We start from the raw sequence: 72,089 nt of genomic DNA on the forward strand, positions 1-72,089 counted from the left end.
TGTCAAACACATAACTATTTTTTTTTTTACCTTGCTAGCTTAGAGAATTTCCTTCAGCATATAGGTGTGGATCTGAAAAGAAAAATATTATTATTAAGGTGTGTAACGGTCACACTTCTTTTAGTCCTGTGGTGGCGAGGTTGGTTCGCGCCCCACACAGATGAGGGTGCCTTGCGGCACGATGTTATTCAACCTGTAGTTTATATATAAACAATCTGTCAACCATTATGGCCAGAAGAATGAAATTCTCTACCACCCACACTGCAATAGGTCGAGGTGTGTAGATCTGAAAAGAAAAACTTCGTAATTAGGTGACGGACACTCATCTTTTTAGATCTGCTGTGATGAAGTGGGTTCGTGTCCCACAATGATGATGGTGCTTTAATTTACGATTGTGTGTGTGTGTGTATATATATATATATATATATATATATATATATATATATATAAAGAATATTTTGTCTTTCTGTTCATTGCCAGATGTCTTTTCACGCCCTAGCATTCACATATAAACATACAAATAATAAAGATTTCCTTTATCTCACGTAACCGAGGGACTCTCACAACCTCAATGATTTTTTGTGGTTCCACTGAATTCGCTGAGCCCATGAGCATAAGTCATTATTAGTTTAATCAGCTTTATACTCCAACAAGCTGCAAAGTGTTAGGGATCTTTGCTAGATTTAGAGTGATATTGTGATCCTGCATGACCTTGGAGTGAGGCACAATCCAGCATTATGACGTCATTACCCCCTTGTGATAAGGATACGTAGCATGCATATTCATAAGAGAGAGGTAGGATACAAAAAACTCAAGGCAACAACTTTACACGTGTTTTGACTAACTCTATATGTGCAACAGGTAGATATCACAACAACAGAAATCTGGGTAAATATAAGTCATATGCAAGTATCATGGGCAGTAGTATCACGCAGGATAATACTTAGACAATAGTTCAGGAAAGCAGGTGAATAGCACAACGACCAGTGTTTGAGGTTTTTTGGGCAGGGGAATAGGTCACGGTCACTTTGAGGGAAATATAAACTGTGCTTAGGCAGGTCTTGCAGTGCAGAGGAATCACACTATGAAGGCCGAGTCTAATGTTCACTGAAATCACTGCACTCTTACTGGATCTTCTTTCTCTCACTATTTCACTATCTGCCCAAACCGTAACTATCACACATTAACATACCTTGGACTTAGATTCCCTTGGATAATACACTGCCCGATATTCAGGTCACGATTACACTGTCACTGCACTTTCACTGTCACTCACTGTCGGTGGAGAGGTGGCGTGGTTAGTGGGGCGGCGGGAGAACTCACAGCCCGACTCCTGACGGTGGCTGAGTCCCGCCTGTGGCCTCTGTATCCAGCGGCCATGGGATCACTCGTAGGGGCGTCCTCTCTCGTCCGGGGCTGTGGATGGTGAAGGGCCCCACACTGTCAGGGCTGGGAGCTGGAGTGCGGCCCTCAGGGCTGGGGCTGAACAGCCTCCTGAAGTGCTCATTTAGGCGCCTGATGGAGGACGAGGGTCGTCTGCATCGGCATGGGGAGAAGCCTCGCCTGGGGGTCCTAGGGGCAGACTTAGGGGCCCAGCGGCTGTGGTCTCCTGCTGTCAGGGACGCCATCAGGGGTAAGCTGTGGCATCAGCCTTCATTGGAGTCCATCAGGTAGGGTCCCTCTGGAGCCAGCTGGGTGGAGCACAACCCTGGGGATAGCACAGGGCCTCTCCACAGGTCCTTGGGACTGGGGCCTTCCTCCTGAAGGTCGTCACGTTGTGGGGGTGTGGCAGCACCTAATGGAAGAGCAGCTTCTGGCCGTCTCCCACGGTAGAGCCCAGGTACTGGCTGTGGCCTTTTAGGGGCGTGGCTTCTGCCCATCGCTGAAGCCCGGCTACTGGCCATGGCCTGTGTGGGTGAGCAACTACTGGCCGTCTCCTGAAGGAGGGGTGAGTGGCTACCGGCCATCTCAAGGCGCCTTCAGAGCGGCTACCGGCCATCTCCTGACGAAGGCGGAAGTGGCTACCAGCCATCTCCTGAAGGAGGGGTGAGAGGTTACTGGTCATCTCAAGGGCCCCTTCAGAGCAGCTACCGGCTGTCTCCTGATGAAGGCAGGAGTGGCTACCGGCTGTCTCCTGAAGGAGGGGTGAGCGGCTACTGGCCGTCTCAAGGGCACCTTCAGAGCAGCTACCAGCTGTCTCCTGACGAAGGCAGGAGCGGCTACTGGCTGTATCCTGAATGAGGTGTGAGTGGCTACTGGTCATCTCAAGGGAACCTTCCGAGCGGCTACTGGCCGTCTCTTGAATACCTTCCACATGGCTGCCAGCCGTATCGTGAAGGAGGTTCGAGCGGCTGCAGACCATCTCACAAAGGGTGCAGCTACTGGCCGTCACAGGAGTGCTGCCTTCAGCTATAAGAGTAGCTCCACCCCGATCCTGTCGAGAGTAGGCTTGCTGGTAAGGTAGACTCCTTTTCCTGCTATGGTGGCGGCGGGCGAGTTCTGGGTCATAAAGGCGCGCAGCCCGGGTGGACTTATGTCCCTGTCGCCTAGGGTCGGGTCGTGCTCTGTCTGCCCCTCCGTAGGCTCCTCCCAAGGATGTCATGCTGCCCTCAGTCACTATTCCCAGCATTTTACGACCATCGTCGGGGAAAAAGTCACGTCCCCCTGACTGGAGGTGATAGACTTTTGTGTTGGTGTGATGCATGGGTTGGAAATGTTGAAGGAGGGTGTTCCATGCTGTGATGGCAGGGTTTTTGTCCATCTGGGTGTCGCAGGTGACAAAAAGGATGGAGGTGTCGGTGGTGGAACGGAGGAGTCGCAGGAGGTGGAGGGGGGGGCCATGGTCGCAATGTATGTGTCCAAAGGGCGGCGCCCATGTGGCTCATTGAATTCTCATGTTGGTAGGTCTTGTCTCCTGTAGAGAGCTATGCTGAATGATGGAGATCGCCGGGGAGCATGGGGTTTTATGATGGGGCAATGCCGCATGATGTCTCTGGGGAGTGGTGGTGGCAGGGATTTAGGCTTGAGGTAGCATGACTGTTATGGGACACGTGTTAGGAGGGGGAGTGTGGTTCTGCAGTGAGGTGAGTGGTGTAGGGATGGGGGCATATCGGGCAGGTGGGTGGGTGGGAAAGGCAGCCAGAGCATGTGATAGTGATTTTTAAGGTGGGTGTGGGTGGCGAGTTGGGCGCTGTTGGTGGTGTGGTGGAGTTGAGGGTGCTGGGGAGGTGGGTGGGGTGCATGGGGACGGCAGTGTGGTGGCAGAGCTGGGAGTTGTGATAGGTGGTGGGCGAGGTGCACTGTGGGCGGGTGGAGGAGAGGCTGATCCGTGGGCTGGACATATGGTGATGGGCATAGGGGATGAGGAGCCAGGTGGGGTGCATGGGGGTGGAGGGGTGGCGACAAGGCTGGGAGTGGGGATGGGTGGTGGTGGGTGTTGTGAAGGGTGTATGGGCAGAGGAGAGGGTGGCACATGGGCGGGACAAGTGGTAGCAGGTATGGGGGATGGGGAGGGCGGCGTGGAAAGGGTGGGGGAGAGGTCGGGAATTTGCAGCGTCGGTGAGTTTTCAGGTGAGGTGTGATGCGGCGTGATGGGGGGAGGGGTGGGGGACGATGGAGAGGGGGAGGCTGAGAGGGAAGGCGAGGGGGATATGTAGCAGTCGTAGGAGGTAGGAGGAGGCGGGGTGGGCTTGGAGGGTGGTGTGGGGTGCGGGGTGGGGTTTGGGGGAGCAGAGGCATGGAATGGGCACACATGGGATTTCATGAGTATGTGAGGCGTGTTACGATAATCAACCATCACTTGGTAGGGGTGGGGACGTTGGTGATGGTGTAGGGTCCTGTGAAGCGAGGTGCAAGCTTGTGGTGTGTGGGGAGCTGTGCTATCATGACAGTTTCACCCAGCTTGTACGGGTTGGAGGCGGTGTCAGGTTAGAGGTCTAAGTTACTATGCAGGTGAGAAAGCTGCCTTTTGAGATGGTGAAGGGGGTCAGAGGTGGGGGAGATTGCTGGGGGTTGTAGGTGTTGCCGCATTGGTAGGAGGAGAGGTGCTTCCCCACACACGTGCTCGTAGAGCATCATGCCATCCTCTCACGGGCAAGACTTTATGCCCCATTGCACGTACGTGTTCGGGCCAGTCATCGTTCTTTGTTTCTTCTATCCAGGTGCTAAGCTGGTTCGTTAAGATGTGATGGCTTCGCTCGCAAATGGCGTTGCCCTGTGGCCAGTAGGGGGATGAGTGGGAGATGTGATACCATAAGATTTGAGCTAACTCCTGCCAGATTTTACTGGTGAACTCCGAGGTGTTATCAGAGTGAATAGCCTGTGAGATGCCAAAATACGGGAAGACATGACAGATCAATGCGTCGGCAACTGCAAAGGCGTGATGTTCCTTCGCTGGGCAGATGACGATGAATTTTTGATTATGTATCGACAAAAGTGATGACATACTGATAGCCTGATTTTGGTGGCAGGGGCCCCACTATATCGATGGACAGTAACTGCCGGGGCTTGTGGGCAGTGATGTGGCCTAACGAGCCGGAAGTGAGGGTGATGTCTTTCCCTAAGGCGAACGCCCGGCAGGATTGGATATCCTTGGCTAGGGTGGATGGGTTGGTGATCCAATATGTGTCATTGAAAACCTGCAAGAGTTTGTTCACACCAAGGTGGATCCCGTTGTGGGTGTGTAGGTGTCGGAGGGCGTTGAGGGTGGTGTCAGGGGCAAGGATGATATGCCCCGACAGGGTGAATAGGTGGTTGCCCTGGCGGTGTAATTTTTGGAAGAGATGCTGGAGGATCCAATGGTGTTGTTCTTTATATTGCCACTGTCAGAGGAGATCAGGCTTGGGCTGTACGACATTGATGGGAAATCGGGAGAGAGCGTCCGCGTTTGTGTTAGGTTTGCCGGGGTGGTAGGAAATCTTGTAGTTAAACTCCTCCAGTGTTTCGCGCCATCTGATGAGCTGGGTATTGTGGGTGTCGGACTGCCGCTGCCACTGGAGAGATTGGTGGTCAGTACTGATGGTAACTTAGATCCCCAACAGGTACGCCCGGAAGTGTTACAAAGCCCAGACAATGCCCGGGCATTCCCTCTTCATGGCGGCATAGTTCTTCTCTGCCTGATTGAGGGTGTGGCTGGCACAGTCAATGTGTTTGTGGTCCTCCTGGACTTGGGCTAGCACAGCACCTATTGCTATCAGGGAGACATTGGTGTAGAGATGGAATGGAAGGGAGTAGTCAGGGAAGGCCATGATCAGGGCGGAGACGAGTTTGTCCTTTAGTTGGTGGAAGGTGGCTTGTCTTTCATCCGTCCAGATAAAAGGTTCTCCCTTCCGGATAAGGTCATGGAGTGGCTTGGTAATGTAGCCGAACCCCTTCACAAAGCATCGGTAATAGGAGGTCAGGCCAAGGAAGGCCCAGACTCCGTGGACGTCTTGTGGCGGGGGAATATCAGTGATGGTGCGGAGCTTGTCTGGATCGGGGGAGGTGCCATCCCGGGAGATGATGTGCCCCAGGAAGGAGATGGTTCTGGCGGCCAGGATGCACTTGGAGGGCCATAGTTTGAGGCTGGCTTGTCGGATGCAGGAAAAGATTTTTCGGAGGTGCTGGAGGTGGTCAGCCCAGGTCCTGCTGAAAACAATAACGTCATCAAAGTAGGCCAAACAGATCTCCCAGGTGAGGCCGCTGAAGAGAAACTCCATCAATCACGAGAAGGTGGCAGGGGCATTACAGAGGCCAAAGAGCAGGATGTTAAACTCGTAGTGCTTTCCATTGCTGGTAAAGAAAGTGGTTTTGCCTCTGTTTTCTGGCTGCACTGGTACCTGCCAATATCCCGATTGGAGATCAAGGGTGGAGAACCAGGAGGCGCTGTACAAGGAGTCAAGGGAGTCGTCTATCCTGGGGAGCGGGGTGGCGTCCTTGACGTTCGCATTGTTGAGCCAGCGATAATCAATGCAGAACCGTATGGTGCCATCCTTCTTCTTCACGAGCACGACGGGGGAGGACCAAGGCATGGTGGAAGGAGATACGATTCCAGCCTCGATCATTTCCTGAACCTGGCGGTCTTCTTCCTCCCGTTGCTTGGGATTCTTCCGCCGGGATGGTTGGTGGATTGGCGGACCTGTCGTATGACTCTCGTGAGCCAGGTAAGTGCTATGTTCAATGTGGGTGGGTCCCCCCATGAACAGCTCCTGGAAGTCCAGGAGAAGGCAGCAGAAGGTGTCGGATTGGTGGGGGGAGAGATGATTGAGGATGGGGGCAGGGGGGAGGGGGAGCTGGTGGGGAGGGGGGTGAGGCTTGGCTTCTTCCATCTCTCCTATTACGAGCCCTTTTGGTAGTGTTGGGGGGCGGGGGGCGGGGAGCGAGCTTAGCAATTCAGACGGCCGTGACATGAAGGGGGAGAAAAGTGGGGGGCAAAAGGCAGGCCGAGAGGGTCCCAGTCGGCAGGTAGGGGGAGAACAGGACAGAAGTACAAGTGGGCCTGTTCAGGGCAACCAGGTTTCGTGGTGGTGGGGAATCGTTACTGTGGAGAAGGTGATGGCAAGGAACATTGGAGAGGAGGGGGAGAGAGGGAGAAGGGAGGGGCTGGGCCAGGGAGGGCAGGGGGGGGCTTGGCTGGGGTCGGGGCATGCAAGTGCATACTGCTGGGGAGGGAGGAGGGTCAGGGGACTTTCGGAACTGGAGCTGTCTGTTATGGCAATCGATGGTGGCTTTTAATTTCTGTAACAGGTCCAGTCCCAGGCATCCATCATAGTTGCAGCAGGAGGAGTCAAATATGATGAATCTGTGTTGTGTCAATGCTGGTTGGTGGGTGTGGACACAAAGGGCCCAAGTTTCCCCACGGATAGGCAGGGGGCCATCCTCCGTGTCCACAAGATGAATTGACATCAGGAAAAGTGGGCCAAAGATCAACTTGTGACGAGAGTAAACATGACTGTACAGGCAGGATCTGGCCGCTCCCGTGTCGACCAGAAGTCTGGCTTTCACTCCGTTCAGCCTCATCTTGTTGTAGACTGGGGGGTGATATTTGGGGGAAGTGGCCCCCGCCACCGTGGGGAGGTGCAGGGGCGGTCCTAAAAATCCAACCGCCTTCTAGCTCTTCTTGTTCCATCTCCCCTGGTTCGGCTTCCTCCATGGGTGCGGGTTCGTCTGCTGGCTCCTCGTTTTCCAAGGAGGGGACTTTATGTCTAGCAGCTTTTAGTTGGTCCCTGATGTCGTGGAATGGGCACCTGGAGCTGCACACGGAGAACTCCCAGGGATTAATCAGGATGAGGTTAGGGTTCTCCTTATGGCTGGGGCATCTGTGGGTGGGGTGCGCCCTGGGCAAGCTGGGAGTTGGGGTGGGGCTGGTGTGTGGCATAGGCAGACTTGGCTTGACTGGTATTGCAGGTTTGTTGGTGGGGAACTTATTCACCATGTTGATATGTTGAGGGGTAGGGCAGGAGGTCAGAAGGCGTCATATGAGTTGGATGTCCCTATCCAGGTCTCCCGTCAGGTCATGGATCATGAAGTACTCCTTGACCATGCTGGGGAAGACTCTGAGGAGGGTGTCAAAGGTGTGTTGCTCTCGGGTTTCATCATCCGCCCCTGGGTTGGTGGTAGTAGCCAGGCGTCTGGCCTGGATTAAAGTATCATCCAAACTGCCATCATATGTCATGCTATTCAACTGGGATAATGCTACCATTTTTCCTAGTGAGGGTGTGATGGCTTGGATCACGAGCTTCATGAAGTTTTGTCATGTGAGCCCCGGGACGATTTTTGGCATGATATTTGCTGCCACTTTACCCAGTACTGGGAGTGTTACTGCTATTTTTTGTTCGCCATCCTCAAACCCGATATCTAGCAATGGCTTAATAATCGCCAGATACGTGTGAACATCATACTGCTCTGGGTCAAATTTAGGGAATTGCATGTGAGGTTTGGTTGCCATTTTGTCGGTATTTCCTGAATGCCTCTCTCGTGTGCCTGGGTCAAGAACTACCGCTGTCCACCAGTGTTATGCTACATGTTTAAGGGTCAGCTTCTCGTCCCTTGAACGCCTAGTGTGCAGCTGGGTTCTCTTTCTAGACCGGAGCATAGACAAATTAGAGAGAGATAGGACACAAAAACTCAAGGCAACTACCTTACACGTGTATTGATTCATTTTATATGTGGAACAGGTAGATGTCACGACAACAGGAATCTGGGTGATTATAGTCATATGCAAGTATCATGGGCAGTAGTATCACGCAGGATATTATTTAGACAATAGTTCAGGATAGCAGGTGAATAGCACAACGAACAGTGTTTGAAGTCTTTTGGGCAGGGGAATAGATCACGGTCACTTTGAGGGAAATATAAACTGTGCTTAGGCTGGGCAACTTATTCACAGATTTTGCAGTGCAGAGGAATCACACTATGAGGGCCGAGTCTAATGTTCGCTGAAATCACTGCACTCTTATTGGATCTTCCTTCTTTCTCTCACCATTTTACTATCTGCCCAAACTGTAACTATCACACATTAACATACCTCGGATTTAGATTCCCTTGGATAATACATTGCCCGATATTCAGGTCACTATTACACTGTCACTGACTTTCACTGTCACTCACTGTTGGTGGGACTGCGGGAGAACTCACAGCTCAACTCCTGACGGGGGCTGAGTCCTGCATGTGGCCTCTGTATCCAGCAGCCACGGGATCACTCGTAAGGGCGTCCTCTCTCATCCGGGGCTGTGGGCTGCGAAAGGCCTCACACTGTTGGGGCTGGGAGCTGGAGTGCAGCCCTCAAGGCTGGAGCTGAACAGCCTCCTGAAGTGCTCACTTAGGCATCTGATGGAGGACGAGGGTCGTCTGCATTGGGGTGGGGAGAGGCCTCGCCTGGGGTCCTACGGGCGGCTTTGGGGGCCCGGCGGCTGTGGTCTTCTGCTGTCGGGGATGCCATCAGGGGTGAGCTGTGGCACCGGCCTTCATCAGAGTCCGTCAGGTAGGGTCCCTCTGGAGCCAGCTGGGTGGAGCACAACCCTGGGGATAGCACAGAGCCTCTCCACAGGTCCTCAGGATTGGGGCTTCCCCCTGAAGGTCGTTACATTGTAGGGATGTGGCAGCACCTGATGGAGGAGTGGCTTCTGGCTGTCTCCTGCCGTTGGGCCTGGCTACTGACCGTGGCCTTTTAGAGGCGGGCTTCCGGCCATCACTGAAGCCTGGCTACTGGCCATGGCCCATGTGGGGGAGTGGCTACTGGTTGTCTCCTGAAGGAGGGATGAGTGGCTACTGGCCATCTCAAGGGCACCATCAGAGCAGCTACCGGCCATCTCCTGATGAAGGCGGGAGCAGCTACCAGCCATCTTCTGAAGGAGAGGTGAGTGGCTGCCGGCCATCTCATGGGCACCTTCTGAACAGCTACCGGCTGTCTCCTGATGAAGGTGGGAGCGGCTACCGGCTGTCTTCTGAAGGAGGTGTGAGCGGCTACCTGCCATCTCAAGGGCACCTTCAGAGCAGGTACTGGCCATCTCCTGATGAAGGTGGGAGCAGCTACCAGCCGTCTCCTGAAGAAGCGGTGATTGGCTACCGACCATCTCCTGACGAAGGCGGGAGCGACTACTGGCCGTCTCATGGTTGTCTCCCGAGTGGCTGCAAGCCGTCTCCTGAGGGAGGTTTGAGCAGCTTCTGGCTGTCTCTTGAATACCTTCTGAGCGGCTACCGGCCGTCTCCTGAAGGAGGTTCGAGCAGCTGCAGGCCGTCTTACAAAAGCCATGGCTACTGGCCAGCGCGGGGGTGCTGCCTTGAGCTATAGGAGTAGCTCCACTCCGATCCTGTCGAGGGTCAGCTCACCCGTAAGGTAGTCTCCTTTTCCTGCTATGGTGGCGGTGGTGGAGTTCTGGGCCATAAGGGCACGCGGCCTGGGCGGAATTATGTCCCTGTCGCCTGGGGTCAGGTCGCGCTCTGTCTGCCCCTCCGTAGGCTCCTCTCGGCGGTGTTGTGCTGCCCTCAGTCACCATTCCCGGCATTTTACAAACCAGTTGTCATTTTTAAAATATGAATTCATATTTTCAGTGCAATGCTAGTTATACAATTATATAAACAATACAATTTGCTTCAGTTATGTAAATTTCAGGATGAACTTCGGAGAAAATGGATATTACTAAAAAAAAAAAAAAAAAAAAAAAAAAACGACGTTAGTTCTCTTGTGTGAGATGTGCTGCACCATCATTAATATTATTACTTTATGAACTTTCAGTTCAATTTGTTGCTATACATTACAGCAGGACAAACGGAACACTCGCCAAGACATGAAAGTATGGGAAGCTGCAAACCTCGGATCCTTCCGACGATCACACCAGTGGTCCGGAGGAGAGTGGGTGGGTGCTGGGGGGGTATTCTTGTGCGATTTACAGTACCTGTCCTCTGTAAACAGACTTTTGACATTTACCCTTTCTCTTATTTAGTGTTCACGACCGCATGTCAATAAAAGAAAAGGGCAATATTATATCTGTACAGCCTTCCCATAGTGCTTCTTCATGATTAGCATCACGTTGTATTGCTAATTTGTTGCTACAAATGAGCACAGAAGATGTAACGATGGCAAATTTAGACCAAATTAAGAGTCCAGGCACTATAATGAATACTTACTAAAGGCTGCATCAAACACCTTTAGACCGAAAACTCTAGCTTACGTTTAATTAGATCGTCAGGGAACTGTAGGGCACTGATTATTACAGATTAACCGATTAACCCACTTTCCATACAAGAATTGCTTTTAGTTGACAAAAATCGATATATATATATATATATATAATAAAGACACATGAGTTACAACATTCGGCATTTCTGTTAGAAACAGAATAACACATGTTACTACAGACACATAGGTCTGCCCAAAATAAAACATATTGTAGGGATACAGGAAGAAAAGTACTATTACAAATAAGCATGAATAACCTACTCTACCATGAAAAACATCAATGCATTGATATCATTGTACCTCACAATATAACTACGTGAACATTAACTCACAACTAACAGCCCTAATAAGTACTGAACTGCAAAGTCATCCCAATGCACATATTAATAAACAATTCACAGAGTCATGGCACCTGATATTTGGCCCAGAAAAATTGCACATTTATCTGAGGTTCAGACAGAACTCTAGTTAGCATTCTCGTATTCCAGTTACACACTAAATAATAATATAAAGTACAATACATAAATATATGGGAAATATCCCACTATCCAGCTCAAGGAATACAAGGGAGGAGAGAGGGAACTCAGGACTCGCTCTTCAAATGAGGTCAGTGACTTCACCTCACGTGATCAACACAACACTTCCTGTGGGACGACAACACTTGATACTAACCCAAGTCTTTTTCTCTATTTTCATCACCATTATCACTCGTGGGGTATCACTTATTCGCGCTTCAACATATCAAATCAGTATTATCAAATTACTTACAGAATTCCTTGGGGGGGGGGGGAGAAGGATGATGACAGGACCGACCATCCGCCACATTTCACAGTCGGTGAGCTAGTGACATGCGAATCTTGCATGGTGGAAAGGGGGGATGGAAGGATGACTGCTTACACAGTTTAAAATTTTCATTACTATAGTCTCGTGATAGACTCAGTGTGATGCCCTTCCCCTTACAATCGATTACCCGAAAAAAATGCTGTTCCCTAGTTGCAATACTTACTCTCCACCAACCTCTCTCTATATCCTTGCATCAAAAAAACACTAAAAATCATCGTGCCTCACATGACTTTGCGCTGGATTACGTGACCATAGGCATATGTTCCTACCTGCTCGAGATTTCAATGTTATAAAGGGACTTAACCCATTGAGAGCGATAGGCCTCATTTGGGACTTATCAGAGTCGAAAGCGATAGGCCTCAAATGAGCGCGATTTTCAAAGGCGTATGAAAACCGCGCCACGAGGAGTACGTGGTTGAAATTTGTATGGGAAATAGGGGCAGGTGGCAACTCTCGATACCACCCATGCACTGCCCCATATACACTCAGAATACGCGCACGCGCGCGGACACCATGGAGCGCACACTAAATTTTCCTCCCGTGATGCCGCCAACCCTGCACCAGGCGCTAGGGGATCTATACACACACACACACACACACACACACACACACACACACACACACACACACACACACACACACACACACGAGAGAGAGAGACAGAATAAATATGGGAATGGCGAAGGAGCGTCCCCTTGAGTCAGGAGATAAGGCATAAATTCCGTCCCTCTTCTCTCCCTTGTTCTCCATTCCCTCCCTCCTCTTTCTCTTATTCTCCATTCCCTCTCTCTTCTCTCTCTTATTCTCCATTCCCTCCCTCTTCTCACTCCTATTCTCCATTCCTTCCCTCCTCTCTCTCTTATTCTCCATTTCCTCCCTCGTCTCTCTCTCTTATTCTCCATTCACTCCCTCCTCTCTCTCTTATTCTCCATTCCCTCCCTCTGGAGAGAGAGAGAGAGAGAGAGAGAGAGAGAGAGAGTTGATGATACACTAATTACGTGATCCTTGCCCAAGGCCATGGTAAATATAGGCTGTTTTTCCAGGACAATAACCTACCTCAATCACCGCGGGTGGTGGGTGGGTTGCTCGTGCCGCAAGCTATTCATCTTCTGGCCATTTTATCCCACCACCACGTGACTTTATGTGGTCATATATATATATATATATATATATATATATATATATATATATATATATATATATATATATATATTGCCAGATGCGTGTGAACATATCCAAGATGATGATGTGTGTTTCATTCAGTTCTGTAAGACTTGAAATTTCAGCCAAATCGTTGCTTGGCCGGTACCTACGGAAACATGATCGCTCTTCACGGGTTAATACAAATAAATTACAGTAGAAAAAAAAACGACAAGCACTATGTAACCCTAATCTACATTCTGATCACATTCACATGGAAACAGCCATACCCTAGCCAACTCTCTCACTAAACCGGACTTTTGGTTGTAAAATAAACAAAATACAACTCATTATCACTTCTGGACACTACAATAGAACGACCAGAAAGGAAGCTATAAATGAAGGCACAGATAGAATAGAAACTGTAAGAGGGTAGTTTGGAAATTAAAGATTTATGTCAGACCTGAACAAAAGCCTTTAAGATGTCAAATGCAATGGCAAAGCTTGCACCAAAGTCCTGAAAGAAGGATGACCAAGAGTCTGAAAGGTAGGTGAGAAGATCACCAGTGGAGCACCCGTGACATAACTCGAACTATCAGAAAGAAGGTTATGATACGAAAGACGCTTTAAAATTTTTCTGTTAAGAAATGACTCGAAAACTTTTTAGACACCTGATGTTAAAGCAATTGGACGATAGTTAGAGCTCTAGGATTGGTCATTCTTCTTTGGGACTCACTGAATGAAAGCGAACTTCCAGCAAGAAGGAAAGATACAAGTTGACAGTCAAAGGCGAAAGAGTTTACCTAAGCACTGAAGCACAGGTCTTGAGGACAACAGGAGGGACTCCATCAGGCCCATATGCCTTGTTAGTGTTGAGGCCAGTGATGGCAGAAAATACATCAGCTGAAGAAATTTTAATGTCAGTCATGAGGAAGTCAGAGGGGGGATGTGATGGAGGAACAGCAGCGGAGTCATCTAAGGTGGAATTGGAGGAGAAAGTCTGAGCGAAGAGATCTGCTTTATCAGTAGAAGAAATAGCTACAGAGCCATCAGAATAGAAAAGAGGAGGGAAGGATGATGAGGTGAAGTTGCTAGAGAGGTTTTAGGCAAGGTGCCAGAAGAAGCGGGAAGAATTCGAGTTGGAGAGTTGAGAGCATATAGTACGGATGAAATTATTTTTAGCAGAGTGAAGAACAGCCTTAGCATGATTCCAGGCAGAAACATAAACAGGACGCAATTCAGGGGTGGGTTCCCTCCAGTACCTTTTATAGTCCCTCTCCTTGCTGCAGACAGCATTAGGACAAGTATGATTAAACCAAGGCTTTCTTGCATTAGTCAAAGGATATGAGAAGGGAATGTATGCTCCCATGCCCGTGAAAAATACCTCCACAATGCGCAAGGCATGCTCAGATGGCTCCCAGCTATGGAAGCAATAATCATTCAAGGGAAAATCAAAGAAGTACTGCCTGAGGGCCTCCTAATCCGCAGCTCCAAAGTACCACAGACAACATTTCTTTGGAAGGTCCGCAGGCCATACCAGAGCGAAAAGACAGGTTAAGGTAATAAGGTTGTGATCAGAGGAGACCAACGGAGAGGAAAGAATAACAGTGTAAGAAGAAGGATTAGTTGTACGGGAGAGGTCAAGTATGTTGGAGCTCTCTCCAAGGTGGTCAGGGATATAGGTAGGGTGCTGTACAAGGTGCTCTAGGTCATTAACCCTTACACCGCGGGCATGTTTCCCAATGTTTTGCCTGTCCCGCGGGGTTATTCGGGCTCCGACAGACTCTCAAAAAATATTTGCCAAAAATCAGTTATTAGTCCTAGAATATTAAAATTAAATATGCATATGGCACATACCTTCAGCTTTCTCCTGGAATATTACCGTAGGACTTGTGGAGACCTCTGAAGTTGGGTAACGAAGTCTCCACTTTACACTTCCCGACAACCAGTAATATGATTACCACAGCCAGATATTAACACTATAAACACTACTTTATGATTATCAAGTAGTTTGGGATCCATACTCCAAAAAAAAAAACACTGTGAAAGCAATGAAAATTACGAGCGCGCATGACCTTCCCACTTGCGCTTGTTTGCTGTTGGTATTCTGTCATTTATTATTCATAAAACCCCTCACACTTTATATTTGTATTACTACAGTATATCACACTTATATATATCTGGAGTCTTTATCCATAAGTTTTCTTCAGTAGTATTAGTTTATTGTCACTGAAGTCATTCAATTTTTCATTCAGTAAAATACGTAGAGAGCCACGGATTCACTTTCACTGTTATAACAAGTATTTGTACTCATATTCTTATATTACTAATAACTTATATTTCTATTTACATTTTCTATTGTATTTTCAACATTTACACTTCTATTTTACTTACACTATGTTATTCACTGTCACTTTCAGTAACATAAAACTATATTACACTGTTCAGTCATATGTACTGTACATCCATTGCTTTCACTTGCTATTTACACATTATTTACACATTATTTTCACATTACTTTCCTTCCTCACTTGCACTTTTAGAACTGCTTCTGGCTGTGGTAATCAAAGAAGCAGGTAACACAGAGGGGAACCTGGCACTCAGCGCACTGCCAAGAGGTGCGTTTGTGCTCAGGTGTGCGTCGGATAGTATGTGCACACACCTGGCACCTGCGGATCGCAGCCTTCCTCTTGCCTGTGGCAGGCATTTGCACCAGTCTGTGCCGATCCATGTACGCCCTCTGCTCAAGCCTGTCAGGAAGTGTTACTGGATGGCGCCTTGGAGTTGCTGCTGTCACCCTACCATATCTTTCAAGCAGCTGCTGAACACAAGTCCTGGCGAACAACCTCAGGGAGAAGGACTTGGGTGGCTTGACCTTCATCTTGTACAGGATGAAGGCATTCAGCATCGTCATGTCTATGAGATGCAGAAAAACTTTCCTGTACCACCTAGTATTCTTCCTGAGGCAGTTGATCTCTCCAGTCATCATGTCGGACTTGTCCACCAGCCGCATGTTGATATTGTAGTCTAACACAGCATCAGGTTTCCTCACAGGTTCGCCTGTCCTACGGTCGACCTTTCCACTGTCTGTCATTTCCCCCTTATGTACCGTGGTGAGCATGTGCATGACCCTCTTGTCATGCCACCGTATTGCCAGCATCTTCTCAGACTTGCGTAGGTGCACGTCTCCTCGCTGTGAGGGTCCTGCCTCTGGGAATTTGGGGAAGTGGGCACGATTACTCTTCACAGTGCCGCAGGAGCCGATGCCATGCTCTGAAAGGTATTTGGCAAGTTTTGGTGCTGTATAATAGTTGTCTGTATACAGCACATGATTCCCACCAAAATACTTTTCAAGGAGCACTTTCACTACACAGCCTGAGAAGCCAAGGGGGTGTGTTTTATCAAGATCGACAGTGCTGGCTGAATAAATGACGAAGTCAAGGATGTACCCCGTCTTACAGTCGCACAGTACAAAGAACTTGATTCCAAAGCGATGGCATTTGCTTGGAATGTACTGCACAAACTTAAGACGTCCTCTGAACAAAACCAAGGATTCGTCAATGACAACCTTCTGAAAGGGGTGGAAGAATGTCATAAACTTATCCTTTATTCTGCTCAGAATCTCCCGGATCTTCCAGATTGGGTCGGTTTGGGAAGGTACATCGTTGTCGGCAAAGTGCAGGTTTCCCATGATGTTCTGAAAGTGATCTCTTGCCATGTACTTATTGAAGGTGGGTGAGGGTAGTAAGGGGTCCATGGACCAGTATTCTTCCAACTCATGCTTCTTTGAGTGTGGCATGAGAAGCATGAGGGCGAAGAACACATACAGCTCCTGCATTCCCAGCATGGACCACTGTTGCATCTTGGCTGCACCTGTACCACTTGCAGCATGTTGTGATTCATACCTGTTGGTCTCATCACATATGTGTTGCATGACTTCGTCATCGAGGAAGGCCAAAAGGAAGTCCACACACTCAGTATCCTCGTCAAGAGTGAAGGCAGGCTGTACTCCTGAAGAACTCTCATCAAAATCGAGATGTTCAGGGACAAAATCGGACCCTTACATCTACGCGAAGGCATCCAGGATTCCCTGTCGTGGCGGTGTAGGGTGGGTGAGGGTCGCACTGACCCTGGGTTGCCGTACAGCACTAGCAGCCCTTACTCTACTAGCAACTCTACTTTTACAGGTCAGGGATTTACCTCTTCCTCTACGGCCTGCCCTCATTGTTGATGCTGGTGGTGACTCCGTCGACGAAGACTCCGGAGATAATTCAGCAGAAGAAGAGGAAGAAATGAGTGAAGTGGGGCTTGGGGAACGGGGAGGTGAATCAACTCGGGACTCATGGTGGGCTGGGTCACGCGGGGCCATTGTTCCGGGGCTAACCCGCCGCTTTTTCACTCCCTTCCCAAATTCCTTCCCTTGCTGCACTAACAGTTCCTTTCCCTTGGAGCTAGGGATAACTTGGGACACTGAACCACTCGTACTAGTAGTTTCTGGCACGATTTCCTCACCCGGCTCATCACACGAATCCCCCGAAGGGTCAAAATTACTATCCATCATCACCATTGATAATTCCGCTAGTTCTCGTTCCACTGCAGAGTCACTTAGTCCTTTCCTGCTTCCCCCACGAGTTTTTCTGGGTGTAGAGGTCACGGGGCCCTTTGCAATGGGCGCAGAAGCGGCAGAAATGGTGGGACGCGAGTGCGACATGCTTTGACCACAGAGGAGGACAAGGAACTAAATGCCATGGCTTATCTGAGAAGTCAAGGGTTGACAGTGACAATGGGGCTGACAGCTGCTTACATGCTAATAAATTATTGGTAGAAAATCTCGGCAATACATAAAGAAATAGGTAGTTCCAGGTGAATGTAAATGTCACTTAGGCTTCTCCCTTCCTTTCTGATATATATTTTTATTACAGAAATTGATTACAAGGCATAATTCAAAGGGGAAATTACCGTGGGAATGTAGCGAATGAATGCATGTGAGGTGTTGTCAGGTGATAATTAGCCAATTCCTGGTGTATACCACTATCACTTATCTTATTTTTTTTTGGTATATATTATTTTGTATAAGTATAGGGCATAGGGCTTATTTCAATGGATGAAATCTGTGGAAAAATCAAGGGGAGATTTGCTTAGTGCAGCACGGCTGGGGAGGTGAGAGGACAGGGTAATGGAGGGGAGGTAGGGAGGGGAGTCAGGAACGGGGGAAAATGGCTAAAATGTCAACAATGGATGGGAGTACAGATGAGATTTGGAGTGCTGACTAGTGTTGGACACTGGCAGTACTGATAGATGATACAAGCCACCACTTGAAAGCCCAGGATAATTGAAAATAACACAGAATCACAAAAGTGACGCCCAGCGGTATGATCCACTGTGCCCGAGCGTCATGAAAGTGACGCCCCGCGGTTAAGGGGTTAAGGATAAAAAAGATGTAGGCTTGTTCACCAGGTGGATCAGTGAAAGGAGAGGAGAGCCAAAGGTGGTGGTGAACATTGAAATCTCCTAGAACGGAGATTTCAGAGAAAGGAGAAATGGATAGAATGTGTTCCATCATAGAAGTAGGATAGTCGAAGAAATTTTCATAATCACTAAAATTAGGAGATAAGTAAACAGCGCAGATATATTTAGTCAGAAAATTGCAAGAAAGCCGAAGCCAGAGAGTAGAAAATTCAGAGGAATCAAGTTCAGCAACACGAGAACAAGATAAATCGTTGTGTACATATACACAACAGCCACCTTTGGCTTTGAAATGAGTATAAAGAAAGTAGGATGAAACAGAAAAGGGTTGCTGTCAGTTGCCTCAGACAGCTGAGTCTTTGTCAAGAAGGAAGGTGAGGTTTAGAGGAGGAGAGGTGGTGTTCGACAGAAAGTTAGAGGAAAGGCCGCAAATGTTGCAGAAATGAAGAGAAATGAGTCAGACAGTGGTTCCAGGCATCCCTCTGAGTCGTCATTGGGAGAGGGGCAGATGGTTGGGTAATTCATGGTTCCCCCCCACTGGGGACTCCAAGGCATGATTTATTAATGCCATTTTTCTTTTTTAATGCTGAGAAGGTAGTGTAGTATGTACTGTGCATGTAGTTTGGTGCTGACAGTTAGAGAAACTTGTATAGGAGAGCATGCTGGCCTACTCTCTGTGTTTCTGAAACATTGAAAAAGTTCAGCAAAGGGGGATGATAAGGAACTAGTCCTGAGGACTGATGAAACGGGAGCTCCAGCTCTCCCTGTCATCAGCGTTCCATCCACCTTGGGAGTACTGCCCTGCCCGACTGGTGCTACAGTCTACTCCTCACAACTGCGTAATTGATTGGTTCCTAAACATAACCACTTTACAACAGTAATACAATTACGTCCATTGTAGTAAACTGTCTCACAAAACTTTATTAATTTCACACTACCTAATTTAAACAAAAATACCACCTTTGGGATATTTCCAACAGAATTGCCCCTGCTTCCTACAAGTAAATCCTTCTGCTTATTCTGTTAATCTTCTCTCTCCGTTGGGCTTCACTGATCACAACCTTATCATCTTAACCTGTTCAGTTGCTCCAGTAAGGCCTGTAGACCCTCCCAAGCAGCGCTGGCTTTGGCAGTTTGGAGCTGTGTTATTGGGAGGCCCTGGAATGATCATTGCTTCCATGGCTAAGAGCTATCTTAGCGTTCCTTGAGCATTATGGAGGTTAATCTCTCGGGCATGGAAGCATACATTCCTTTTCATTATCCTGTGACTTAAGAAAAAAAACGTGGTTTAATCACGCTTGTTCTAATGTTGTCTACAACAAGGTCTACCAAAGGTATCGGAGACATCCCACACCTAAATATCATCTCTTTTATATTTCTACGAAGAACCGTGTTAAGTGTGTCCTTGGCTCTGGTAATTGTACAATAATTTCACTCGTTCTAAATGCACTAAATGCTCCAACTCAAATTCTTCCTGCTCCTAGTGGCATCTTGCCAAAAACCTTTTTATTAACTTTACATCATCATCCTTCCCTTTTCTTTTCCATTCTGATGACTCTATAGCTGTTTCTCCAACTAATTAGGTACAACCCTTCACTCATACTTTCTCATAAAATCAACCTGCTCAATCCTGCATCGTCTGTATGCATAATTGGGTTTTCATTCTATTGGGATTTATCTTGGAAAGATCGTATTACCACTCTTGAAAAGTCTGCTTCAAAGAGATTAAGTGTGCTAAGCCGACCCCATGCCTTCTTTACCCCTGCAGAATTGTAGACTTCATACATGGGTTTTATTCGCCCCTGTGTAGAAAACAACTCTCACGTGAGGCTCCGTACATACTGCTCTTCTCAGTAAGGTGGAGTCAAATGCTTTTCGTCCTATTAACTCTCCTCGTCTTAATAGCTTCCTTCAACCTTTGTCTCTTTGCCGCACTGTTGCCTCATCATCTGTTTATATCGCTTCTTCAATGGTCACTGCTTCTCTGAACTGCCTGCTTGCTTCCCTCCAGCGTTATGGCAGGTGAGCAGCACCCATCTTGCAACAAACTCTCATCCCTTTTCTGTCCAACTTTGTAATGCAAGGGTTAACCGCTGCTTCCAGTCATTCATGTATTCAACAGGTAATTTCTGGAACTGTCTCCCTCTGTCTGTATTACCTACTGCCTATCATGTCCAGTCTTTCAAACGCAGTATGTCCAGGCACGTCAAAATGAAATGAATGGATCTTGAATTTGGGTCTCTGATGCTCCCTTTTTTTTTTCTTCAAAGAAACAATATGTGGGCTCCTGACTTTTGGTTCCTTCTTCCTTGGATAAAAAAGAGAGACATACAGCTCTTCTGAACAACGTGGAGTCAAAGGCCCTTCGTCTCTTTAACTATCCCCCTCTTACTGGCTATGCTCAACCTCTTTCTTTCATTGCTGCAGTCTTGCATCTTTATTTCTTTTCTATCGCTACTTCAATGGTCATTACTCCTCTGAACTGTTTGCTCGCATCATTCCACCACCATGGCATGTGAATAGCACCCACCTAGGAGCAAACTGTCATCCCTTATCTGTACAACTCTTTAATGCAAGAGTTTACCGTTACTCCCAGTCCTTCATGTATGCAACAGATAAACATTCTTCTTATGTCTGTATTTCCTACTAGCTATAATTTCCAGTCTTTTAAATGGAGTGTGTCCAATCATCTGAAAACGAATGGATCTTCGATTTTGCTCTCTATTATCTTGTTCCCATTTTGTCTTGGAAGAAACAATTAGCATTTGCTTCATTATTCCTTGCACTAGAAAAAAAAAATTACCCTCCTGTAGTCGATAGGCAATAAATTAAGCCGTATTCTAACCTTACCTAATTAATCTAACCAACCCTAACTAACCTACCCTAAAGCAAACTAACAACACAAACAACCTATCTAAAATAACTAGCCTAATCTAACTAGCCAGTAGGCAATGATGGCCAGCTCTAAGAGGGCCGTTGCTAGGGAATGAGTAGCTGGCTAGCAACCAATTTTTTCAGACACAGCTAGGTCATAGGATGATCACTGTGTCCAGGTTTCGTCGGAGGCAGTTAACTCTGAAGAGCGGATGTTCCTTGCCACAATTAAACAATACTTCTTGGGACACTGAGTCCAGTATCAGTGGAGTTGCCACTCGAGAACTAGAGGAGAAAGGGGAGAAACGAATGGCACACTTCCGATAGGGAATGACCTCAAGATTATGCCTAAAGACGTCAAAGCTTTCGACGCCCATTAATAAGGCTTCTACAGTTCAAAACATAAATAGTACGAAAAAAGTGGCTTATCAGCCAATGCTAGGCAATGATTAGTTGCCTAGTAACCAAAAGCTTGCAGACACAACTAGGTCATATGCTGGTCATTGTATCCAGGAATGGTCAAAATCGGTTAATTCTGAAGGGTAGAAGTGCCTGCCACATTTAAACACGAAAACAAGAAAGAAAATGCAACTAATAATAAGGGCAGCATGAGCTGGCCAACACAACCTAACCTAACCTCACCCAACTTAACCTAATCTAACCTAACCACGCTAAAGTGTAAAACGTAGCCTAACAAACCTAACATATCCTAACATAAATACCCTAAACTAACACAACCTAACTTCATCCAACTTAACCTAACCACACTAACTTAACTAACCTAACCGGACAAACCAAACTTAACCTAACTCTCCTACAGATCGAAAAGTTGCTACTTAATCGTCCATCATGAAGGCACTGCTGATCCCGCTGATGATGATGATGGCAGCCTCTGAGTCAACGGGCGAGACGGGAGTACTTGGTTGTCATGCTGATAGTCCATTTAAGTTTAATCTCAGGGACCTGTTTGAGTGGGAGTTAGGTGAGCAAAATTCGTTTGTTTGTATTAATGCTGTGAGAAGATTAAACAGCGTTAAAGCAGCAGATGTTGATGTGATATGTACTCCTATTTTCGTCGGGAAACGAAGCACCTTAACACCTTTTCTTTATTGATTTATTTTTGGATATGGCCGGTTAATATCCTTTCATACGTCACTTATGCAGATTATGATGATAGTGAAGTAATTTATGTGAAGTAATTTTAAGGACAGTAAGGTATAATAAACAAAATAAATCACTTGAGAGATGGTATTAGTGAGTTTCCTCAACTGATGAGAATAGGGGGATAAGTGTAGCGTGGAGTGGCAGAAATATTTTTCGTGGATTTTACTAGGAATTAATATTGGAGATATTATAGCACTGAAGTGTAGGAATGCCTTAGTTATGCTCCTGTACAAAAATAAAGGTGAAAGAAGTGAGTGTAAATAAAAATATAGTAAAATTAGTCTGGTGAGTGTATTTAGGAATTTTATATGGATGAACAATAATTAAAGGGAAGGTGGAGAATATATTAGAATGTCTAGTTAGTGATGAACAGTGTGTTTTCAAGACACGTATTCCCATCGATTAAGGAAACTCCCTAATTCCATTTCCTTAGTGATTTATTCCCACACACGATCTTACTGCTGCCTTTTATGTTGTATTTATCTTTTAAACACTAACATGGAAGGCGACAATAACACATAAGGGATTATTAATGAGCTCTCTGCAAAAATAACTGGTTAAGGCAAAGATTCTAGGGAGTTTCCTTAACCGAAATTAATCAAGGCTCAAGTGTGGTAGGGGATGTGTAGATCAAATATTTACAGTGAGAAAGTGGAGAATGTAAGTGTCAAGGATAAGTATGGTATTTTTGGCATTTATGGAACTGGAAAAGGTGTATGACAAGGTGAATAGGAAGGGTTAAGGAACGCTTTGCGGATGTAAGGTGTGGATGGAGAGCTGTCGAATGTTGCAATTTTTTGAATGATGGTAATGTAGCGTGGATTTCTAAGGAAGTGTTTTAATATGAACAATGAAGTGAGACAACGGTGTATGATGTATCGCCAATGTTATGATTGTTTACCGGTATATATATATATATATATATATATATATATATATATATATATATATATATATATATATATATATATATATATATATATATATATATATATAACGCAAAATCATATTTCTTATATATAACCCAAATATTCATCTCAGAGAGAGAGAGAGAGAGAGAGAGAGAGAGAGAGAGAGAGAGAGGGTCATGCTGGCGTGCAGCAATATTTACCGCCACATCATTCATGTGGCAAAATCTCACAAAAACTTCCTTCCTCTCCCCAGCGCTAACTCAGTGCAGTAAACCAAGGACGATGGAGTTTTGCCAGTCTCAGCTGGACAATTGCGGCCAGGTAACACATTTCACAAGTTTTCCTGTTTTGGGCTTTGCCTTAATTATTGCACCTGTTAAACGCTTGGCATCATCACACATTCTCTCTCTCTCTCTCTCTCTCTCTCTATCTATCTATCTATCTATCTCAGCGTGTCTCTAACTCTGAAAACGTCAATCGCTGTCGTGTGTTTAATGTTTTTATGCGCTGTCTTTTATTTTTATATATGATGTTTAACGACTTGATTGCTTTTTTCGTTTTTCATTTAGTCTTATCTTCGTCTCTATTTCTTTTTTTCTTTTTAGTCGTAATCATTGAAATCCAGCAGCATTTAACCGTACCTGGTGCACAGCCAGGAAAATTTCTTCCATCCATCCTTCAATCATACCTGTTGTTATCACAAAAAGTCTCATCGCTTGTATTTCTAAAGCCTTTGAATCTATCTTAAGTATGATTCTGAAACATCTGTCCGTTCGTAAACTTTTCTCTGACAGTCGATATGGATTTAGTCAAAGATTCTCTACTATCAATTTTTAATGAAGGGGTTCAGTTGTATATAAAGGGAAAGGGAAATGTTCCCCCAAGCTAGACCTTATAAGATCATACAGCCCTGCTAGGCGACAGAAGGGCGCTACCCCTCCCGGCATGGCAGCTACCGGGCGTGGCTCTAACTCACCACCCCCAGGTCCCGAGTCCGACACTCTACCAGTAAGCCACCCTGCCCCCCCCCCCCAGTTATATATAAGGCTGACTGTATGTACTTTTATCTTCACTACAGTTATAAGACGCTGCACAGTGAAACTCGAGTGGATCACAGAAAATAAAATAAATAAAGCCATGACAGTTGATATTTAGTTTTGTGACTGAGTTCTCGCAAAATATACTATTAAGTATGGATGAATATCGCCGCACCCTCTTAGCGGATATACCGCAGTAGTAGCGGTAGCAGCAGCAGCAGCAGTAGTAGTAATAGTAGTAGTAGTAGTAGTAGTAGTAGTAGCAATTGCAACCCCGGATTCATCTGAATGTGAACCCAGTGACTGCAGGCTGAAGTTACTCTTCTCCTGTGGACCACCATCCTCCTTTCGGGGGATCGAGTGTTCGTTACGGGAGATTTGTATTACCAGGCAGTGGGTTCACCTGGTCATATTGATGCCACCACGTGAAGGGGTCCCTCTCCAGCACCGGGCATACCGTAAACTGAAAGAAAAAATAGTAACATAGTAAGTATCGGTCTCTAACACAGTATGTCTAAATTTACCTTGCTTCACAGTCAGGTCAGACTCGTTAGGTAGAATCCGAGTGGGTTTAATGTTTATGTTCTGGTGATTATCGTTTTTGTTCTACTTGCATGAATATCGTTTTGCATTTGACTATGAAATTTTCAAGTCCAAGTCAGTTTTTCTGCTGGAGGGTTTAGTGGGCGGGGGAGAGCCTTCTTTATTGTCATCCCTGTTTTATTCTTGTAATTTAGCCATACTCTTGTAGAAGCTGCCTAGCATGGCCTACTGCAGTTATCTTCTCTTGTTATGATTTTATCTCGTGTATAAAACGAGAAGAGATATTCCACCCGGACCCATCCTGCAGGACCTGCTGTAACTGTAAACTAATGGGTCTTAATTATCTATTTTTTTTTTTTTAACATGCGGCTTCTAGTATCGTAATGAGATAAGGTTACCCAGTCTGATTATGAATGGCAGATGGTAAAGAAAACAGTACTAGCTTAGTTCTATTGGCGGTATTCTTGTTCGGTTAGGAAGCTTATTAACACTTCCTTCTTACTTTCCATATTTATTGCCACTTTGGTCTACGTGGAGGTGGCTGTGTTAGGGAGCATCTGGACTGAGAGTGGGCATCCAGTTCCAAGCCAGAGCAGGTTGAGGCGGGAGGTTTAAAACCACAGTAGCTCATACACTTGGCTATTTGCAGTTCTTTTTCTTCGGGTAGACTTAGTCATTCAGTCATATTGGTACTGTCTGATTGAATACTTAGAGAAAAGAAGTGGCAACGTCACACCTTTGACATCCTACCACACAAAATCAGGTATTATGGCTGGTTAACATTAGGTTAGACCAAAGTTGGTCAGGTATAGGTTGGTTTAATGTCAAAACACGTTTTTCTGGAGATTTTTATTATTTTTATTTTTATTTTTTTTTATAAGTAACAGAACGGAGGAAGGAAAAACAAATGAGTAAACAAAAATAATCCATACACCAGATTACTGGTGTCCTCTGTTCATAAATTATCTGTAACAGTTAGACTTGAACAGTTGTGGGTTAAAATTTGGAGGAAAACAACTCTGGGGAAGCGAGTTCCGGAGAGATACAGTTCGGGGAATGAAAGAATTCTGATAGGCAGAAGTTCTGCAATATGGTTTAGTGACATTCCAGTCATGAGCGCTACCAGATGCCCGTGTAGCACGAGGGAAGGCATGGAGAGGTGGCACCATGGACGCAACTTCGTCTGAGCATTTGCCAAAAAAATATCTGTAAAATAATGCAAAGGAGGCAACATTCCTTCTTACTTGCACGGGAGGTAGTTTATATGTAATGGCAGGGTTGTTAATGATTCTAACAGCTTTATTCTGAATTTTGTCTAGTTGTCTTAATGCAACCTCTCTACAACCATTCCACAAGGGTGAGCAATATTCAAGCTGAGAGCGCACATGACTCTTATCAATTATAACCAACTGCTCATCGGCGAAGAAGTTACGGACTCTGTACAATAATCCAAGTTTCTTTGAGGCGGTTTTAGCAAGTGATCTGACATGAGAGGTCCAGCTGAGGGCACTGTTAAGTGAGACACCAAGAATTTCAATACTTTTGGAGATGGGAATATTAGTAGCACTGAAGGTAATGTACGAATCTGGCAATATCTGTCTATTAGTAAACTGTATATATTTAGTTTTACTAGCATTAAAAGAGACAAGGTTGTTTTGTTCCCAGTCACTGATTGTAGATAGATCTTGATTTATGGTTTGATTACCCAATTTCTTTCATCTACTCCCAAGCGAAAATGCGACGGTGCCGAATTATTAAAAGCTGAACTCTCTCCGATGTTGCCAATATGACTGTATGACTAAGTGTTCTAAAAGAACAAAATCACCTGGCCACACTGCCAGCGGTTGCATGGAGGTACCAGCGCGAGCCCGTGCGGGTTCGCGCAGGAGTAGTTGACAGTTAACTTTAACCCACGCATGCAGGATGGATATAGAGCAACTTTGAGGTTTCACTAACATCATCTATATGGGAGACATGCCATATGATGCACAGTGATAGAGCATTTATTTATATTGCACAGCAGCGGAAGAGGACTGGAGAGAGAGAGAGAGAGAGAGAGAGAAAAAAAAAAAAAGGGCGTCTGGTCAGTTTATTTTTATATACATAATCATACTAATTGGATTACTGCAAAGCTCTACTCCTGGGCAATTAAGCAAAGCTTAAGTGCTTTTGCCAAGATACTGACCCTTCATCTGAAAAGATGTATTATGCAAATGTCTCTCACATTTCACATTTTCTTCCTCATTTTTGTCTAACTTTTCCCTGTTGAGATGTAAAGCCACACATTTCTAACCATACTTTTATACTGTAACCATCTGTAACCATATTTTAATAACTTCTTAAACCTGCAAACTAGGGTAAAAACAACATTATATGTACCTAGTAGTGTGTAAGTATAACAGTATATGTATCTAGCAGTGTGTAAGTATAACAGTATATGTATCTAGTAGTGTGTAAGTATAACAGAATATGTATCTAGCAGTGTGTAAGTATAACAGAATATGTATCCAGCAGTGTGTAATTATAACAGTATATGTATCTAGCAGTGTGACAGTATAACAGTATATGTATCTAGCAGTGTGACAGTATAACAGAATATGTATCTAGCAGTGTGACAGTATAACAGTATATGTATCTAGTAGTGTGTAAGTATAACAGTATATGTATCTAGCAGTGTGATAGTATAACAGTATATGTATCTAGCAGTGTGATAGTATAACAGTATATGTATCTAGTAGTGTGTAAGTATAACAGTATATGTATCTATTAGTGTATAACTGTATCTTGCGTACGTGACCATTAGTGCAAGTCTCAGCAACTTATGAGAATGTCATGAAACTGCAGCCGGTTCCCCGCACCACTGCTGACAGTTGAAGGGCTGACTTAGAACGGGAAGACCTGTTTCCCTCCCCCAAATAAACACTCGTTAAAACTGCATCAGGACTTCTGGATCACTCCTAATTGAGTGTGAGTGGAGGAAAACATTACCAGGATTTTCTTTTACATAACCTACGGGACTAGCCGTTGCATCCAGTTGCTTTTTCAATAATAATGTTGTACTGTAAGATGCATACATATATGGTGATCTATACAGCTTTATCAAAAAATTTCTGTTTTATTCGTTATTCTCAGTTTTTGTCATAATTTCAAAAGCAAACTCATACTCATCTGGCTACCTCCATAGGTGGTAATTAAACACCCTTTTACAGGTTTCAACCCTGTCTTGGGTATAATGTGTCTTTCAGGACAGTTTGTACTCCAGCATACTGTACTCCAGCAGCACTTTATAAAGAATGCCCTCTACTTTTTTTTTTCTTAGCGCCAGCAATCTTGCTGCCTGCAGTTCCCGAGGGTTATGTGATGACGATGCCATGGCAACACCAGCTTACTCGCCTCTAGTTTGGACATTCAAACCCTCCATCCCCCTCCAGCTCTCGTTCGCCTCGCCAGCCCGCTCGCAGTCAGGACGCACCCTATGACCAAATACTTAAAATTCTTTATAACTGCTTCCACAGATCCTAGATAAACTCCATGGTGAGGTGAGCGACCAGATCTACAAAGCCGTGCCTGGTTATGTTTCTGAATGTTCTGAGGTCTTGGACGCCCATATTAATGTAGAGTTCTTCCCTTCAACCCTGGCTGGTAAGTTACTTCTGTCTTCTGCTCCTCTCCCTCCCGCCCCCCTCTTTCTCTCTTTGTCGACCATCCATTTTAACACAGAGTTTTCTCACTTTTTTTTTTTTTTCAACTTAACTCTAATACTTTAGTGTTAGAGGAAGATATTATGACCTTATACTCTCTCTCTCTCTCTCTCCCTCTCTCTCTCTCTCTCTCTCTCTCTCTCTCAACAGTAATAAAAAAAAAAATCCGTCATTCAGGAGAAAGGGTTGATTAATACCAAAGATCACCACCCTCTGCACAAACTCTCATGCAGGGTTGTCCAAATATTGTCCACCCATTTCTCAACTGCTTCGGGTACGTCTCAGTCAGCGATACCAGCAGTGCTTAGACATTATCATTTTCTATTTCTCATTATGCCTTTTGTGATTTATATTACAATTTTTTTACGTTCATAAACCCTGTCAAGTTTCTGGGCTGGAAACATATGTCTGTGCCAGAGTCAGCCACTCTCACGCTGACCCACATCTTCACGGCGCGATATTTTTCTTTGATCCCTCTGTGTAAATACAATTTCATGATAGAATGTTGGTTGTGGTGTCATTTTAAAGCTGAATGCTTGTCCTTGATCACAGTTGTTTAAAAAAATAAGAAAGAAAATACGAGGTCAAAATGAGTTGAAATTAGGCGAAAACCAAAAATGTTATACCTTGCCATAGAAAATTATTAGGGGAAAAAAAGAAAAAGCTAATAAAGATGTGTAAATCTGGTTTAAACCTTGAACTACAATACATTATCTTTACAATGATATATAGACTATGGTAATTTTTGTATTTTATTGTGCGGCAAAACGATTGGAAAGAGATGCACAATTAAATTTAATCTCGGCCGCATATTCGTTTTGCAATATTTTTCTTTGATCGGTCAGTGTAAATACATTTTTTTATGATAGGATGCAGGTTGTGTTATTTTGAAGCTGAATAGTTGTACTTTATCGTAGTATGTTCAAGAAAGGAAAACAGAAAATAAAATGTCAAAGCCATGAGCTGAAGTTAGGCAAAAAAAATATATATATATATACCTTGCTGCAAAATAATATTTGCCAAGAATAAAGTGATAAAGAAACAAAGCCATTAGTCAGACAAGCTGTGCAGTGCCAGCCACGCATAGAGCAACTATTACGTGATGTCACGCTCGAGCCTCATTTTTATGACATGTAATGCAATTTATGGTGAATATTTTACGGAAGTTTCTTAAAATGTCGATTGAAGGCGTCATCGGAATCTCTGAGGTTGGATTTGAAACGACGATCAAAATTGCATCATTTTTACTCATTTTGGAGACAAACCTAACTCTCTGTGTCCCACATCAGCACACTGAGCCGTCTTTACAACACAAAAAGATTATGATACGTATGTGGAACCCCCTTGAAGATCTCGAAGACAAGAGATAATATATTTCAGTTGTTTAATATTACAGTAATAATAATCATCATCATCATCCTCATCCGGACCTCCTTTCCCACCCAAAGGCAGGGTGAGGAGTGGCATGTCCAGACAACGAAAGAGTGCCCAGTGCAGTGGGCCACGCTTCCATTCACACATCATTCCAGCCCCCCAAAGTCATGCTTCTATCTGATACCCCCAACACATTCACCACATCCTGTAACTTCACATAAACATATCCGCTAGAATATATCTGGACACTGTCACGTTAAAAAGAGGTGCCAAATCCCTCATTATGCACTTCTCACAATATTCATCCAGCCAGCTCGATCCTTTGGCAATCCCCTAGTCTCACCGACTTCCATACCTCTCTTCCTCACACACTCATCCACCATATCCTTCCACCTTCTCCTCGGCCTACCTCAACTTCATCCTTCCAATTTGCTCAGATATACCTTTTTCACCACTAATTTTATCCATTCTCTCCACATGACCATACCATCTCAGTACACTCTCTTCCATTCTGGTGTCCACAGATTCCCTCAATCCACGTCTTTCACGAATCACACTATTTTATATCCTATCCACTCTCAGTACTCCACATGCATTCCTGTAAACATTCTTGTTTACATTGGCTCTCCTCTAGCTATTATTCAAAATATTCTTTCCATCTGGTCCTTACTTCATCCCTGTGGGTTAATAATTCTACCACCTACATCCTTCACACCTTCACATTTCTTTCTGCTGTCACTTCTACATTTCCGCACCTCTTTCCAGAATAACTTCCTATTTTCATAGTCGTTTGCATTTATTTTTCTTCTTAGATCATCATTTACTTACTTCTTTTTCCTGTTCACTAGTCTCTTTACTATTTTATAATAATAATAATAAAAACAACAACAACGACAACAGTAATAATAATAATAATAATAACAAATAATAAAAACAACAACAACAGTAATAATAATAATAATAAATACTGACGAATACAAAGATCTTCACCGATATTAATAGGTGGAAATCAATATTAGAAGCAGAGAAGTCAGGTGGACCAGGAGAGAAAGGAGCAGTCAGAGAGAAAGACTGAAAGTGGAGAAGCTGAGGATCAAAGAAATGGCAGATGAATACAGGGTCAAAGTAGGGGGAAGGGTTGTCAGGACTCAGTATTATAATAATACAAAATCATAATAGACAGGAACACAAATGTGTGGTCTTAAAGGTAGTCAAGCTAGGTGGGAAAGGAAATGTGTTCGTGATTTCAATGGGAAAGGAAATATGTCAGCAAGAGTTAACCAAAGGAAAGCCAGAGGGCACTAAATGAAAATAAGCATAAAGAGGTGTAACATTAAAATCATGTTCATTAACACCACACTGTTAGGCTGGCAATACTGAATCAAACGGATCAGGACTATGATGCAGCGTGAGAGCTGCAACGCTCCCACAATATGCTCGATAATACAGTTTAAGGGTTCATAATAGGCTGTTTGTATTTTTCATAATAAATGGCTGCCCATCAGTATGATAACCTTAATAACTGACATAACTGGAGGAACAGGAACCTCTACAGTGACACTATAACGCACCAGAGTAGCTATTGGGATTGAAGGTTTCAGCGGCCACCTCCCCTCTAACTGGTATCCACCACAGAACACATGATTACCTAAAACATTTACGAAAACATCACTGTGAGTATGGCTACCCCATTACTATTGAAACGTATGCTATGCACATAAGTATTGTTTATTGGCTAAAGTAATCCATAAGGTGAGCTGGTAATGTATTACACTTGTATTCTGACACAGCATTAAATTTTAGGTAAACATAATATGCAACGTCATTGCTCATTAGCACAAATTGATAATGTGTGTCTACTGATAGACAGTTGAAGAGAGAGAGAGAGAGAGAGAGAGAGAGAGAGAGAGTCGAGGTGATGGAGCAGGCTGCATGTTGTCCGTTAATGAGAGACTGGGTATCCTATGTTTGGTGTAACTGAGAGTGTGGAATCCGTTGTCCATAATAATGAATAATTAAAAACAAACAGGTTTATTATTATTTAGGATACAGGATGTCATTGATGCTTTATTTTTTTTTTTTTAATAACAGATCAGAGGAAGGAAAAACAAATGAATAAAAAAAAATAATCCGTACACCAGATTACTGGTGTCCTCTGTTCATAAAATATCTGTAACAGTTAGACTTGAACAGCTGTAGGTTGAAGTTTGGAGGGAAACGACTCTGGGGAAGCGAGTTTCTGAGAGATGCAGTTCGGGGAATAAAAGAATTCTGATAGGCAGAAGTTCTGCAATATGGCTGAGTGACATGCCAGTCATGAGCGCTACCAGATGCTCGTGTAGCACGAGGGAAGGCATGGAGAGGTGGCACCATGGAAGCAACTTCGTCTGAGCATCTACCATAAAAATATCTGTAAAACAATGCAAGGGAGGCAACATTCCTTCTTACTTGTAGGGGAAGTAGTTTATTTGTAATGGCAGAGTTGTTAATAATCCTAACAGCTTTGTCCTGAATTTTGTCTAGTTGTTTTAATGCAACCTCTCCACATCCATTCCACAAGGGTGAGCAAATATTCAAGCTGAGAGCGCACATGACTCTTATGAATTATAGCTAACTGCTCGTCAGCGAAGAAGTTACGGACTCTGTACAATAATCCAAGTTTCTTTGAGGCAGGTATTTTTAGCAAATATACTGTAATGGCAAAGAATGTATAATTGTTGGAGTAAATGACGTGACCCCACTTCATCCCCCTTCCCTTCATCTGCCAAACCCCCACTCACTCCCATGCTTTCCCTTTCCCCCTACATCGCGACATTTGTGGGTGAACTTGCTCACTGTTTCTGAACCACAACTCAACCTGTATTGTGGTTCACGCTACAAGATAAGAGAAGAATTATTTTATATAAGTCAGACTTTACAAACAGTGTAATGTACAGCTCATTATCCCAAACAGTCACACAATATTTATTAGCCAATATCACAGCATAATACAATGACCACATAATAATACAATACGGCACAGAGGATGAAGCTTGGCGATTCGAAACATTCTCGGGCATGTACGCAAGAACACACACACACGCACTGTTGTCACGTTAGCCATATCCCGCGACTAGGTGGTCTAGGTGGAACTCTTGTTGACTGTACATCACATTCTACGAAAATCACTTTGTGATTTGGGGGGGGGGCAGAAATTTTTCTGTAGATACCAAACGAGCCACACACTAACCATCTTTTCAAAAAGATTGCATACACAAGACGTCAAATAAAGTGGAGGATATTTGGTGACAGTACAGTAGAAGGATCATTATCTGGATTTGGAGATGGGAGGACTAAATCAATCTTCCATTTACTGGAGATTATATCTTCGTCCCATTCCACCTATAATATCTAATATAAATAGAGAATCGTAAGGTAAATAGCGAATTATATCATAAGGGATGTCATTAGATCCAAGAGCAGAGTCACGTTGAGTGAAGAAAGTATAATTAGATTTTCCTCTATTAAATAAAAAAGAAATACTTAATCTCTCCTGTTGATGGCGAAAACAGCTTAATGGCTTGGTGGGATCTGATTTAGAAACATTATAACAGTGTCTGCCAGGGCTGAAGCTGCTTCAGAGGCAGTGGCGAACCGAGGGGGGAGGGCATGTGGCCATGGCCCCCCCTTTTGTAATATATATATATATATATATATATATATATATATATATATATATATATATATATATATATATATATATATATATATATATATATATATATAAAATAAATAAACATCAAAGTAATACTTTCTCAGATTGCTTAAATTACCCCTACCTACAGTACATATGCTGACAACAAAACCAGTTTAAAAATCTAGGTTAAATAATTCATACCTTAATAAACTGCTTATGTATTATAATCAGTGGTCTCTCAAAAATGACAGTTTTCTTATTTTATCCAGTGGTTGCTCTGAGAACTGCTCATCAACATCTGTTTCAACTGAATTATCAGCAAGAAAATTATGTTGGATATGTCTTGTCTTTAACTGTTTGTAATTGAGACTAATACAGTGATTAAATTATAATTTTTCAATGTTATTGTTTTTAGTTTATTAGTTGTAAAGTTCTATCTATCTATCTATTGCCAGACGCCATAATCCCGTAAGGGGTGGCCATTTGACTTTTGAGCTATTTGTTTTAAAGGGAGGGGCACTAACCCTCCACCAACCTACTTACTGACACGTAGGGAGCACGTATGGTTTGGTTATATGGTTACCACCCAGCATTGTAAATGGTTTCTTGGCTTACAGGAAATCATTTGGTTAGTCACTCAATGTAAAGCCACCTGTAAAGGAAAGAAAAGCAATAAGAAGTGACAGCAAAGATGGGAGAAATAGGAAGAGAGGAGGGCAGGCACAGAAAAAGAATGATAAAGGTTATGGAAGAAGTAGACAGCACTACATCGAGTGGATAATGGCCGCCACCACCTGATCAGTGGCACAGAGTACTTGAAAATAACTTTACAATGTGCTATGTTTATGTCGCGTACCCATTCCATATGGCCTCAAAATGATAATTAAATCTGGCCAAAATGCAAAATTTCTCGGGGGGGGGGGGAGCTTACAGCGCTCCCCGAACCCCCAGCTGTACCGGCTCGCTGTACTCGCCAAAGTCATGGGCTGCATAGTTAAAAAGATAAAAAAAAATGCCCCCCCCCATTTCAACTTTTTGGGTACGCCACTGTTCAGAGGCGTTAGATACAGAAGACCCCTGGGGTTTAAGAAGGTGAATACTTGCCCGTTATTTTCCTCACCTCCCAGATCAATGGTAATGGAATGAATGAGGTGACACAAGAAACATGGGTTCTCCGTGAAGTGCAACGTGGGTTTTACAGAACCCACTGATAATGGTCAAGAGCTTTCTCAAACAGAATTTTGAAAAAGACATCTTTATTATCTCTGTGTCTCCTACTAGCAGCTTTGTACGCACTTCTGGTCAAAGCACACTCCTCATTCCACCAAGGCACAGGTCTCCTACAAAACTTTCCAGATATTCGAGAAAAGGTGATAAAACTAACCTTATTTACAGTAGATGTAAAACACTGTTCTACATCAACACTCTAAAAGTCGGGAACACTGTAGTCAGAATTAGAATTTTCCTAAATCTGCCCAGTCAGCCTTACCCAAACACCAGTGAGGGAAATGATTCACTGGCACAGAGCTGCATGATTTAGGACCGCAATATATATATATATATATATACAGATATATATATATATACAGATATGTATATATATATATATATATATATATATATACACACACACACACTCAAACCTCGATTTAAGAGACCTCCATTTAAGGGATTTCGGATTTAAGGGACTCCATATTCTACCTGAAAAACGGACAAGACCATTCAAAAATGATGCATAATGTCTAGGTTATACACATTAATATGTTTCTTTATACAGTTCCTTAAAATAATATTCATAATCATATCAATAAGTAAGATAAGTGAAACTATCATTGCATTTCATAAGATTGTCTTTATATGTGGTAAAACAAGGGACATTATCAAGTAAGGGACATTTTGAAGTAAGGGACAGGTTGATTCCCCATTTAGTCCCTTAAATCAAGGTTTGAATATATATATATATATATATATATATATATATATATATATATATATATATATATATATATATATATATATATATAAATTCAGGCGGACCAACGGCGACGTTCATTTGTCAGACATTCTTGAGCGTCAGTCATCTATCTATCTATAGCCCGACGCCCTAATCCCGCAAAGGGTGGTCGCAGACAAAATGCCTCCAAGTCGCTCTGTCACCCACCATTAGACTACCCTCCCCCCAACTCACCCCCCCCTCCCTCATATACCTCTCAACTCCATCCCTCCACCTCATCCTCGGTCTGCCCCTCCCTCTACCTCCATCCACCTCACCTACATACACCCTCTTAGTCAGTCTTCATTCTCCATTCTCTCCACATGTTCAAACCACCTCAGTGTATTTCTCCTAATCTTTTCAACCACATCCACATCCACCCCACAACGTTCCTTCACTTCTTCACTCGTCAGCCTGTCCCTCCATGTCACCCCACAAGCTCCTCTCAAGTAACTCATTTCCACTGCTCTCACTTTTGACTTGTTCCCCTCTTGCAAGGTCCACGCCTTGCTTCCATAGGTCAGGGTAGGGATCACAATACTATCATGCAGTGACTTCTTAACTTCCAAACTCACCTCTCTATTTCTCATCACTGCTTTCAGTGAACCAACAACCTTCCTTCCCTACTGTACCCTTTCACGCACTTCATCCCCCAAAGTTCCATCCTTACTCATCACGCTACCCAAGTACTTGAATGCGCTCACATTCTCCATATCCTTACCATCCAACCTCACTGTACATTCTGTGACACCATTCCTCCCAAACACCATAACTTTACTTTTGTTTACATTAACTTTCAGCTTCCTCCTCCTACACACTGTCCCAAATTCATTCACCAAACCTTGCAACTCCCATTCATCTTCACTCAGCAATACTGTATCAACACCGGAATCTTCCAAATCTCACCCTCATTCATTAGAGCCACCCCCACATCCACTGCCCTACCTTGCACCTCCTTTACAACCCCATCCATGTATATATTAAACAGCCATGGAGACATCACACAACCCTGTTTCAGTCCCACATTGAGATCAAAGAACTCACTCAGCTCACCATCCACTCGCACCGTAGCCCTAGCTCCTTCGTACATACTCTTCACAGCTCTCAACAATTTCCTCTCCATTCCATAAATTCTTTATACCTTCCACATACCTTGCCTATCTATTTTGTCATAAGCTTTCTCCAAGTCCATGAAGGCAGGATACACTTTCTTTCCCTACTCTAGATACTTCTCCACTAAACATCTTAGGACAAATATCTGATCTACACACCCTTTTCCCTTCCTAAATCCCCCTTGTTCTTCTCCAACTAGCTTCTCTGTCATATGCCTAACCCTATATTCTACCATATATTTTACCAGTCACACTAAGAAGGCAAATACCCCTATGGTTACCACATGCTTCTCTCTCCCCTTTTCCTTTGTATAAAGGAACAATTATACCTGATTTCCAGTCCTCTGGAACCCTTCCCTCTTCCCAAGCCAATCTACACAACTTCCATATCCACTCCACAACACTCTCACCCCCATACCTCAGCATTTCACCACACACTCCATCAATTCTCGGGGCCTTTCCTAACTTGATCTTCATTGCTTCCACTGCTTCCGCACTACTGATCTCTTCCTCCCTCTCCTCATCCCTGCTATAAAAAATCTCGACCGTCAGTCTTGGCGAAACTCAGTTCAGGAGTTTGCATGCAGCGACAGTCACTTGATTGGGCGAGAATGAGCTGCATGAGCGCTAACAGAGCGGGAATTTTGAATGTTTCTTCTGTTCAATAAACCAGACACTTGTTAACCCATTCTAAACTATTGTTTTTATGTAGGAAATATGTATATACGCGCTGGAATTGGTAAAAATTGACGGTAGAAGGCATAAAGAGGAGGCATTTACGACTAAGATGAATCATGATTCATCCTCTTTTGCTATCTCTTGCATGAAAAAAAATATATATATATGGTATTGAACTTGAAGATATCTAGATATGAATTTATACGAGCAAAGTGAATGTATTACTGCACACTTCATAGACTTCCATGATACGTTTCCCGCCAGCTTACCAGCATATCTAGATTATGTGTGTTTGTGTCCTGTAGCAGTACATCCCTTGTTCCAAAATTTTTATTGCAAGATGTAATACATAGTTTTTACTGAATTATTTTTAGAATGAAGACTGCTTTGTTTCTTTACAAAGCTAGTTGAATGGTGACTTTCGCTGCAGCACAAAAACATGAGAGATGCAGTAATACTAAATTTTTTTCAAGTTGTTTCTTACAACATCTGGGATCAAGCCATAACCAGCATACCACGATGGACAATATTGGTTATCAGATACTTTTACTGTCACAGTTCTTCATTCAGTTTCTATATATTCATTCATTCATTGCCAGACGCCATGTATCCCAATCGGGGTGGCCAAGGGCTTAGAGTTAATTGTTTTACAGGGAGGGGCACTAATCCTCCACCAACCCCACTCACGTAGGGATCTGACTATAATTTTCTCCCCTATTCTACAGTATTGTCACCTTCCCTGTCTGTTATTACTAGTAAGTTTCCAGTTTTGCTCAATAATTATTCTACTCTTGTATTCACATTCTTGATTATTACCTTTCCCTTCAGTGTGCAATGATTTCTTATGTTACTAAGTACAGTACAGTATTTCTTTTTCTGTTCCAGTGTGCTAGATATGCTTTACCTCTTTTCCCAGAAATAATTCCACTTCTGCAATATTTTCATTCAATTCTGCTTTATACATTTTCAGTCTGCTTACTGTTCTGTTTTCCTAGCTTTCTCCTAAACTGTTCATAAGCTTGATGTTGGGCTCCGTCACTAAATATTTTATCTCATTATTTCCTCTTTTTCAGAATCACTGCCTAACTGCCCCTGTCTTATTTTTGTATAAGCCTTCCACCAAAACCAATAATCCCTAACTTTCCCACACTTATCTACTCCTCCATTACAATAGCTGTCAATTCCATCTGATTAACTATTTTTTCTTATTATATGTGGATGGTACAGGCCATTTCCTTAGCCATGTAGCTATTTACTGGTAAGAAATGCTCTTGGGATAGATAGATGTCTAAGATTTTTTTTTTTTTCTGTGAAACTCGTGAAACAGTCTGCATTATTTTACAAACAAATTTTGTATTAAAGCCAACACACCTTTGCTCAAATCAGAGTGCCTGATTGAAATAGGTAAATATTTTGCCAGCATCCTACCCAACCAATTCACTTCTACCCATGGTAGCTTTACCTGTGTTACCAAAATCAGCTGACTTTTGTTTCTGGTGCAAAAACGAACTATATATTTAAGTAAAGAACTTCAGTGACTCCATCTACTTGTTGATACTAATGAAAACTTCAGGTCTCTATTGTTTTTACCCATTTTTGTAACTTAACTGCATAAGGGAACACTAAAGCTGGTGAAAACTACAAACCTAACTAGCCATTTACCAACAATGACCTGACTCCGACATTTGTAATTTCTGTCATGTAACATAATATTGTATATATACACTCTTTCTTAATCGGTATATACTTATTTACCCTCAAATATCGGGGAAATTTGTACTGTGTCCAGCAAATTTCTGACTTTCACAATGCTAGGAACCACTGCAGTTGCCACATAAATCAGTTATACACTTAAACTGCATGTGATATACTTCAAGAAACAACCCATTAACAAAGAAGAAATATATATATTTTTTTAATGATTTTATAATGCCAAGATTATCTCACAAGGATATTATTCGACTAGAGGCAGAAATTATAGGCTTGCCATCAAATGTGTTAACTACAGCACTGAGCTGGCCAACACACAAACTTTGATATTGCTGCTGTTTCAAAAATCATTGAGCAATTACACAGGTGGTCTGAAATTAACTAGGGAGCACAATTTATTATCATAACTCCAAATATTATCCACCACGTCTCCAATGAGCCACCACGGATGTCTCGTTTACTCGTATTTGTTTCAGAAATATTTAGTCTTTGTAAAATTTTCTGAACAGCCCTGTATTTCTCATTTATTTTAGCATGCCAAGGATTATTTTCCTGAACTATTCAGTATTTATAAATGGAAAAAACAGCTAACTTATTTATTTATATTTAAGTTTGTTACATGAAAGAGTAATTTCTGATGGCGTTTATCCTCCAGTCACATTCCAGTACTATTTTATGCCATAACCTGGTGAACGGACACCTGGCGGTAGCTGCAGAATTATTTGTGGTTAGGAAAACAGGAACGTCAGACACTCAAGTTCAGCAGTACTGGTGTTCAGTTTTTATAATACAGCCCTTAATTACAATAGGTTTTGGAGTTTGTTGTGCTTGCGCGGGAACTCTTCCCACCAAGTGTAGCTCCCGCGCGCCACCAGCCCACACCTGGGACTTGGAGGGCAGACTGACTCAGGCTGCCCTAGAGAAAGGGCGTGCCATTGCCTGTACGTATCAGAATAAATCTCAAGCTGGCCTCGCTGTTTCCGTCTCCCTCCTGGTTGTCACCCTAACAATAGGGCAATAATCATTACCTTGCAAGTCAGGCAAGTCTGACAAGAAAATTCCAATGAACAATCAGAGGAGACCAACGTAGGATCGATAACAGATAAAGTACCATTTTGTACATGAAAATATGTCGGCTCCCCAGTAGTCAGAAGAACCAGGTCCAAGTTCTGAATCAAAGATGCCAGATCATTCCAGGAGCTGCAAAGAGTATCACCCCACAAAGCATGACGCCTGGTCACCTAGGAGAACAAGTAGCCTAAGAAGTTACGTCTGATGTGATCAAGATCAGCACGTGAGACAAGTACAGAGGGTGGTAAGTAGAGGCAACAGATTATGTAAAAACTCTCCGGGAGTAACTGAATGGCCACACCTGTAGGGAGGGCTGTACATAAAAAGAAGTTAATGGGATATTTGTGCATCACAGAATAGAACAGCCACCTCGAGAACCGCAGTCTAGAGGAGATGGTGAGTAGAAAGCAGGTTATTCTCAAGGAGCAGGAAAAGGCCTGTCTCCAACAATAGATTCCTGAAGGCAGACACAGAAGGAGTGAAACTCTGACATGAGCAGTTGCAGGTCCTCCCATTTGGCTCTAACACCTCGGCAGTTCCACGGCAGAGCAACGTTTACTGGACCAGGCACAGTTGATTACTTTAATTCATTAGGGGTGCAGGACTGCACAGCCCCTGACAAGTGAATAGGTTTGGACTGATACATAGGAAGACCCCTAAAAAGGGACTGCCCAGCACCCGGAAACCACACACTGTGCTGACCATCTGAAAGCAAACATGAGGACAAAGATGAAGGAAGTTTTACAATACTTCCCTTCTGAGCAGGAAGAATTGGTTGCTTGGAAGGCAGCTTACAGGTCAACTTATGTGAAGTAGGTCAGCCAGTGCCACCACTAGAAGCCTTAGAAGGAGAGGCAGAGTTTACAGAACCAGAATTCTGTGAGGCTGATATCCTATGTGGTAGAACTGAAGAACCAATAATCCGTGCAACTCCATCCTCAAGTAGGAGCTGGACCACTGGCAAAACACCAACTTCAGCCCTGCATCTGGTTACACTTCAGAGACTCCATGACAGGGGGATCAGCAGAGAGGTCCTCACAAGGTTCCATGACAGAGACTTAAGCTGAAAGGTCTTCAGACTCAAAGGACTCTGAAGAGCCACGATGACAATTACCAGGTACAGATGAAACTTCTCAACAAGGCAGGTCAAGTAGATACATCAGCATGGACATTCGCCATCACCAAGGGAGTGGACAAACCCTCCGCCACCCATGTGGGAGTAAAAACGGTCTGAGAAGAGGGTGAGTAAACACCAATCTCACATCCAGTACTGGTCTCAAGGAGAGCATTTGGCAAATCACCAGATGGAAACTTGGGTACTGGAATGGGTTGAAATAACTTATGAGACACTGAACGGTGCACAGGTGCTCCAGAAAGGACAGCAGCATAAGTTACCCCAGGCTAAAAGAAGTGAGTCTGGGCTCTTCTCGTTGCTTCAAGAAATGATACTTTCTCATTCATATGGATGGCCAAACCTCCATCTCCACACAGTAGGGAGGACATTTGCGAGAAGATACAGCTTTGGAACCCGCACAGTGATAGCACTTAAGGGAAGATCAGCCTGAGCACAGCAGCAAAATCGGCTAAAGTGTCCATACCCATGACAGTGGAAACACCACTTTAAGGTTGGCATGTATGGCTTCACAGGAAGTGAGAGCCAAATAAGTTTCACGATAGAGGCTAGGTTAACTTCCTAAATGTGAGGAACAAGGTGGGAGTTGTGGTCAGAATACCACCTATTTTCTTCTCCAGGCACTCAACAGTCCTCACACCAGAAGACAGCAGTTACTCTAACAGCCGTGCCTCTGAGTATCGGAGGAGGTCACGAAAGAAAATGACACCCTTATATCGGTTAAAGGTGGCATTAGGAATGCATGAAACATTTGCACTAGAACCAGAGGTCTTAGCCAGTAATCGAGAGCTCTGTTCTAGGGAGGACATCTCAGTAAGAATGCTTTGATCCCCCCGAGAAGAGATTTTGGGTTACCAGACACAAGCTGAAAGAATGGCAAGGTGTAAATAAAAAATATCAATAACCAGCATTGATCTACCGACAGAGGATCTCAGCACGAGACATTTTGCATATGACTCCAGCACCATTTCTTCTGAACCTAACCCAAGAGCCGAACCAACCCAATGCGAACGCCCTCCAGTCCCAGCTTAGTGCTAGGGCAAAGGAGGACAGTCTGCATGGGCCTGGTAAGGCTCCAGAGTGGCAGTATGAGGTGGAGTTTCTGAACAGCCAGGGACAGATGCACGATCATCAACATTATTGTAATTTATTAAAACCATATACAACAAAAGATACTTCATTCCCTCATCCCTCCACCCATCACAGATCCCAACAATGGGAGGTCATATGTCACAGATAACACTGCTGACGACCCCAGAGATAGTGTTGGAGGTAAACACAGGTAACCACTTGGGGGCCTACACAGGAGCAACTTCAGGATGAATGGAGTCACCAAGCCCTCCAGTGCCAACCTGACCATAGCCAACAAGTGATCAGCCGATTGACCTGCTCATGCCCAACCAAGCTGTCCGTCTAGTCAGATTATGGGACCAGAGAGGTGTGTTGCTAGCTGCAGGTGCACTGTACAGCATGACACAACATCCAAGACTCACGTTTCCCACCATGACGGGACCCCACTCATGGCAAACACTTGGAGAAGCAAAAACTGCACCCAAGATGGAAGATGGGAAGGGACAGACAATATCACCAGGAAGCCTCCTCTACCAGTGATGTTCGGGTGGGGGAGGTGCTTGGCCCACGAGGCCGATAGATGCCGATCCCTACAAAGGTAGGCATGCCTCCAGAATTGGTGGCACCGGCAGCCACTCTTCAAGTCTCGCCACCATTTCAAGGTCATCCCCTTCAGCGGGGCCAGTTCAGTGACCTTTACCAGCTTTTTCAAGGTTTCAAGTCCAAAAATGTCTTAATGATATGAATATTCAACCTCACATTACTCCAAAGCTATTGTAAATACATGAATATGGAAGGAAGTTCAGTGATAATTTTTTTTCCAACCAAGTGTCTGGAAAAAAAATTGCAGGTCATTCATGTGTGCCATAACGATATTTTGGATATCCCACTTCTCAGTTGCTTTTCCATACAGGAAAAACCAAAACTTCAATGAGGCACTTCCTGGCCCTTGAAGTTTTATTTGGTTCTGGACCAGACCTGTATTCTTTTCGGTGGCAGATTGACCAATTGTTTTTGAGTTTTTACCAGAAAACAATATTTTTATAGGTGAAGATTAGTACCTGTTGCTGTCAATTACACTTTCTAGTTATTATTATTCAGTTTTCGACACTGAATTTCATCACGCTTATTATGGATGTACGGCACCTTCATCCTATTTAACTGATCCAAGTTCAATGGCCTTGACCTACATTTGAAAGGTCACAGGTAAAATAATATCCTAAAATCATTCATTTTAGACCTCAGTTCACTTCAGAACCATTATAGATACATGAACATGGAAAGAAATACAGTGACAACATTATTTTCCGAACGTTTGTGGGGAAAAAATATGAAGGTCAATCACGCATGGCATTACGATACTTTGGCCACCCCACTTTTCAACAGTTTTCAATATCTCTTCGATCCTTGAAAAAACAATACATAAACGAGGCACTTCATGGCCCTAGAAATTTTGCCTGGGCCTGTATATTTTTTGGTGGCAGTTTGACCAACGGTTTTTGAGTTACTACCAAAAAAACGTAAGTTGGACAATTTTTTCATTAGTGGAGATTAGTAATTATCTCTGACCATTACATTGTTCTTGTTGTTGTTGTTGTTTATTTCCCATCACTTTTCATCTCTGATTTTCATCATACTTATTGAGAATTTATGGTACCAAGACTGTATTACATTGACCCAGTATCAATGACCTTGACCTTTTCGTCAAAGTCACAGGTCCAAAAATATCCATGAATTATGAATTTCAACCATTTTTTGTTTCAAAACATTTATAGACGGATAAGCATGGAAGGAAATCCTATGATGAAATTATTTCCAAATATCTGCAAGAAAAAGATGAAGGTTATTCTTTTGTGACTTTACAATATATTGGACACCCCACTTTTCTAGTCGTGTCAATTGGTCTCTTATACAGAAAACCCCAAAACATAAATGAGTCACTTCTTGGCCTTAGAGGTTTTGTCTGGTCCTGATCTAGGTCTGCATACGTTTTGATGGCAGTTTTACCAACGGTTTTCGAGTTTTAACAAAAAATCTAAGTTCAGCAATATTCTCATTGGTGGAGATCAGTAACTTTGTCTGACAGTTAAAGTCTTCTAGTTGATCACCACCTATTACCATAGGCGGAGTTCTATGTATCCATCATTATTTTTATTATAATCCTATTACTTTTTGTCTCTGATTTGCATAATATTTTTTGAGGATGTACAGCACCATCATCCTGTTAAAGTGACCAAGTTTCTGTGACCTTCACCTACTTTCCAAGGACACAGGTTCAAGAATGTCAAAAAATTATGAACTTTAAACCTCATTTTACTCCAGAACTACCATGGAGATGGATGGAGAACTCGTGATGAAAGTATTTTAAAAACACTTGTGTGTGGAAAAAAAAGAAGTCCATTCATTTAGGACAACCCCACTTCTTAGCAGTTTTCAATTACTCTTCTGGTCAGGAAAAAAACAAAACAAAACATGAATGAGGCACTTCTTGTCCCTAAAAGTTTTGTCTGGTCCAGGAACAGGTGTGTAAACTTTTGGTAAAGTCTAACGAGGGGTTTTTGAGTTATTACAAAAATCAGCATTCTTTTAAGTTGAGATCAGTAACTCGTGTTGAAAGTTACAGTGATTTGGTTATTATTGTTAATATTGGCCAGCTCCATGCTGCCATTATTGTTAATTGCATTTTCTCTCTTTCTTGTAGTCTTGCAGTCTTGTATTCTTGTTTATTTATGACAGGACATTCTACCTTTCATAATAAACTGATTCCAACCAAACCTGGACACAGTGACTAGCTAATGACCGAGTTCTGTCTGCAAGCGGGCCGTTGCTAGGCAACTACTCGTATCCTAGCAACGGCCCTCATAGTCCCTCAGTCGACATGTATCCAGAAATTGTCGGGACCTAGTGGCCTGCCCTGACACCATCTTTTTTAGATTTTGAATATCAATTTTATTCTTTTTTGCCAAATTGAAGAGAAACGTCTGGCTCACCTGGAGATGCAATTTTTAGTTTCCTAAACCCATCTTGTGCTTCACAGTGAAGCGCGAAAAATGTCGCAAAATGACCGCTACACACCGGTGAAAACATTTGGAGTGAATAAACATTGCATTAAGAAATATCCATATATTCACCCCCAAAAAAACTTCAGTTATGCTGAAATGTTTTCAGATGGCTAGATATGAGTGTTACAAACAAAATCAGCACATAGTGTTAAAGGTTTCATTTAAAAATGTATGAGTTATTTTCATTTTTTTTTTTTCCTGTGTTTATGCATGTATTGAGTTATTTCCGTTGTCTGTGAGTTTTAGTGTGTAACCAAAGAGAGGCGAGAGATTGTATTTTTAGACTTTAACGAGAAAAGGGTCCTCCTTTGTGTGTACAGGCTGAACTGCAACGGCCCACTTAGAACTGGCCATCGTCTCCTACAGGCTTGTTGTTGTTTTTGTTGTTGTTGTTGTTATTATGATGATGATGATGATTACTAAAATCGTCACCACCCATTTCAGCACCACCATCATCTGCACTCCACTTCAATCACCACCGAATCCTCCACATGGCACTCCACTAAACACGTTCACAGTCACCACCATTCCATACGAGTAAATCTCCACCACATCTCTCTCAGCTCCTCGCTTACCGCTTAGTCTTATTCCCCACCCACCTCACACCACCATCACCCCTCTGTTTACTACAGTAATCTCCCCCTCCATCGTCATCATCATCAGTATCTACCCCTACATCACTGTAACAGCCATCTTCTCCTCTCCCTCTTGAACAACAAACACCCTCTCCCTTCGCCACCACCATTTTCCCACACATCACTCGCCACCACCATCTCCCCCTCCATTACTATCACCACCACCACCATCACCCTGTACATCACTATCACAAGCACCATCACTCCCTCCATTACTAACACCACCACCACCATCTCCTGTACGTTACTGTCACCACCACCATCTCCCCCTCCATCATTTTCATCACCCCCATCTCCCTCTACAACAATATCACCACCACCATCTCCGACTGCATCGCTATCAGCACCACCATCTCACCCTCCATCATCGTCACCACCACCTCCCCCACACGTCCTTTCCTAAAAACTCTAAACCCACCACCCATCACTAACTTCCAGCACCACTAACTTCCATCAACACCATTAACCACAACCACCAGTATAACCAACAACATCCACCACCAGAATCACTACAGTCTCCCTCCACAATCCCCCACAACCTCTCAGTTCTCTTCTAAGTCCAGCGAGATAATGTTCTGTAATGTTCCTTAACCAGAATACCAGAAACGGTGCTTCACTCTGAACGAGATAACCGATATGGGGTTTACCTTGATGAACATGCTTCCTATGTACAGATGTTTTGCCTACAAACTGGACCGGGTAAGACCTCTTGGTTCTGTCTGTCTCGGCTGGATTGCGGCTTTTTATTCATCATTATATCTCACAGAATTATCATATTTTTTTTTTACCTCATGACTCTTTTTTTTACCTAATGACTATTTTATTAGTTTTATTCGTGACAATTTTATAATTCACCCATGACTGTTATAATTATTTTTCTAACCCATTTCTATTTCATTTCCCCCCCAAAAAAAAAACATAATGTATTTTCACCCCATGGCTGTTTTTTTACCCCATGACTTTTATTTATCATCCCAAGACATTTTCTTTTCTCTTTTAATTTTAGAATACAGTTCTGTCACCGTCAAACTACAGAGCGTGACTTAAATTAGCTCTACTGCTGCATATACTTTTGTACTGTACAGTAATCTATTCTTTAACCCCGTTATGAAATTCTCTCTCCTAAACTAAGTAAAATTTTCTTTAGGCAACCAAAAATGTTAAAAAATGTGGTTGTACTGGAGAAAATATCATGAAATTCACTGTAGTGTATTTTTACACCTCCAGTAAAAAAAGACGTAATTTTTCTTTCTTCTGCTGTCCGGTGACCACATTTTGCCTCTGTACTCTTTTTACATTAGATTGGCCTAAAACTACCACCTCTTCAGCTTGAGTATTGACGTATAACAATCAGTTATCACCAAAATAATGAGGCTAGCCATGAAGACATGCTATGGAAAGGATGCCTAACCATAGCATTGTCTTTTTCTGCCACTGATCTGTGTGAAATAAGCAGCAAATGGACTGAAATCTGGGCCAAATCAATGTGAAAGTGCTTTAGTGGTGATTGAGTTAATTAAAGCTATGTCTAACCTCTTTTTGTTTGGAAATCCTCCCAATCTGCAAAATATCGTCTATATTCAAGGAAAAAGAAACTTACTGAGACACATATAGTGGCGACGATGTTAATGGTGATATCTTAAAAATCAGATACTTAATTTATCCAGCCAAACTTACTAACCTAATTGCTTCAGTCTAACATCATATATTATATGCTCTTCTTGCCAGGTCTAGACGGCCTCAGCATCCTCAATATGGATTTTTCGAACAAGAAGGTGTTAGACGCGGGTCTCACACATCACTATGGCTTTTATTTTATACTATTTTCATTTATTTTCATTTCTTTAACGGTTGAGTATTGTACCCAAGTTGAAAACGCGTTCATCACTTAATAATATATATTTATTCATCGTTGCTCATAACGGGTGAGAATTGCGGCCAATTTGATGCAGCATTTTTTCTCAAAATTAGCCCAAGAAATTTAATATAATCCTCCCCCCCACCCTTCCTGCAGATGTACTGTATTACTGATAATTCCTAAACCCGGCTAGCGGCGGAGTCCAGCCTATTAATGCATTAGTCTCTGAATCACTCATTGTAACCAGCAGAGAACTGGGCCAGACTGGAGTCCACTGGGCGGCACCAGCAATCATTCCCTGTGTCTAATTGGATGCTAAGCGACGTATTCTACGGATATGAACCATATTCAGATAGATTTTTCCTTTTTTTTTCTTTTAAAATAAATACCTTATGACTCGTTATGAATACGAAGCCAAATTCTTGAAATGATCTTCATAGGATCGTCTTCAGCCATTCTTGTTCCTTTCAAGGCCAAGAGCCCCAAAGGGTCAGGCAATACACAGCTTGGTTTTTCTAGTTAGAGGGATGAGAGAAACAGTCACAGTGTAAGCTTCATTATTAACCACATTATTTATAGTATACATCTTTTATCATCATTTTTCCAGAATCAGATGGATCGTTTCACAGCCTGCATCAATGGACTGGAATAATCAAGAACAAGAGTAATACCTTCAGTCCGATGACGTATTTTGCTGTTTTCTCGCTGCCTTCAGACGATTTTATTCGACTGAGGTTGACTTAGGTTGTGAAGGGGTTTATGGTTTAACTCTGACATAAGTGGTGGTTTATTCTGAGTTGAGGTGGTCGTTTGAAGGTGGCAAGGACACACACACACACACACACACACACACACACACACACACACACACACACACACACACACACACACACACACACATTACGTCCGGATACAGGGTGCTGAAAGTCGTCTCTCCTTGGAAGACCTGCTACTGGAGTCAACATAGTCCCCTGCAAATCCACCCCTTGCCCTTCACTACCACTGGGTCAAATTTTATTCTTGACACCTCCAGATAATAGTACTTAATTTGGGAAGGACGTTTGTTAAGGAAGGAGTTAGAGAGAGCTAAGATATAACTCTCCTTCCGTTCGAACAGTCTGTCCAAAAAGGGTATAAAATCATGTGGAGACAGCAAGAGGATATATGGATGACCTTTCTTTGTGAAGTGTAAGGTAACAGGATAGTTGTTAGGTATATACACTTTACCAACATAACCAACGTTTTTATTTCTTTTAGCATCTCTGTAAGTCTGTTTGGATTGGGTAATTTTCCTATACTTGCGTGCTTCCTCTTTGCACATTTCTAGATCCTACATTACCCTTGCCTTAAGATGGAAAATAAGTTAGGGTGATGATGATGATGTGATGATGATTTGCCAGAATTCGTTGCATATTTGTTGACTTCAATGGAGGAAAGAAGGGAGGTTCCAGAATAATAATAATAATAATAATTATTATTATTATTATAAAATGATGATGATGATGATGATGATGATAAGGATGAAGAATCCCCTGCACACACTACACAAATCTGTGCATTTCTTCATCTGCTCCTCTGTCTTACGGCCCAGCCAGAACTAACCAGTCACGTCCCTCAGTCGAATGACTTCCATATTTCTAAACTTGTTTTCGCTACTTTTATACAATTTAATTCAGTTTAGAGGGAGAAATAAGATTGGAAAGTCGTTAAGAAGATTGTTTACAATCCCTTCACTACGAATGGTTTCTCCAGGGGTAACAAAATTGCTTAGATGTTAACAGAAACCAAATAAAAAGATTCGATCTAATATTGAAGGATAAATGAACTAAATCTATGATAAATTTCTGGCCAAGGACACAAATATGGTAAAATATAATAGTTTGTCAGTTATCACCTTGAATCTGTGTGTGTGGCTGCTGCATTCTTATGTTGCTTTGCTTGAAGGATCCCTATGTTGTTTAACAAATATATATAATCTTACTACAATGCTCACGTGCGTGTTATTTCTCTCATTGACCGAAACTCTTACAGGCCTAAATATAACTGAGCACACGCGCGTGTGTGTAATAGGACACCACTTGCTAGGATATGTATTGAATAACCAAGACATGTAATTCAGAAGTGAACATGAGGACCTAAATACATGCGAACCATGACTCGTACTGTATTACTAAAATTGACGATGACACTGTGGACAAGTCTTCAGTTTTGGACAAAAATTTCTAATGCATATATTGATGATACAATGTCTAACCATTCTGTATTGTTGCTAAATGCGCACTGTAATATGGGATGCAGGTTAATCACATCTAGGAGTTAGTGTTCCATAAATAACTGTCAATGACTGGAGATTTGTTTGAATCTTCGCATACAGTATTAACCCCTCAGAACCGAGTGACTTATTTTGTTGGCTATTCTTCCTGCTATGAGTCTCTTATTATACTCATATGGGTTTGTCATACTCAAGTCCATTATTAAGGCTATATTTAGATTTTCCCATTCAATAAGGTCATCCTAAACTGAATAAAAATCTTCGGGAAATTGCAAGAATAAACAGAAATGATATCCTCTGCCTCATGTGTTAACGATAGGGCCGTAAATGTCCTTGGGAATGTTATGGTCAAATGGCTGATTGTAAAATATATTTGATATAGATGTCATGTTCTCAGGACTCGCCAGTGCTCAGTGATCCCTTTGTACCAGTACGCATAAGACACGATAGAGGGAGCACAGGGCATAATGCCTTATCTAACCAAAAGTGCCTGACCTGACCTTACCTTTCGTGACCTGCCTAAAATTAACCTAACCAAACCTAAAATAGCCTAATCTAACCTAACCAAAACTATCCCAGCCTAACCAAAGCTCAGGTAACTTTCTTAAATAAGCACATGACCTAACAACCTAACTAAAACTCTCCTAACTTAACCATAACTGACCAGACCTAAAATAACCTGACCTAACTCTCCCAGTAATTATGCTTTCTGAAAATTGCCAGTGATCTCTCTCTCTCTCTCTCTCTCTCTCTCTCTCTCTCTCTCTCTGTACAGTACAAGGTGGCCCATAAATAGAGCTTCACTAGAAACTCACGTGGCAGTATCTTGTGTGTTGCGAGGACGGTTCAGTCGGCTGGTGAGGGCGTGGTTGTGGCAGTGGGATTAGGAAATGAATAAATGATGCAGGGTAGGTAAAGATGACACTGAGCCGTCCCCACCATACACGAGAAATCACCCGACGGAGTGGAAATGGAACGTTATATATGGATTACCCTGACTCTCTGTCAATAGTTTAGCCCTCATCCACCTGGGGTTTCCCGCCGTAGCCCACTCCTTAAAGGGATTTTCAGAGGTTTTGGAAAAAATACCCTTATTTCAAACCCTAATATCTGCCAAACTGTTAGAGCTAGAGAAAAAAATAAGTATACACAAGACTCACCAACTCTTCCTCTTTCAAATGAAGGTATCCCCAGGTCTCCAGGTGGTCCCATTGATGAGTATGGATAAGTTGAAAATGACTGGCTTTTCACGCTTAGGTGGGCTGGTTCCGAGCACATGCCCCTGGCTGTGAACTTGGACTCGCTGGCTAGCATTGGCAGCACTGACAGGTGTGGTGATTGTAACACTGCCTGGGCGTCCTTGGAAAGAATGTGAAAATTTTGACTCCTCGACTTTTCCTTACCGTCGTAAGGATGAGTCATCACCCTATCCATATGGCTTCCCAAAAGGTTTTCCATCCGTTTCATAATGCCACTATGTTCCGTAGGTATGTGGGAAAGGAATTGCTCTTTGATTCTCCGTACTCACTTCTTCCGTCAATTATAATAATTTCCCTCAACTACGGCATTTATACTTGCACTTGACATCACAGTTACAGGTAATTGTGCTTTGAGAAGTAAATGCTCTGGCTGTTTCAAGCAGTATAGTTGAGTATGAGGTAATTTGTACGATAATTCAGACTGATTTGTATATACTAATCAGGGGCTTCGTGAAAATATTACAGGCGTTATACACAACTTATATTATTTGTAATTCACATAACAACTACGCTTATGCTCACATATTCAGCTCTATTTTCTGAGTAACATGGGGAAAAAATTAGCTATAGCTAGCTAGGCAATTTTCTTTCAGACCCACTCACAGATGGTTTTCTTTCATGTAACAGGTAGGCTAACTCAAGATATTTCCAATAATTGTTTCACCAATAACTATAAACAGTAACACTTATTGCACTGCACTTGTAGAATTTATTAAAAAACACTTTATCATACCACATACTAGATATAATTTATTATATCTAACATTTTGCTTATATATATAAAAAAGCAACACTTGTACATACCTGTATACTATTTACATTTTCCCACACACCTGCTCAGTAGTCACATACAGAGTGATAAAAACATTTAGGGCACACGGAGACCTTGCACTCTGCACAATGGTAGACTGTCTCTTTTCATGCTGGGGGATGGCATTTGGTGGTGTTACAGACGTGGCACCGCTTGTACGCCTGACGACCTGGTATGGTACGGCCAATCTCTACCAGCCTGTGGTGCCAGAAATATTCGGCACAGCTTAGCCTGTCCACTGTAGAAGCTGTCTGCATCCCCCGCCTAGCACCTGGCATCTGTGCTGGTGAATACTCTTCAAGGAGTTCGCATGCAAGCTCTCTCTCAAACTCTCGTAAAGAGAGAGGTTTCCTGACGAGCTCCTTGAACAGTATCAAATTGTTCAGGACAGCGATATCAAGAAGGTATAAACACACCTTCTTGTACCACCTGCAGTACTTACTTAGTCAATCAACCTCACCAATTTGCATGTCCGATATATTAACAAGCTGCATGTTGATATTATAATCGTTGACACCATCTGGCTTCAACATGGGGCCCCCGGTCCTGTAGTCTGTTTTTCCCGTTTCTTCAAACACACCCTTATGCATTGCCTACAACAGACTCCCTTTCACTGAGTGGCATGTTGTCTTGGGTCTGCTTTGTCTGTGCCATGAATTTAGTCACAGCACACGCCGGAAACACGTCTGTGTCCACTTATCAACCTGTGGGGGATCATCAGGCACATGCATCTTGGACAATACAAGAGTAATACACATACTCTTACCTGCCAAATCATTTCCCAGCAGCAGGTCAACCCATGGAAGAGGAAGAGAGTCAGCTATCCCGAGGCACGCTGGCCCATTAAACAAGTTACATTTCATGTCTCCAGTCACCACAGGGATAACCTTTGCATTATTTACTCTTTGAAATAGTACATACTCCTTAGTTGGGACTTTAGGTTCAGGGCTTACCCACAATGACAGCAAAACTCCAATGTCACATGGAATCCTCACAGGAAGTTTGGTTCTGTCCAACGGTACCATGCCAAACAACAATTATGGAGCAAAAAAAAAAAAAAAAGAGAGAGAGACAGGGGCAGCACTGCTAACTGCCACCTGGACAAAGTCCCCAGAAAGCTAAGTGGCATCAGGAACGGGCACAGGCATACCACCTCCCACCTGCAATTCGACAGCGGGCTCCTTATTGCCATCCTCTGAAACAACAAGCTGAAACAGGGAAGAAACACAAGACTCTCCAGCCACCTTTAGGCCTGGAGGGCAAACAGGAGTCAACACTGGTCCACCTCGAGTAAGGTTGACGGGCTTAGACGGAATATTCTTCTTAAAACACTTTTCAACACTGTGACCTAGATACTTACAGTAAGTACAAGAGTGATAAGGGCGCATGAAAGAACTAAAGGAAATATTAGAGGGTACAGAGGAGGCATTAATTAGGTTTGCAATTAACGGCTAAGTCTGGCTTACCCGAGTGTTGGTTGCTCTGTGGAGGGGTATACTTTACAGAGGGGAAATTCCTAGAAAATTCTTTATAGTCCTTTCAAAATATCGAGATCGTTTGGGCGTTGTCCCTCATGGGAATTCCCCGACCCCCGACGTTGCCACACTTTCTACTGGGCAAATTATCGGATTAGAGACATAGCTCAAGGGACAACCCTCACTCCCAGCTCACTACCTCTCTCTCTCTCTCTCTCTCTCTCTCTCTCTCCATATAAAATCTACATTTTATGTAGATTTATTTCTATAAGAAGTCTATACTGGTTTATGAATTATTAGACTGTGAGGAAAAGCTCCTGACTCTCTGTCTGTCTGCCTCTCTCTCTCTGCACACGAAATCAACATTTTACAGAAATTTATTTCTATAAAAGTCTATACGGTTTTATGAAAAGTCTATACGAGTAGCAGGGGTAGGAGCTTCAATCTTTGATGGCGGTCAGAGAGGAAATGACCTGCGGATTAACACCTGACCCATCCTCACTGACGCACCTACAATCGTGACAGCGTTGGAAAGCAACACTGCCAAGTGTTGAGATATTTATAAAAAGTCATTGTTATTAATAAAAACAACAGATATTTCTTATACTATACAGCCTTATTAGAGAATTATATACATATATACTGTAAATAAATTTCATTTAGAAGTATTAAATAGCTGACATGAGACAGAGAGGTGTGTTGGTATAGATTCGGCACCACCGTGGGTTGGGGAATTCCCGTGAGGGACAACGCCCAAACGATCTCGATATTTTGGAAAGACTGTAGGTTTATTGCCATATTTGTGCAATAAATAATCATCAATAATGACAGCTGCTTCAGAGACTGTTTTAACTTTTGTGACTGATAAATGAATCCTTAATTCACTGTCTAATTTATCCAGGAAATTCTCAAAGATTACAACATCCCTTAACCTAGTACAGCTTGGGTTATCACAATTTGCCACATTTTCACTGCGAATCCACATTTGGAAAGTGTCAGTCACATGTCTAGTAAATTCTAACTAAGACGTCTGAGACCTCTTAGCATTCCTAAACTACTGAGGGTATGCCTCAGGTCCTAATTCATAAGCGTAAAATTGAACTCTTCAAAACCTTATAATCTGAGCATTCTCGAAAACTTAAGCTGTCAAACACTCTGAGGGCGTTGGCTTTAAGTATAGAATGAACTAGAGTAAGACATCGGTCTTTAGGCCACTTATTCCCAACAGCAATCTTTTCAAACTGTGAGAAGAACTCCCAAACATAGGTCTTGTCAAAAGGAGGACTGAAACCTGAGAAGGAATGGGCAGAAATATCTCATGGGTACTCATGATTAAGTTTCATTTGTTCTGACTTCGCCTTTTCTCTGACCTGCTCTAACTTTGTTTGCCGCTTTAACTTTGCCTGTTTTCTCTTTGCCTGCTCTATCTTTGCCTGTTCCTGTTCTCTAACTTGCTCTGTCTTTTCCATCTCGAACTCTAACTTCAACTGCTCTATTTGAACCTGTCAAGAGACGTAGCCAAGGGGGTTAATTAAATGGAGAGAGATATTGTAGGTGTGTCGTAGATTAATCGTCTGCCACTAGTATTTAGGTAATCAGGTTGATAGGTATGAACCAGTGTCGATAAAGCCGTGAGGAGATGGATAGCTCGTTGCCACTAATGCTGATAATGTTACAGTCGACGACAGGGAGAGAGATCATAGATGCATCGTCGTTTTACGGCTGCCCCTCTATCACCAGTGGAGAGTAAAGTGGACTGCTGCCAGTAAAATGGTGAGGCGTTGAGTAAATAGGTAGGTCTCTATCTCATTTTCCCCCTCTGTGTATTCTTTTATCGTAAGTTAGGTGAGTTATAGGCATTCGTGGGTTACGGAGTTTATTGTACACAGTTATAACGAGATGTAATGGAAGATGGCAACGTAACGTGACAGCAACCTTCCTAACTACCCTACTTCCGTGTTCTCTCAGGCCGTCTCCAACCCCTTCTAACCTGAAGGGGATCTGTCTAAGATTCTATAGCTGTGTGTGTGTATGTGCGCGGTAGATTTCCACTCGTGTCCGTTAATTCCTATTCACGTGGGCTAGAGCTGGTTTCCCACGTGTCTGAATGTCATCATATAATTGTATGTCTGGGCAATGGGTTGTTGGTGGTCCGACATTCCTAGAGGCTAAATATATCTCTGCTGTACACTACCTTGCTGTGTTAGTGTTACACATTGTGATTTGACATATCAGTGCCTATTTATTGTCTATAATGATTACATATTGTGTCATATACAGCAATTGCCTATAATCTTCGTGTTCCCACTTAGCTTGCTCTAACCCGACGTCCTGGAAATATGTATAAGGGACAGGGGAACCCAGATCCCCTAGACTAGGACAAGGGAAATGAAGCTCTGACTTTACAACACCTCAAGCACAGGTGAGGAATTTACATGAGCATGGACCTCTCCCTCCGAAACTACTGGTATATGAAGAGGGGCATTGGGAAAGCTGGGGGTTACGTGTTGCATGAAGGCTAGAGCTTGGCACTCTAACAAGTAAATATATAGCACTCTGGGGATATGACAGCTTACACAAACTGCTTAAATTCTACAAAACCTAGTATTGACGACCCTGGCAGAGGTAGCCACTCTGTTACGATGTGGTGAGGCTAAAGGCCTATCTGACTGCCTGAAGATGAATGTAAAATCTCAATGAAAGTATTAGAGATAAGGGGGGCGGCTAGCCACACCAAGTCGCAAGATCGAAAAGAGAAAAAAGATAATAAAGTCTAAAACAAATAGCAGCAACCAAAAAGGAGGAATGAAATAGGCAAAAAAGAAAAAAAAGTTTCCGTAACACTAACTTAAAGCTACGAAGAGAACAAAAATCAAATAGGCTTGGAAAGGATTGTCAAATTAAGATATGTAGAAATTATCCTAAAGTTCTAAACATCAATAAGACAGGTAAACCAGAACACTGAAACCAGCCCTTGGATTGTGAAACAGCTCGAGGCGCAATAGAGACTATAAAAAAGATACAGACGACACGAATAAATTACTGTAGGTGACAATAGCAAGAGCAATTGGAATGACGCTAGTAGTTCTTATAAATATCTGCAGTCTCAGTAAGTACATCCTAGTAGACCATGTCATGACACTCTTAATTAATACACATGAACTCATGTGTGGCCAATACACTGCTATATACAAAATGTCCCAGAGCAGAGTACACAGACACAGCCGCTGCCCACTAAGTCTATTTGGTAACATCGTTCGTTCGTTTAAAGTTTTATGCACCTATAGTGCAGGCCGGGCCATATATTGGCCCAGTCAGTGGGGTGTGGGCTGACTTAGAAAAGGGTAAGGGGGAAGACAGGGCCTGGGGACTGCCCAGCACACACGCCCTGTCATCTGGCTGGCTTTGTGATGTGTATGTGTGCTTGGTAACATTGTTCATTTCGTTTAAAGTTTTCTGCACCTATAGTGCAGGCCGAACCATACATTAGCCCGGTCAGTGGGGTATGGGCTGATTGAAATATAGTAAGGGGGAAGACAGGGCCTGGGGATTGCCCAGCATACACGCCCTTTCTCCTGGCTGGCTTTGTGGCGTGTGTAACATCCTTCACTCGTTTGTTTAAAGATTTCCTGCACCTAAAGTGCAGGTTGGGCCATACATTAGCCCGGTCAGTGGGGTGTGGACTGACTTAAAAAATAGTAAGGGCCTGGGGATTGCCCTTACTATTTTTACTATTGCCCAGCACACACGCCCTGTCTTCTGGCTATGTGTGTGTGGGGGAACACAGGGCCTGGGGATTGCCCAGCACACACGCCCTGTCTTCTGGTTATGTGTGTGTGTGTGTGTGTGCGTGACAGACAGCCCGGCCTTTATATACAAACTCACAGAAGTACGAAAGGCGTAACAGATATTCAGTAAGAAGGTCGAAACTAACATGGGTAGACACGAGATGGTGGTTCCAACGGCAATAATGATTCTAGGGAAAGTTCTAGAGGTGGATGTGTGCATAAGTTTACACATTGAAAAGGCTCAAAATCACATCTCAGTCAGTGATAGAATCTATCTATCTATCTATCTATCTATTGCCAGACGTCTTAACCCCTTAAGTGCTAATCTCATCGATTGGGCTTTTTGCGCAATTTCATAAGAGGACGAGCAACACCGATCGTACAACATCTACAAAACACTGGCGGCAGCTGGCTCCACCCCAGCTGTGACGTAGATGGCTTCTAACCAATCAGAACTAGGTGTTGGACACACCGGAGGGGGAACCCAGGCCCGTAACGAGGCGGTGGGGGGTATACCCCCCACCTCCCTCTTGCCACGTCTTTCTACTCCACTACCTTGTTACTACCCTACCTCCAACAGTTCTTACCACCACAACAACCCCTCCCACCCCCTCCTCACCCATCCCCCCTCCAATGTGGATCCCCCCCCACGTCCCCCTCCCGAGTCAACTGGGGGGAGGGTATTTCCCCCCTACCCTCCCTCCATGTCCCTGTACTCCACTTTGGCCCTTCCTTTGTGTCTTGTGGTGGTCTCTTCCCATCCCTCGATCCCCATCCACCCCCTCCTAGCCTTACCAGCTCCCCCTACCCCCAACCCCCTACCCGCATCCCCTAGCACCTCCCCGGCCTCGAATATTTTGCGTATTTTTTACGCTTTATGGCTCATGCTTTTGAATCATTACCTGTAATTTATTGGTGTCTGCATACAGATATGCACACCACAATTACTTTAGCTGTCTTTAGTCGAAACCCACTTGAAAAAGACATTTTATTTTATGCCGACGCATGAAAGCATGTTGGAGCCTTCAAAACGAAACGAAACGAAACGAAACGAAAACTAGATTTGACAGCTCGGAGGGGAGGGGACGGGAGGGGGGAGGGGATGTTAGGCGAGGGGAGGGGAGGGAAGGAGAGGAGAGAGGAGGGGAGGGAAGGGAAGGGGATGGAGGGGACTGGAGGTTTGAAGAGGGGAGAGAAGGGGAGGATAATTTTTACTATTTATCATATTTTTATTGGGGGGTTCATGACCTATTTCCCTTGCTAGATTTGACAGCTCGGCAGGGAGGGAAGGGGGAAGAGGAAAGGGGAGGGGAGGTTAGGCGAGGGGAAGGGAAGGGAAGGGAAGGGGAGGGAGGGGATTGGAGGTATGAGGAGAGGAGAGGAGGGAAGGATAATTTTTATTTATCATATTTAATTGGGGGGTTTGTTACTATTTTATTTTTTTCTAAGCACATTACAATGGCTTATAAAATCTATGCACATCAAAAAAAATTGATTTTGTGATTCTTGTACGTATTGTTGCGAAGAAAACAGGCGCGAGCGTCGTATTTTCTTCCTCGCCGGGGCCACGAGGCGTAACTATTATAAACTTTGACGGACCTTAGCTCGGTAACTATTGGGTCTTGGAGGGTGGGGTTTGCGTTTTCAGGTGTGTAAAATCAAGCTATATAAATCGGGCATAAAACTTTTAACCTTTGAGGAAGTCGAAAAATTGGCCTGTTTTTGCGTCCTGGGAGACAGTCGAGGCTGGAGAATTGTGTAGTGTGTACCCTTGGGGTTCCCGTACGGGGTGGCCACAAACATATTGCCTCCACGTATCCCTGTCCCCCGCCATTTCACTGACCTGCTTCCAACTCACATCCCCCTCTCTCATATACTAAAACTCCTACTGGTAAATTTCACCCCACAATATAACACTTCAACAAGCGACAACACGCAGCCAGGCCAGCTGCTCCCTCATGGTTTGACATTCACAAAACTGTTTTTCATAAGCTCGAGTGTCTTTTCCGAATACTTCTTGGCTTTGGTTGTATTAGGTGCCCCTACTACCTCCGCTGATTCTCTTGGCACCTTTGTTAGTCTGTCATTCAACTCATCAGTGATATATATATATATATATATATATATATATATATATATATATATATATATATGTGTGTGTGTGTGTTTTACGTTCTTGACCAGGAATCGAACCCCAGGCCTCTAGACAGTAATATATCCTTCCATAATGGATTTACCTGGTTCATCAAAAAAAAAAAAAAAAAAAAAATCAGATCACGTCATGGTGTGGTGGCGTCAGTGCCTGACTTCTGTCTAGAGGTCTGGGGTTCGATTCCCGGTCAAGAGTGTACAAAACGTTTGTACACACGTGTGTAATGTGTGTCTCTCCAACATCTAGGACGCTTGTGTTGTGTCTGGGATAGATTAAAACTCCCCTGTCACTTGCTGAGTTGCGTGGGGCTGTGAAATGATCCTAATGTGTTGTGACTGAAATATATCCTCCCATAATGGATTTACCTGGTTCGTCAAAAAAAAATGAGGTGCCACAGCTTTTATCACGTCGTGGTGTGGTGGCATCAGTGCCTGACTTCTGTCTAGAGGTCTGGGGTTCGATTCCCGGTCAAGAGAGTAAAAAACATTTGTACTGTACACAAGAGTGTAATGTGTCTCTCTCCAATATATATATATATATATATATATCCACCCCACACTGCTACAGGCTCCAACAGCAGTAGTTCAGTATAGGAAGGACGTTGCCCAGTGAGTTGTTGTTCCTATGGTCAGCCTCTCGGTGTACAGGACACAAGATCAGCTGAGGCAAAGATAAACACTGGCTTCTTAGTGTTCACTGTCTTTATTTTCCAAATAACTACACTCGACCCTTCATTTTCTGTACCCCGATTTCCCGGTTTTCGGATTTCACAGACACGGGCTGAGGCCGAACAATATTATCTATTACCAGACAAATGCCCGTACAAGTCTGACAATTATTCTCTCATATAAAACTATAAGCAGTCTGCTGCACAACACAGTATAATTTTAGCAAGGTATTGATTCAATAAAGGCCATTTGTAACTTACATAAAAATATATTTTCATACATGAAAAGCATCTTGGCCACCAACCTGCTTCACCCCACCAGTTTCTTCTCATTCATGGCAATATCGCATTTGCCACTTACCGTTCTCAAATGCCACTATAGATAATTTATTGCATAACACGGTAAAATATAAGGAAGGCTTGGGCACAATAAAACTCATAAGTAATAAAAAAAATATTTTCTTACGGACAAAGTCAGTGAGATCCATTCCTACTTATTTAGCTCACCCGACTCGGTGCGACTAAATACCGAATCGGCACTTTTCATTTAGAGAGAGAGAGAATATATATATATATATATATATATATATATTGTTACGGAACAGAGAAAACTGTCCTGCAAAGTTCCAGGTTCAAAACAAGAGAGTTAGGTAAAATTACAAGTTAAAGTTTAATGCTCAAACTAACAACAAAACATTCAGGACTCATAAGGATAATGTAATGGCAAAAAACAGGTTAAATATATGGTTAACTGCAATAGCCTCTATTAACACGAAATTAGCAAGAGTAAATTTATCTAAGTCAGCCCTGATAAAATGAGAAAACCGGATAATGCTCAGTGAATGCAAGATATATTATTACAGATACAAAATATTATTACTACTGGCTGACACCAAAAACACATGAATCACAAAAACCTCACTAGGCCTACGAATTAACACCTTATGCTATACAGTACAAGAAAAAATGCAATAAAAAACCTCACTAGGCCTACGAATTAACACCTTATGCTATACAGTACAAGAAAAAATGCAATAACACTTATACTCAAATTACACAGCTGCTAGATGGTTGGAGACTTCCTGAGCACTCACAATAATAACAACTGTACAGGGGAGGACAGAGATGTGAGCAAAATGAGTAGATCTAAGTGGCAATTAATGTAGAGACTGAGCTCATTATATAGGGGCCGGCAGAGCTTGATACAACTTGTAATAAGGATGCGCAAATGAAGCCATAGGGGACAAAGAGTTGACAATCCTGCTCTGAACAACAGAAAGAACGACTTACTCTACGATAAGGGTAGAAGGGGGGAGTGAGGTAGAACACGCTCGTGATCAAACATGCAGCATCCTGTACTTTAGAATTACACAAAGGATGATGAAATCATAGGCTATGTAACACCTCCCCACAAAGAAAAAGAAATTTACAAAGGAAATTTCTTATTACTCTAAAACAATCTGTCTAAAGTCTAGATAAGCAATCTGCAATAACATTTTCTTTCCCCTTGACATGTTGTATGTCTAATGAATACTCCTGAAGAAGTAGACTCCATCCTGTCAATGTCTGATTTTTATCTTTAAACTTACTAAGGAATTTCAGTGGGTTATGATCGGTATAAATAACTATGGGGTCAAAACCAGAACACAAATAAAATGAAAAATGCTGTAAACCCAAAATCAAGGCCAAAAGCTCTTTCTCAATAGTTGAGTAGTTCTTTTGAGGTGGAGTGAACTTCTTACTGTAATAAGATACAGGGTGTTCAATACCCTGATCATCCTCTTGCAGCAAAACAGCCCCAGCTCCTGTATCACTTGGGTCAACAGCCATCTTAAAAGGCTTAGCAAAATTTGGAGTAGCGAGCACTGGCTGACTTAATAGGATAGCTTTAAGTTTACTGAAAGAGGATTCACAGTTATCGGTCCAGACAAATTTAACTCCCTTTTTCAGTAGGTCTGTAAGTGGTGATACAAGAATTGAAAAGTTAAGAACAAATCTCCTGTAATAACCTACCATTCCCAAAAATCTTTGTAGCTCTTTCCTCCTTTTAGGTCTGGGAAGATCACTTATAACCTGAACCTTAGCTCCTGGTGGTGCAACATGTCCATCACCAATTACGTACCCAAGGTACTGAACTTTAGCTTGACCAAACTCACGCTTTGATAAATTAGCTACAAGATTAGCCTGAACCAAACGCTCAAGAAATTTACTGACATGGCATAGGTGATCTTTCCAGTTGTCACTGAAGATTAATATATCATCAATATAAACAACACACCCTGCCAAACCTTCTGTTACAACATTCATGAGCTTCTGAAAAGTGGCTGGTGCATGCTTCATACCATATGGCATTGCAGAACATGCAAAAGTCTTTCCTAGTGTTACAAAACATGAGATCTCCCTAGCACGTTCAGTCATAGGTACTTGCCAGTATCCCTTTAACAAATCAAACTTACTTATGTACCTAGCCTTTCCGATCTTGTCTATGCAATCTTCCACACGAGGGAGAGGGTAAGTGTCTGTTTTGGTTATCTGATTAACACGTCTGTAGTCAATGCAAAGCCGCTGTGACCCACCTGGCTTAGGGACTAGAGTGACAGGAGAACTCCACTCGCTCTGACAGGGCTCAACCATCTTGTGGTCCAACAGGTAGCCAAGCTCCTTCTGGATGAGAGGAACTTTCACTGGGTTCACACGGTAAGGAGGCAGTTTAATTGACTTTGCGTCTCCAACATCGACATCATGCATCAACACAGTGGTTCTTCCTGGAGTGGCACGGAACACTTGCTGGTATTCCTGCAGTAATGCCGAAAACTCCTGCCTTTCCTCGGGAGCTAGATGAGAAAGCTTAGTCTGGAGATTATTCATGATATCAGGATTCTTCCCCAAACTATCACTCAGGCTCACGCTGCATGGGAGAACTTCACTTGCAGACTCGGGTGGAACAACTACAGTGCAGACTGGGTTATTTTCGTCCCGCCTGTGATATAACTTTAGCATGTTGATGTGACAAAGTTGCTTGTTCTTTCTACGATCTGGTGTGGCGATGACATAGTCGACATCACTGAGTTTCTTCTCCACGAAATAAGGACCACTAAACTTGGCTTGAAGAGGTTGCCCATGCACCGGTAGCAGAATCAAAACCTGATCTCCTGGCTGAAAGTGGCGTAACCTGCACTTCTTATCATACCAAGTCTTCATCTTCTCCTGAGCAGCTCCTAAATTCTCTCTCGCCAGCTGTAAAGCAGTGGACAGCCGTTCTTTGAACTTCATCACATACTCCAGCAGGTTGACGTCATCTTCCTCCGACAGCCAGCATTCCTTGAGTAGCTTAAGGGGTCCTCTTACTTCATGGCTAAACAGTAGTTCAAAGGGTGAGAAGCCCAGTGATTCATTTGGAGATTCTCTTGCTGCAAATACAACGAATGGAAGACCTTTATCCCAGTCTTTCTGATGTCCAAACAGTATTTCCTGAGCATCGATTTGAGTGTTTGATGTTATCTCTCCAACGCTCCTTGGGTCTGGGGATGGTAAGCTGAAGACGTGATCTGGGTGATGCCCAACTCTTTCAGAGACTGCTTGAAAACATTTGACATGAAATTACTTCCCCGGTCTGACTGTACCTCCTTGGGCAGACCAAACTTGGTGAAGAACCCTAGCATTTCCTTAACCACGTTCTTTGCTGAGATATTTCTAAGTGGAATGGCTTCAGGATAACGAGTAGCCATATCAATCAGGGTCAACACATAAGAAAATCCTGAAGAAGTCTTAGGAAGAGGGCCCACAATATCCACCAACACACGGGTGAATGGCGCCTCAAAAGGAGGAATGGGAACTAGAGGTGCAACCTTTTCGGTCTGATTACACTTCCCCACAACTTGACAGGTGTGACAAGACTTACAATACCAGGAAACATCCCTGAAGATACCTGGCCAGTAGAAGTGTTTCAAAATGCGTGCCACAGTCTTCCTCACTCCAAGGTGTCCTGCCAAACTGGAATCATGAGCCACTCTAATGATATCCTGCCTACAAACACGAGGGATGACAACTTGATGTACATCCTCCCATTCACAGTCGGCTGATGCTGTTGGGGGTCTCCACTTCCTCATAAGTACTCCTGACTTTATATAATAACAAGTAGAAGCACCAGCTGACTCTTCCTCACTGCAAGCAGAGTTAGCTAGACCTTTCAACTCAGGGTCAGCAACCTGCAACTCAACCAACTCTTGACGAGACAAATTATCAACACTACGGGGTACTGCCTCATCTCGTGAGTGGTCCAAGTTAGCAAGAAAAGTGTCAGCTAGGATAACATCATCATCATTATCCTCTAAGTCACCAGTAACTTTAGACTTAGCCCTAGTGACAGCACATGCAGGGAACACATCAGGGACATCACAATCCTGGCCCGCAGCCACTGGCTCACTAGACAGCTGAGGAGCTGGACACACTTCGTCGGTGTTTTCACAAACCGGCGAATATGAAAATTTGATCTGATTGAGATAATACCACCTGGACATTAACGACAACCAAGTGTTTTACCAGTTTAAGTTTGAACTACGTAAGTGAAACACTTTCCGGGATTGAGACATGTGGTAGTGTCGAATATTACTCTTATGTAACATTGCTGTTTTCACAAATCGACGAATATTGGATTTGTCGGTTTGCAAAAACAAAGCTGTGTTTACACTCATGATTTCTGTTTTCACAAACAGTAGAATAATCATGTTAACATTCAAAGTCTACACACGGAAGGCAAGACATGAAAGTTCACTTCCTTGTTCACCCATTAGAATAAAGCTTTCGAACCTTCTACCATCTTTCGTGCCAATGAACCATTGCTTTATAAGATTTTGAAATGTTTATAAATGCGAGAGTCGTCAGGAGTCACGCTTAGAACCTTCACTAGACTGGTGTTTACCACCACCACATCAGCTGTTAGGACGGCTACTGCAGTGTTTTCCAACCACAAACTCTCATTCCAGAAGGTGAGCTGATTGATAAAGCAGTATTAAACATTACAAATCTGCATCATTATTGCTTTGCATATCGTTACTATAGCATTCATTCAATGGAGGTTCACGCTGCTTTGGTGCATAGCTGCACTGACACGCTGTCTCCAGCCCTGGGGTCCTCGTTGGAGAGTTGCCAGGCCTGGAACCTGGTGTCTTTCACAATAGCCTATACAAGTCCAACAACAATTAGAGGTCACATATCCAGTTAATTTTCTCTTTCAGATGGTTAAAAACGTCGATGTCCTGGTTCTATGGGATGAAGACAACACCGAGAATGTTGTTCCATTGCGTGACTTGAGACTACCTCCTGGGAAAAAGTTGAGAAATGGCAGAAAAGTTAAAATGTTGTGGCAACCCCACGGCAAGTGGTGGAGTGGAGTCGTCAAACAGTTTGAAGTAAAACGTACCTATGAGGGAAGTGATGATAGTGATGATGACATTCAATTAACATAATTCCTTAAAAAAAGCGACCCGAGTAACATGAATGAAAAGAATATTAAAAGTGGAGAGGATGGACATGGATCAGTATCTTCCCTAAGAAAAGAGCAAAGCAGTGACATTTCTCACCTAAGCACTTCCGATGACTCAACAATGTCTGAGTGCGATTCTGTCAATGACCGTTTGTATATGCCTGATGATGACTTAATTATTGATGATGAACTTGTAAGAGCTACTGTTTGTGGACATACAATCTGTAAGTCGGAGATATTTGCAGCTTGCACCAAACAAGAATGTCAACGTCTTTTGTGCTATAATCACTTCTGAGAGGATTCTTGTGAAAATCACAGTTTAACAGCATGTAATCCTGCAGAAAATATCGCACCAGATACTCACAATGAAAAGATGTGTAACCCATTCGCAAAATATGTGACACAACCAGAACACTTTGTTGTTGAAGGATTGCCTAAACAATCTCCAGATAAAATTAGAAAGGTGTCAGAAAAAGAGAAAATCAGGAAAATTTGCAAGAGAAATCGCAACAGTGGGGAAGCGTACATCAGTATACAAAGTGGTAAGGAGATGCCTGCAAGGCGAATATTGAAAATCGTTGCCCTAAAAACAAGTGCAGTAGTAGAGGACTGTTTTGTGATAAAGTAACTGAAGAACAGAGAAAAATAATTCTGAACAGCTTTTATGACATGGGAAATGTTGAGAGTCAAAGGGAGTGGATAAGTAGGACCATTGAAGTGATGGACCCAAAATACGCATGCCTGGGAAAAGAAAGCAGAAAAAGTAGAACCTTTGCATATTTCCTGCCAATTGCTGATTGTAGAAAAGTCAAAGTGTGCAGAATAATGTTTGTCAACACTCTTAACATTAATGATAGGCAAATCAGGACCACAATGGAAAAATTATCATCAATTGGATCATTACAAAAAGAAGGTCGAGGAGGAAGATGACCAAAACTAAAGGAGAGGGATGAAAGGTTGAGGAAAAAAGTGACAGGCCATATTAATCGATTTCCTCGAATGGAGTCTCATTACTGTCGGCAAAGCACTTCTAAGGAGTACTTATTCCCTGGCCTAACAATAAGTACAGTGCACAAACTGTATAATAATGAACATTCTGAGGATCAAGTTAGCTTCTCTTTTTACAGGAAAATATTCAGTGGACTTAATCTAAAATTCCATATTCCCAAAAAGGACCTTTGTGGAATCTGTGACACTTTTTGGAATGGGAATAAAGATGATCAAGAAGCAGTAAAAGGACGTTTTGAAAAACATGTTCTTGAGAAGGAGACGGTCAGAGAAATTAAAGTAAAATGAGAGAGCAAAAGTGGATGAGAAATTTCTTGCAGCAACATTTGATTTGCAACAAGTGCATTATTTGCCTATATCTAAACGATGTGAACTGTTTTATAGGCGAAAGCTGTCATGCTATAATTTCACTGTCTACAATCTAGGAAATGGTGACGGTTCTTGTTACTTTTGGCATGAAGCAGTTGCCAGTCGTGGGGCAAATGAGATAGCATCATGTGTGTATGATTTTTTGGTGGATGCTGAAAAAAAGAGTATAGTTGAAGTTACATTTTTTTGTGACGGCTGTGGAGGTCAAAATAAAAATTCCATCCTTCCAGCCATGTTTATTTATTTTCTAAAATGCTCAGTTTCCATCCAGCGGATCACCTTATGCTTTTATGAAACAAATCATGGACAGAGTGAAGGGGACTCGATACACAGTACCATTGAAAGGGCCGTAAAAAGAGCAGGAGACGTTTTCGTCCCAACTCAGTTGGTTATGATAATCCGTCTTGCTAGAAAAGTTCCGTATAAGGTTATTGAAGTACAATCATCAATGATAAAAGACTGGAAGCAGTATTCGCAAGAGCTTAGAATCCTTCGTATCCGAGAATCCGATGAGAGTGCATCAGTAGACTGGACTAAGGTCATGCAACTTCATACAGACAAAAGCAAAGGCCAGAAACTGTTCTACAAAACCTCTCATTGCGAAGAAAATTTTCTATGTCTCTCCATGGCGCCAGATGCAACTCTACTGTGAGCCTTCCAACCAGTCCAGGACCTGTGGCACGCTTCCAAAGTTATCAAATTCTAAACACAAAGATCTTATTAGCTTATGCAATGGCCAAGCTCCAGTGATTTGCAATGAAAATCATGTTTCTTTTTATCAGAATCTTCCACACTAGTAGCAATAATGCCATGCTGAACTGAGAAAATAAGAGATTATAAACTGCTGTATGTTTTGTATGTTATTTCATCAGACAATTTTCATATGAAATGAAGTACCTAGTTTTTACCATAGTGAATAAAAATAAAAAAAATCACACTAATGTAAAGCATGTGATTTCATTTTGATGGTTATATATACTAGTATTTGCTGCATATAGTAATTGTATAGTTTTATTTTATGCATTTATTTAGACCTATTACTATGTAATTTGTACACTGAAGTGGCGAATTTTGTCTGAGTTGAATAAATATGTTTCCACAAACTGACAAATTAGTGTCGAATCTTTACCTTATTCATGTTGCATGTTTCCACAAACCGACAAATATATTTCAGTTGCATTTTCTCCATGTTAGAAAGACTAAACTAAGGAATGGCAAAGCCCAAATACATATCATTATCTGAAATTTCAAAACACGAAATATTTACTGAGTATTGTAAAAAATAAAGCAGAGAGCTGATCTGAAAAAAATGGAAATTTTTACAAGCAGTTTTCTAGAAAAGGGAAAACTACAGATTCGCCAGTTTGTGAAAACGCCGACGACTTGACTTCCACCAATATCATTTCCAAGTAAGAAAGTTACACCTGACATTGGGAGTGTCTCAACCAACCCAACCATAACGGAACTATTAACAAAACCAGACTCTAAATTCACTCTGCACAGAGGGACAGAGAAGTAATTATTCCCTACACCTTGTAAGATTACAGTTTCATCAGAGGAATTAACATTAGAGCCTAGAACACTGGTCAGCATAAGGGATTGGCAAGCACCTGTATCACGATATATTTTAACTGTTTTCCTGTTATTACTCTCCAGAGGACTGACAAAACCATCAGACAGGAAATTAGCACATGAACTCTTGAGAGTGTCACCCACGTTACTGCTCAAAAGAGGAGCTCCATCATGAGAATTTAATTTACCCATCAAAGCAGGTTCAGTTAACTCAGTTAAAGAATTCTGGGAACTCTCAAGGGTGGACACTAGACCAATTGACTGAATATTTAAAGACTCCTTTTTGTTCACATCACGCTGTCTCCTGAAACATTTCTCCGTAGTATGACGAAGCTTACTACAATAAGTACATTTACTTTTCTGAAATCTAGAGGTGAAGCTGGTATTTACTTCCTGAGAAGCATCATCTTTATTCTCTTTCCTGTTAATTGTACTCTGAGTAAAGGCAACGTACTTACTCTCAGCTTTCCTTTTTTCTCTAGAATATCTTTTGTGAGTGAGAACATATTCATCAGCTAAAACTGCAGCATCAGACAAATTATCTATTCTTTTCTCATCAAGATATAGGCTTACATCATTATTAATACACCATTTGAAGTCCTCCAGCAAAATCATCTGCTTAAATTTGTCAAAATCAGAATCAAGCTCTTAACTACATCATAATTATCAGATTGATCCTGAGGCAAAGATGCATAAGTTACTTGAGCTTTACCGGTGAGAACAGTTTGAAGGAGTACTGGCCAATACTTTTTGGGCCAATTAAAACCTGTAGCTACCCTCTCAAACAACTGAAAATACTTTGTTAAATCAGATTCATTAAAAGGAGGGACAAGTTTAACATTTTTAGCCACATCAAAATCATCAGAGCTAGATGATCCAGTTCCACCTTGTTTCATGCGATACTCATGGTCTGCCTGAATCCTAGCAAGTTCAATTTGTGCCTGAGCCTGTACCTGTGCCTCCTGAATACGAGCCTGAGACTCAGCCTCCTTAGAACGTGCCTGAAATTCAGCCTCCTTAGCACGAGCCTCCTGCAGGGCTAGCTGTAACTTAGCTATTTCAGTCTGCGTTTGCTCATTTGGAGGAGTTACATTAAACAAGCTTTCATTAATCATGTCAACAATTTGATCTTTAGAATGATGAGAGCAAACAGCAATTCCCAATTGTTGAGCAACAAGCTTAAGTTCATTCTTTGTTCTGTTTTCTACATCACACACTATTTGCACATTTGACAAAAAATCTCTGGCTTCATCAAGCGTAGTAATAGTAAACGTCATGAATAAATCACAGTCACAAAATATCAAGCAATATCCTTATGATAATATCCTGAATATCCTGATAAGAGGTCGCCAAATTTATGTTACGGAACAGAGAAAACTGTCCCGCAACGTTCCAGGTTCAAAACAAAAGAGTTAGGTAAAATTACAAGTTAAAGTTTAATGCTCAAACTAACAACAAAACATTCAGGACTCATAAGGATAATGTAATGGCAAAAAACAGGTCAAATATATGGTTAACTGCAATAGCCTCTATTAACACGAAATTAGCAAGAGTAAATTTATCTAAGTCAGCCCTGATAAAATGAGAAAACCGGATAATGCTCAGTGAATGCAAGATATATTATTACAGATACAAAATATTATTACTACTGGCTGACACCAAAAACACATGAATCACAAAAACCTCACTAGGCCTACGAATTAACACCTTATGCTATACAGTACAAGAAAAAATGCAATAAAAAACCTCACTAGGCCTACGAATTTACACCTTATGCAATACAGTACAAGAAAAAATGCAATAACACTTATACTCAAATTACACAGCTGCTAGATGGTTGGAGACTTCCTGAGCACTCACAATAATAACAACTGTACAGGGTAGGACAGAGATGTGAGCAAAATGAGGAGTAGATCTAAGTGGCAATTAATGTAGAGACTGAGCTCATTATATAGGGGCCGGCAGAGCTTGATACAACTTGTAAGAAGGACGCACAAATGAAGCCATAGGGGACAAAGAGCTGACAATCCTGCTCTGAACAACAGAAAGAACGACTTACTCTACTATAAGGGTAGAAGGGGGGAGTGAGGTAGAACACGCTCGTGATCAAACATGCAGCATACTGTACGTTAGAATTACACAAAGGATGATGAAATCATATGCTCTCTCTCTCTCTCTCTCTCTCTCTCTCTCTCTCTCTCTCTATATATATATATATATATATATATATATATATATATATATATATATATATATTGCCACAGAGGCTCATACATACATAATGATGTGAGATCCGCAAAAAAAAAAAAAAAAAAAAAAAAAAATCTCGGTATAACTTAATTTAAACATTAGGTTTCAGAGATAAAATGCGCTAATGTTAAAAGATATTTCCCCTTCAGATCGTCAGCAGGCCTTGATAGACTTCAATTTTGCATAAATATTTTGATTACAAAAAATGTATCTGCATTGTAAATCGATATTTATACAAAACGAAAGTCAGTCACGGCGAGTTGTAAGACTAGAGGCAAAACACTTCTGCTAATTCTAAGAAATTTTTGCTCTGAATCCTGATTTTCTATTGATAATTACATTAAGCACATATTTTTTACTGAATTTCAGATAATTAGGTGTGCACACCTATATGGTGATAAAGATTAAAATGTTTTCCAGTTAAAATAGTTGATTCAGTCCAAGATCGAGCTCACATTTGGTGATAGCGTGTTTGTATCTCGGTCAGCTGATGAGTGGTTGGCTCACCTTGTGGTGTTCCATTCATTGTTGATTTTCCTCTTTTTCCTCAGTCTCTGATCTATCATATCCTTCACATTCTTGTCAACAACTGTCTAATCAAACGTTCTTAGGGTTGTAGCTAGTAAAATACTGCAGATGTGTCAGTTATTATTATTGTTATTGTGTAAGTGTTATTATTTTATGTACTGTGTATGTTAGTTATGTTGATATAGGTAGCCTACATTCCAGAATGCTCTAGAATATCGGAATAATTGCTGGACAATACTGGAGAATTCAGACAAAGTATGGTAACAGTCTGGGGAATGGTATATGGGGCTGGACTTTTGCGATTCCTGGACTTTTGGGGTTCCCAGACTGGATTTCCTCCCTTTTTTAGTCCGAGAAATGAAGGGTCGAGTGTACACTTAATGCTTTCCAAATTCACATCACTGTTTTCACAAGCACTGGAGTTATACATTAACTGCAATTACACATAATTCTTGACAACATTTCACCATTTTCACAAGTACCGATGATGTACAAACTTCAATAAACACTTCACTGTTTTCACAAGTACCGAAAATATACGAACTTCACTACACTAACACTGCACTACATTCAAACTGAACTGAAAACTGACTAAAATTGCTCTAGTCTCCTCGCATCCTTCTATTAGCTTGCATTGTTCTAGAATTATGTACATTTTTCCACAGTTTTGGTGTATTCCTGAGAGAGAGCACAGTTACCAACTTGGAGACACCCAAAACATGCAAGAGTTTCCTTACATTACATA

The 72,089-nt window shown here is 42.6% G+C and overlaps 1 protein-coding gene across 1 annotated transcript; it reads left to right on the forward strand.

Moving 5' to 3' along the window:
• Positions 1-21,829: 21,829 nt before the first annotated feature.
• LOC145395475 (uncharacterized) lies at positions 21,830-48,360 on the forward strand. Its single transcript, XM_080269076.1, has 5 exons — positions 21,830-21,962; positions 23,309-23,376; positions 28,151-28,277; positions 46,446-46,549; positions 48,316-48,360. Exons 1-5 carry the CDS (start codon positions 21,830-21,832, stop codon positions 48,358-48,360), a joined length of 477 nt encoding a protein of 158 aa, XP_080125202.1.
• The last annotated feature ends 23,729 nt before the right edge of the window (positions 48,361-72,089 follow it).

The sequence above is a fragment of the Coenobita brevimanus genome, chromosome 31 (genome assembly GCF_032717465.1).
Source record: "Coenobita brevimanus isolate Jiangsu-jjx chromosome 31, ASM3271746v2, whole genome shotgun sequence".
NCBI lineage: Eukaryota > Metazoa > Arthropoda > Malacostraca > Decapoda > Coenobitidae > Coenobita > Coenobita brevimanus.

What these genes read in the sequence shown, in the direction of transcription:
- LOC145395475 (XM_080269076.1), top strand. Translation starts at nt 21,830, where the DNA reads ATGAAGGCACTGCTGATCCCGCTGATGATGATGATGGCAGCCTCTGAG. An exon ending in AGCTGGACAATTGCGGCCAG is followed by an intron (nt 23,377 to 28,150) that starts GTAACACATTTC and finishes CTGCTTCCACAG; the next exon opens with ATCCTAGATAAACTCCATGG. An exon ending in TTGCCTACAAACTGGACCGG is followed by an intron (nt 46,550 to 48,315) that starts GTAAGACCTCTT and finishes TCATTTTTCCAG; the next exon opens with AATCAGATGGATCGTTTCAC.